At 39.0% G+C, this 59,191-nt stretch overlaps 4 protein-coding genes across 14 annotated transcripts; 3 read left to right on the top strand and 1 right to left on the bottom strand.

Annotated features, from left to right (window-relative positions):
• The first annotated feature begins 11,405 nt into the window (after positions 1-11,405).
• LOC149838149 (uncharacterized) lies at positions 11,406-22,943 on the top strand. 11 transcript variants are annotated; one of them, XM_090006411.1, is made up of 13 exons: positions 11,406-11,565; positions 16,599-16,693; positions 16,785-16,951; positions 18,167-18,922; positions 19,025-19,072; positions 19,160-19,474; positions 19,915-19,976; positions 20,101-20,196; positions 20,394-20,478; positions 21,630-21,680; positions 21,967-22,074; positions 22,440-22,489; positions 22,580-22,943. In XM_090006411.1, the coding sequence occupies exons 3-13, from the start codon at positions 16,880-16,882 to the stop codon at positions 22,602-22,604; spliced, it is 1,668 nt and encodes a 555-aa protein (XP_089862537.1). In that variant the 5' UTR covers positions 11,406-11,565; positions 16,599-16,693; positions 16,785-16,879; the 3' UTR covers positions 22,605-22,943. The 11 variants fall into 11 exon arrangements, with proteins under 11 accessions (XP_089862537.1, XP_089862530.1, XP_089862531.1 ...); XM_090006404.1 differs by having other exon boundaries at positions 19,157-19,474; XM_090006405.1 differs by having other exon boundaries at positions 16,777-16,951; positions 19,157-19,474.
• A 6,891-nt stretch (positions 22,944-29,834) lies between these two features.
• On the top strand, positions 29,835-33,112 carry LOC149838148 (uncharacterized). Its single transcript, XM_090006420.1, has 2 exons — positions 29,835-30,044; positions 31,656-33,112. The coding sequence occupies exons 1-2, from the start codon at positions 30,015-30,017 to the stop codon at positions 32,787-32,789; spliced, it is 1,164 nt and encodes a 387-aa protein (XP_089862546.1). The 5' UTR covers positions 29,835-30,014; the 3' UTR covers positions 32,790-33,112.
• A 4,558-nt stretch (positions 33,113-37,670) lies between these two features.
• Positions 37,671-42,673, top strand: CYTC-2 (cytochrome c-2). Its single transcript, XM_090006419.1, has 3 exons — positions 37,671-37,867; positions 39,444-39,577; positions 42,112-42,673. The coding sequence occupies exons 1-3, from the start codon at positions 37,756-37,758 to the stop codon at positions 42,205-42,207; spliced, it is 342 nt and encodes a 113-aa protein (XP_089862545.1). The 5' UTR covers positions 37,671-37,755; the 3' UTR covers positions 42,208-42,673.
• Positions 42,674-46,551: 3,878 nt separating this feature from the next.
• Positions 46,552-57,901, bottom strand: LOC149838146 (pyrophosphate--fructose 6-phosphate 1-phosphotransferase subunit beta-like). The gene is made up of 15 exons (XM_090006418.1): positions 57,485-57,901; positions 57,274-57,395; positions 55,236-55,289; positions 55,011-55,117; positions 54,705-54,810; positions 53,890-53,953; positions 53,558-53,646; positions 52,463-52,594; positions 52,197-52,367; positions 51,964-52,079; positions 51,636-51,747; positions 49,781-49,865; positions 47,340-47,384; positions 47,144-47,212; positions 46,552-47,053 (listed from the first exon to the last, which is right to left on the bottom strand). The coding sequence occupies exons 1-15, from the start codon at positions 57,834-57,836 to the stop codon at positions 46,977-46,979; spliced, it is 1,701 nt and encodes a 566-aa protein (XP_089862544.1). The 5' UTR covers positions 57,837-57,901; the 3' UTR covers positions 46,552-46,976.
• Positions 57,902-59,191: the final 1,290 nt, after the last annotated feature.

Below are 59,191 nucleotides of genomic sequence, written 5' to 3'. Positions count from 1 at the left end.
GGGGCGACGTCTTCTGACGGGGGGGATGTCGCCGCACCGGCGTCACCGTGGGGTGACGCAGGTCGCCGACCACCGGGCTCAGTCACCGTGACGACGACGTGGGTCGCCGTGGAACCGAAAAGGGTGGAAACCCCTTTTCGGTTTCCCTAAAAATTAAACAGAAACCCATCGGGTTTCTGTTTCATTTTTTATAAGGGGACCAGATCGGGTCCCGAGTGAAGATCTGATAATAGACCCGATCCAAACCCATTTTTGGGTGGATCAGGTCTATTATTAATTTTTGGATCTGACCCGGACCCATAATGGTACCGGGTCTGGGTCTGATCCAAAAAGGATCGGGTCTCCATTTGGCATCGGGTCCGATCTGGATCCATTTTGAAACAGGTCCGATCCGGACCCATTAAGAGCCGGGTCTAACCCAGTTCTGTTATGGACCAGGTTGTACCCGGGATCCGGTTTGGACCGGGTCGTACCCGGTGTCCGGGTTGGAACGGGTTGAACCCGGGTCCTTTTAGGACCGGGTCTAACCCGGTTCTGTTATGGACCGGGTCAAACCCGGGATCCAGTTTGGACTGGGTCGTACCCGTGGTCCGTTTTGGACCGGGTCCGACCCGGGTCCGTTTTCGGACCGGGTCTAACCCGGGTTAAGTTTGGGCCGGGTCCAACCCGTATTAATTATGGATCGGGTCAGACCCGGATCCCATTTAAACCGGTTCGGATCCATGAAAGCAGGATCTGAACACTATTAAGACTGAATCGGATTAGGAACCTGATCTGATCCTTTCCGGAACCGGTTTAGAGCCGTTTTTGATCGGTTCTTTCCAGTTTTTCACCAGTTTTGAGATGCTGAAACTCTGTTTTCATAAATATAAAGAAATACAGGGATTTTGGCATACGATTATAGGGTTTTATGAACTTTTGTTCATATTAAGTATCAGTTTATAAGGTTTAGAATCAGTTCGGACCCTTAGATGACCAGTTCGGGGCGGTTTCAGACTGGTTCAAAGTGTTTTTAGACCGGTTCCTACTTGTGGACCCTGAGTTTTACCCATATGAGCATGTATTTGTTTTTTTTCATGCATTATAAAGTATTTATTTTAAATAATGCATGACTTATGCATGTTAATTCATGTATTTTACGTTGGTTAAGTTATGCATGATGATTTTAAGCATGAATTGTAACTAAATTTATGACAATTAGTTTATTCATTTTTGCTGAAGTATGAACTGATATTATGTCATGAATATACATGCATTAAAATGTGTGCATGGGCGTGCTCCATAATACGAATAGGATTTTCGGTAAAAGATCTTGGTTGACCGATTCATGTAATCACCAAAGTGATTTGAGTCGTGTTAATTAAGGATTCTTTGGACCGTATTAAGATTTGTAATTATGATTGTGTGTGAATTTATAAAACATCGATTCTATCCAAAGGTAGGTCGTTGTGTTCCAAATTTACACAGGGTGTCATAGTAGATATGTATTCCAGCCCATGAAGCATGTTCGTACCCAAAGGTACAGTGCTGAATTGCCTCTGGATTCATGATCTACTAGTTTCACCAACTGAAGTCAATTCCTTGAGAATTGAAGAGACGGAGCAATTATGAGTATTGTCGTTTTCACCAAAGTGAAACGATAATGGCTCAACTATGCTTGTCTCAGAAAAGGTGAAAATAAAGGGTCTCACTTTTACCTTTTCAACACGAGTCTCATCTGAGCAATAATAGTAATGTCTTTCCATTTTTCATTCCTTGATTTATCAGGTTCTTTCCATATCGACGGTTCAAGTAGTATCACTATCTTAGACAGATCAAATTTTTCTGATTGAAAAGAAATCGTGTTATTCACTTTGGGATATATGGATTTAGATCTGGCCCTTAGAATTGACGAACCTTCTGCTCTTACAGAGCAAAGCACAACCGATCAGAAGGTTGCCTCTGAGAAGTGGGAGCGCTCGAACAGACTTAGCCTGTTGCTTTTGCAATCTCGGGTGGCTAAGAACATTCGAGGCGTCATTCCTCATTGTAGGACTGTGAAAGAATTTCTAGGAGCCATTGAGGCTCAGTTCGTCACTTTTAATAAGGCAAGGGCCAGTACACTCATGTCCAAATTAGTGTCTATGAAATATGTTGGTGACAGTCACATCCGACAGCACATTTTGGAAATGAGGAATATTGCGGCTCAATTGAATGACATGATGTTCGCCATCTCTGACTCCTTTTTAGTTCATCTGATCTTAACCTCGTTACCTACTGAGTATGAACCCTTTAAAATCTTCTACAACACACATAATGATGAGTGGTCTTTTAATGACCTATTGGCTAAGTGTGTTGAGGAAGAGGAGAGATTAAAGGGTGAGAGGGTGCCAAGTGCACATATGGCCTCTCATAAGGATAAACAGAGGTCGAGGCCAAAGAAAAGCTCTTTCAAAAGAAAGAATCAGAAGAGAGCCACTGGGGAGAGTTCAAACTCTCAGGCAAAAGCCAGATCCCAGTTAGGTGGTCCTTCTATAAAGTGTTTCTTTTGCAAAAAGAAGGGGCATAAGAAGGTGGACTGTTTGAAGTTCAAGAAGTGACTCGAAAATAACGGTAATAGGTCATTCGTTTCTCATGAGTGCAATCTAATTCATGTTCCATTGCATAGTTGGTGGATTGATTCTGGTGCCACGGTGCACATTGTCAACTCTTTGCGGGCATTTCTGAACAAAAGGGAACCAACGGAGCATGAAAGAAGCATCTTCTCAGGAAATAAGATGTGTTCGCATGTCAAAAGCGTTGGGACCTGCAGAATTGTGTTGAAGTCGGGATTTATATTGGATTTGGTCGATACTTTTTATGTTCCATCTTATAGTCGGAACCTAATTTTAATTTCAAAACTTGATAAGTTTGACTTTGTATTTAAATTTGAAAAATCTGAACTTATTATTATGAAAAATTCAATGAATATAGGTTCTGCATATATGTGATGGTTTGTATCGATTAAGAACCAAACTCCAAATTCAGGAATCTTACTCCATTGAGAACACAATGATTGGCAATAAACGTGGCCTAAAGGATGATCAATCCTATTTGTTTTGGCATCGAAGATTAGGACATATCTCGAAAGAGAAAGTCCAAAGAATCGTGAAAGAGGAAATCCTTGGATCCCTTGATTTTACGAATATAGAGCCATGTGTTGAGTGCATAAAGGCTAAGCAGTCTAACACATATAAGAAAGATGTCAAACGCAGCAATGGAAAGTTAGAAATAGTGCATACAGATGTCTGTGACCCTTTTTCACCGTGTTATACGGGTGAAAAATATTTTGTCACCTTTATAGACGATTACTCACGGTATATGTATCTCTACTTATTATCTCAAAAATCAGAAGTCTTTCAGGTTTTTAAGGACTTCAAGAAAGAAGTAGAGAAACAAACTGATGAAGTTATTAAGGTTGTCAGGTCAGATAAAGGTGGCGAATATTATGGTCGTTTCACTGAGATGGGACAAAAGGAAGGTCCATTAACGCAGTTTCTAAAAGAGGAAGACATTGTACCTCAGTATACCATGCCTGATAGTGCTTACCAGAATGGTGTAGCTGAAAGGAGAAATCGTACGCTTAAATAAATGGTTCGAGCAATGTTGAATCACTCAAACCTTCCTTGGACTTTTTGGGGTGAAGCTCTTAGGACAACAGTGCATATTTTGAATAAGGTTCCTACGAAGGCTGTTCAAAAGACTCCTTACGAGTTATGGACAGGTAGAAAACCTTCTTTGTCATATATGCACCTATGGGAATGTCCAACAGAAGCTAAATTGTATAACCCACATATAAAAGCTTTTGATCCTAGGACAACTAGTGGTTTCTTCATTGGTTATCCAGAAAGATTGAAAGGCTTTAGGTTTTATTGTCCATCTCCTACACCACAGATAGTGGAAACAGATAAAACAAGATTTCTTGAATATGGTTCTGTTGGGATAGATGTGTCTCAAAATATTGATTTTGAGGAAATGCAGGATTCAGGTTCCACACCTGCCAAGGATAATGACCCGATTTTCTCTATTATTGTTCCTTCGAATAATGTAAGAGAAAGTCCAGTCAATGAATATCAATCCCAACTAGATCCGGTTGTTGATGAGGATATACAACAACAACAGGATACAGAGACTCATTTTGAACCACCTGTAGCACCTGTATGGAGGTCCACCAGAATTAGGAAATCTGCTATCCATCCAGACTATGTGGTGTATTTATAAGAGTCAAATGATTTCATAGACATTGAAGAAGATCCCTTCACATTTGCAGAACCCATTGAAAGTGAAAAATCAACACATTGGATTAATGCCATGAAAGAAGAGCTTGACTCTATGGCAAAGAACCAAGTGTGGGATCTTGTACCTAGACTTGATGGAGTTAGACCTGTTGGTTGTAAATGGGTTTATAAAACCAAAATAGACTCTAAAGGTCATGTGGAGAGGTACAAGGCTAGGCTTGTTGCAAAAGGTTTCACACAGATAAAGGGCATTGATTATAATGAGACTTTTTCTCCTGTCTCAACTAAGAAATCATTGAGAATAATCATGGCCCTCGTAGCTCATTTTGATTTAGAGCTGCATCAGATGGATGTGAAAACTGTCTTTCTGAATGGGGATCTGGATGAGGATGTATACATGCAACAACCTCATGGTTTCAGTATAGATGACTTAAATTACTTAGTTTGCAAATTAAATAAGTCAATTTATGGACTTAAACAGGCCTTCTGCCAGTGGTATAAGAAGTTCAATCAGGTAATAATGAACTTTGGATTCACTGAAAACATTGTTGATCAGTGTATTTACATTAATACTAGTGGGAGTAAGTTCATAATTTTGGTTTTATATGTTGACGATATTCTTCTTGCAATTAATGATTTGAGTCTTTTACATGAAACAAAAGACTTTCTTTCCTCTCATTTCGATATGAAAGACATGGGTGAGGCCACTTATGTCCTTGGAATCGAGATTCGTCGTAACAGAACTAAGGGTGTCATTGGCCTATCTCAGAAATCCTATATCCTTAAGGTTCTTAAAAGATATGGGATGGAGAATTGTTCTCCTAGTTCGGCACCTATAGTGAAAGGGGATAAATTGAGCTTAAAGGACTGTCCTCAGGATGATATTGCGAAGACTCAGATGGATGTTGTCCCATATGCTTCAGCAGTTGGGAGTTTACAGTACGCGCAGACTTGCACTCGACCTGATATAGCATTTATTGTGGGAATGCTTGGTAGATATCAGTCAAATCCAAGCATTGCGCACTGGAAGGCAGCGAAAAAGGTCATGCGCTATTTACAAGGAACAAAAGACTATATGTTGACCTACAGGAAAGCTGACCACCTAGAGGTCGTTGGATACTATGATACAGACTTAGGAGGGTGTATTGACAATAGAAAATCCACTACTGGATACATTTTCCTTCTAGCGGGTGGTACTGTCTCATGGAGAAGTGGAAAGCAGTCTACCACTGCTGCTCATACCATGGAGGCAGAATTTATTGCTCTATACGAGACTACGTCACATGCCATTTGAATAAGAAACTTCATTATGGGTCTTGGTATAGTGAACTCTATTGAGAGACCACTAAAGATCTTTTGTGATAATGAAACAGCCGTGTCCTTTTCAAATAACAATAAGAGCTCAACATCGTGTCAACACATGAAGTTAAAATATTTTGTTGTTAAAGAAATGACTGAGAATCATCTGGTATGTATTGATACAATTGGGACAAAGAAAATGACTGCGGATCCCCTTACTAAAGGACTAGCACCGGGATTGTATTCCCAACATGTAAAGGGGATGGGTCTTTTTTATTCCTTCTGATGTATGACAATACATTATGTGATCACATTTGTGTTTAGTTTTTTATTCTCTAAGGTTTTGTGTTATTGTTGATTTTGCATAAAGCATCTCTCATATGGGTTAGAGAGAATAGCAGAATAACAATATTAAAGGACCAATAGAATAGGTGAGAGACCAACCTATTCATAAAGGTAACTTCTTTACATGCCTAAGCACTGAAGGTAAATTGTAGCGTAGTACAAGGAAATATGACATTTCATAAAGGGGTATTCATATACTTGACTCATACGATTCATCCTTGTGATAAAGGGTGGCATGTGAACCCACATAAAGAATTAAATCGAGATAACTGTATACACATCGATTTAGTACACTTTTGGTGTCAATGGGTCAAGTGGGAGAATGTTGGACATTATCTGTTTTTGGGTCCAACCCACGTATGTGACCCTGTTTGACACCCTACAAGTGGGTCACGTAAGTGGCCAAGTAATGAAGATAGTGGGTGGGAGTTACGTGAATGTGGAGAGACCATATTCACGTAACTGCCTAATCTCCCATTATAAATAAGGGGTTAGGGGCTACTGGGATGATGAGAGACTAGTAGCGGTTTCCCTGCCCAAATTCAGTTCCGCATTCAGACTTAACAAAATAGGGTTCTGCTCACCGTCGACCTAAGGTCTGGGCTCATTGTGGGCGTCGACCGGCTGAGGAGAACGCCAAACTTCCTACACAAATTATGGCGAAATCAGGTAAGCTCCTTGTCCATGTTAATTTTACAGGGTTTCATCAACAGTCCCTCCTCCCATCGTCGGAGGGGCTAGCGGGATCACCGACGACCCCTACACTGCTCTGACGTCGATCACCCTTCCTATCGTCCTCATCGTCCCTCCTCCCATCATTCTGATCGCTCAAGACAAAGTTTGGGTAGGGTTGGGGAAAGGGGAAAAGGGAAGAAATGAAAATGCGGGAGGGAGAAAAATGTTTCCCCCAAAACATTTATAGGCTTTATTGGCGCAATCTAATGTTGCGCCCGAGAAACTCAATTTTTACTGGCGCAGGTTCCAATGTTCTGTTGCGCTAGAAAAAAAAAGTCTTCACCGGCTCTGTATGAACTGCGCCAGCGAAAAGATTTTCGGTGGCGCAATCTATTTCAGCGCTAGAAAATGCTACTTTCCTATGACGTTACCACTGACTGCGCCAGCAAAAGCTAATTTTCTTGTAGTTGCTGCAGGTGAACTACTTGAGTGACAAATCTCATGAGATTTTATGAAATTCTAGCGAAAATATGGCACGAAATTACATGAAAGTTAAAAACGATAATTACTCTTGAGTTTTTCATCAAAAACATAAATATTGCAATTTAAATGTGATATTTTATGTTTTCATTAGCTATTTATCGTGAGAAAACCATGTGGTTTTTATTGTTAAATATTAGCGAGATTTTGCTGAAAAAATGCAAGATTTTCAAAAAATTCTAATTCTCGCAAATTTTTGTGTGCCAATATTTTTGCCAATTTTAACATTTGACCCCTACAAACATTTATTTTGGTACGTTGCTTCAACACCTCCTAGATAGTCACCATTGTGATAAACATGGGCATTTTTTTTTAAAGAAAAGAGAAAAATCCACTGTAGATAAAAGGATAAATTTGGTGGAAATTAAAAATGTTCTGTTTTTTTTTTCTGTGTGAAAAATCAAATTTTCATTTTTAATGCAAGAAAAAAAGCTAAGTTTTCAAATGAAAGAAGTTGTCAATATATTACCGTTTTAAACATTTTTTTATGACAAAGTTCCCTGCCAAAGCTGATAATCTCTAAGTGGGGTCATGGACACCCAAGCCCTTAATGTGGTTCGACCAAAGGGCCTACGTTCATGAAAAAAACTCACACATTTTCTTTCTTTCTCATTTATTCAATCCCTCAATTAGTCACAAGTCAAGAAACTTTATCTACAACTGGGTTACTAATTAAGATAAGATAATGATAGATTGAATTTCCTATAATCTGCAAAACTTCTCTATTTTTTGGATAAAACCTTTTCCAACACTCTACCACAAGGAACTCTTTTCACTGGTCACCACCATGCTGATAAAAATGATTGGATTTCATTCATTTTCGCTTTCACCAACTTTGCTTTAAACCCAAATTCAATGGTCAAATGAGCGTGAATAAGAGATTGCCTGCCTCAAATTCAATGGTCAAATGGGTCAGGTTTATGTTGAATAAGGGTTTTATCCAAATCCACCTAAATAACAACTAGTAGGGTTCCTTACCCAACTTTGATTATGTCAGAAAATGAACCCTAAACCCGACTTGTATAGTTAAAAGGGTATTTAAAAGTGACATCTAAATTAAAATATACATATAAGATGCTCTCGGTTCATCCAGGTCGAGGTGGATATCCATACAACATTGTATCCCAAACCCGACATAATACTTGGTCGGGTTTGGGTCGAACCATGTAATGTTCAGGTCAGAAAATTTTATGCCCTTGCCTAGGTATTGAGGTTTGGGCCAGGTTGGGCATTCAACACAAACCCAACCAGTTGACAGCCTTATCTGTGTTTTTACATGTATGTGTGTACACATGCACGTGTCTGTGCCTGCATGTGTGTGCATAGGGCTACAAATGGATCAGGCTCAGTCAGATCAAACCCGATGCATTATGTTCAGATATATGAATCTCAAAATAGAATATGAACGTGTTTTTTTGGATTGGAATTAGACATATATGGTCAGACTCTTGGAGGATTTTGGCCTCAGATTGACCATGATTCAGTTCATATTTGATCATTTTGAATGGCATGACAATTTTAATTAAGTGTTTTAATCTAACTGATGTTTCATTCTTTTGATCAAAACATTTAGTTAGATCATAATTCCCACGTCCTAATGGAAATATCATGCCCTGCATACCGTGGAACCCGCGGACTTGCGGAACAACCATGTCAGGAAGCAATTTTAATCCACCAAAATGATTTTTGGTGCGAATGAAATTCCATGATCACAGCACTTGAAAATTTGTTGTGATTATGATTTACAATCACGTAATCTTGAGAAAATCCAAGAATCACAAGTCATTGCAAGCATACTTATGTTTTAATATAAATGATGTTTCTATCTTTTTTTCAAAAACATTTAGTTAGATCCTAACTCTAACGTCCTAATGAAAATATCATGTCATGCATACCTTAAAGGAGGCGGATTTTTTTTATGCGTATGAAATTCCACTTAATTCTTTCATTTTAACGAAATTTTATCATTTCACCTTCTTTATTTTTATAGGCAAGTTGGGGTTAGGAGACCCCCACCAGTTATACAACTACAAGCTATCATTGGTTTTGAACTTGCAACCTCCCAACACAAGGTGACATGCACTAACTGCTCCTACCAAACAACGGGAGCCCCGTTGACAGTATTTGGACGGGGCAAGGCAAGGCAAGGCGGGGATCAGGACTGGGGAAAGCGTAAGTCCGTCCCCGCACGGGTTTTGATTTTAACCTTCATCCCCGCTTACATCCCCATTTCATGTCCTTCATCCCCGGTCCAAACGGGGTGAGGCGGGGTGGGGGCCCGTTTCCCCGTGTCAACTGCCATCCCTAGACATAAACAAACGTCCATTTCAAGCTCATTTAAGTTCACAAAATTAATGGTGTGTGTAGAGAGAGAATATTGTTATATGAGAAATTTCTGTATCTCAAAAGATAGAATTTTTTTTCATATTTAGGAAACTTTTCAAAAAAAATTCCCTTGTTTGGAACAAATGAAAAAACTATATTCTTTTTCTTTGCATTCACATTTTTTATATTCAAATGGGCCACTGTAATTTCAAATACAATTTCTAGCTCATCAACAAACGGCCTTATATTTTGTTAGCTCAGACCAAAATCTTCCAATTAGATAAATATCTAGATTTTTGTTGACTCATGGATTTCATAGTTTCTTGAGACAATTAAGCCTTGATTAGTGAGTCTTGATGAAGTTGGTCAGTCACTCTGAGCATCACAAGCCAATTCCTTATCAATGATTTTTGAGTGGAACAAGTGTAGATGGAAGGCTATTAGCTTCTGTTTTTTTGAAGGGCTCAACCAAGTCAAACAAGCTAACTTGTTATAAAAAATATAATTTTCTAATATGAAAAACATAAGAAGTGAAAGCGAGAGAAATATTAAGGAAACCAAAGGAAATCAGTTTGGAAAAGAAAAAGAAAAAGAAAAAGAAAGAAAGATCTCCATACTTCGAAAGCGGGTTAATTTCTGAAAGTTTTATCTCTTTTCGGGGAAGCGAGGAGTTTCCCGCTTATGAAGAAGCGAGTTTCCCTATATAACGAAAAGCTTATGGTGACTATGGGTCAGAGAGGCACCTTTGGCGATATTATCCTCAGGGCCGCCTTGGATGCCATTTATGCATGAGATGAACCGCAACCCCAACAGCACCCTTTTTCCTTGTTTTTCAGCAGTTCATTTTTTTTTTTTTGCTTTAGATGCCTTTTTCCTTGAGTTATTTATTAATTTTTAATAATATAAAAATGAAAAAAAATAATCAGGTAACTTGGTAACTATTTTTAGTAAATTAATTAGTTACATTAATTTTATGAAAAGTAGAAAGATAATTAGTTTGGTACATGAAAACTTGTTAATTATTTATTATTTACCTAATTAGTTGCACTAATTAGTAGGGTTTAGGCCAGGCCGGGCTGAGCCTGCCCCACTTCACATTGTCCCATTGGGTCAATGCTCTGGGTCATGGGTACGTTGCTCTTCAAACATCAGCCCGTTAAGAACCAGACCAAATCCCATCCCATTAGTAAATGGGCTGGGCCATCTCCAGGCCAGGCCGCATTTAAAGTCCGGCGGTCCGAGCTCTAAACGGACCCGGTGCCTACTGGCTCTAAATGGACCCGGTGCCGAGCAATACAATGTAATATAGTTGGGTTCCAACCAGGGGCCCCATATTTGCCTACTGGATCCAGTAAGGCAATTCTTCAAACCACAAATTGTATAAAATAGATGCAAGTTTGGGTCATGATCGGATTAAGATTTGTTGAAATGCATTAAAGTCTAATCCAAAATGTCTAGGTATTATTAATTTTGAGGAGGGAGAAACTTAGTTTCATTTAAAGATAAGTTCAGAAAAATTTGTTCCAAGTCAAGAACGTATATTTGAATTCCCACATAAAATATCATTTTGAACCCGGTGCAAATCCAAACGTAATCCAGTTAAGTCTATTGGAACCTAAATGAAAAGTATAAACCCCAGACTCATTTAAACGTCCATATCCGGAAATGTATCGGATTCGGGTCAGATGTCCAATCATGCGGGTTTTTTTTTAATCATTTTCAACCCTACAAGAAATTCCCGCGTGCTAAGGATCAATTATATGAGGACAAATTTCGTGGATGGGCCTCTCCAATAAACGGCCTCGCAGTACGCCACGCTATCTGAGTCGGGTAGCTCCTTGTGGCAGACATGTGGGGTCCACTCGGGTCCGGATGTGTGCTCCAAAACCCGCCATAGTCGAGCCACGTATAAATAGACGTCACCGGTATCGCTATCTCTCTTTCTCTTATTTTCTTCTCGTCTCTTCTGTTCATCGTGTGAGGCGAGGTAACCGGCAATAAATACTACCTACTCTCTCTCTCTCTCTCTGAAGGAGGAGGAGGAGGAGGAGATCTCGGTTAGGATCAAAGAGCCTTCGTTTCAGGTCAGATTTGTCTTGTCCGGAGTGCCGCGAGAGTGATCGAGGTGAAGAATTCCCGCAATTTCTTTTCTTAATTTCATCTATTCTTTGCTTGTTCTATATTTTTTTTGTTGATTGATCAGATTCCGTAGCTATTTCATTTGTTTTTCTTTCTCTGTTTTCTTTTCCTGATTCGAGTTGTTAGCGTTTGGATCTGATCGTGCCGTCCTCAGAAGCCAAACGAACCTTTAGTTCTACCGCTACGAACCGATTCGTGCTTCTGTTTTTTTACCTCTTGGAATCTGATTTCTGGTTTTCGGGTTCCGTCTGAGAGGGTCTGTTTGTTTGTGAGTATGTGTTTCCGGGACGTTTCTCGCCCTCGTCCTTTCCGTAATGACCATGCGCAAAGGGCAGCCTGGTCAGCATATGCATGTCTTTTGGGAAATCGTAGAGGGTAAAGTCCGGACGCAATTCGTCTGGAGAAGGGTTGCCACTGTTGCAGTGTTACTCTCCCAGGGACATATTGGTCATTGAGAAACAATTATAGAGTTTCAGGTAATATCTGAAAATGGAAATTAGTTTGACCTGCCGTTCTCTTTTTCTGTGATGATAATTCGATAGGAAATCTCAGCCTCGTTTTTTACCTTTATAAAAGGAATTCTCATATTTGTCCTTTGTAACTTTATAACAACTTCTTCTGATCCTTAATTATTTGAGGGCATATATATATATATATATATATATTTATTTATTTATTTATATCAGAAATGCCTAATTCACAAGAAGTTTACACCCACCCTTAATATTTGGTTGCTACCAACCTAGCTAGAAATCGCGAGTGGTATCCCATCGAGTCAATGGGCCTCACAGATTTATTGAGCATGACATATTTAATAGAGAACACACTTTGGATCATGTTTTTTTCTTCATTCTGACATAATTTTTTTGAACCATGCAATTTTCAAGTATCGTGGACCATTGATTTTTTAGGTCCTCAAAAAGTTGATCCACCACTCATTTTCTGCTAACAAACGTGGTAGGTCAATTTTTTAAGGTCCAAACCTTTAAAAAATCTAAACAAAAAGAAAATTGAGATTTTCTAGTCAATGTACTCTCTCTCTCTCTCTCTCTATATATATATATATAGGGTAATTGAAATATGTTTACCAGCAAAAACATGTTTTTTTTTTTGTATAAACTAAGATTTTCATAAAAAAAAATCTTAAATTTTACTGTATGAATGTCATTTAGATGCTTGATTTTATATAATCATACTCTTGAATCATCCGATTGTTATGTATAAGAAAAATCTTTTAAGGCTTGAAAATCATGGCTCAAAATTTTTGTAAATATTCAAGTACCAAAAAATCATATTTCTTGATCGAAAACATATGATCCAACAGTGAATTCCTAGCAAATGGACCACGCCAAGTGCATATGCAACGTTAGATTTGCAAAAAAAAAAAAATTGAAATTGCCTAGTTCATGTTTTTTGCTGGTAAACATATTCCAGTTTTTCTATATATATAATTTATTTATTTATTTATCGGTTTGTTTATTTATTTATTTGCCGCACTTCGTTGCTCAACTTCGGCTGCAGAAGACAAAATATATTCTCAAATTACCAAATCTGATATTCTTTTCTTGAGAGGTTTACGTGCGAGGACAGCCACGTGACGTGGTCATTCCGATAGCGGGTAGATGCCTTCCCGGGTGAAGAGGGAAGAAAAGTTAAAGTAGAGAAATAGGGTTCCAAACGGGTCCGATTGGGTCTGATCCATGTTGATTCTGATCCAGTTTCAATAAAACGATGGCTACATGAAGTCCACACTTGTATGTTACCGGGGTTCTCTTAACAGTTCTGAATTTAATCGTAGATATCGCCGATATTTTGAACATTCCCCTGGATTTATTTATAGAAACTCAAATTGCTATTAAAATCTCCATCTATTTTCACTTTCTCGTGATTTTATCCTTATTTTTTTTGTAGTTTTTACTTTTTATAGTTTACATGTTTTTATTTGTTTATATTTATAAGCGAAAAATGAATTTGAGGTTTTTTCTGATATTTTGTAAAAACAAAAAATTCTAATTTATGGCAAGATATGTGACAATGCTTTTGGACACCGCTGGGTTTTTAAGTAGCAACCAGGGATTTGGTTATCCACTATGCAGGTCCAATTGGGGATAAAATCCAGGTTCTTCTTTACATCACAGAGTAGCACAGATTGACTTAGAAGTCAAGCCCCATTATATTATGCTGCCAGTTGTACGAAAGCAGGGGTGGCTTTTGGAAATAACAAAAAGAGTGATCCACATGTGAAAGCCCACAGCTTGGTGACTTTTGTTTTGAGATAGCTTGGAGATAACACATCATTTTCATTTCATAATTGCACAAAAGCATGCTATTTTTTTTTTTTAAGTCTTCTTTTAAAATAATATTGGGTTGGACTTGGACCACGTTGATAAAAGTTTTTTTAAACGGGATTTTGCCTGCTATTATTTCTTTGGGAGGCTTTAAAATTTCTGTGTTTTTTTTCATGTGTTAGTGATAAAAGCTTTTCTAAACGGGATTTTGCCCGCTATTAATTTTTTTAGAGGTTTTAAAATTTTCGCTTTTCTCATGTTTTATTTGTAATACCTCTGCAAAATAAAATAAAAAGAAATGGATAAAAACAATATAAAGTTTTCACGCAATGCGGGGTGGTCGTGGGCCCCACCCAGACTTTGCCTCTCTAGGGGACAGGTTCATTAAGGGGGCATTTGCGTGTCACGGAAAATCTGGGTTTTCCTCAGAAACTTATTGATGGGAATGCGTTTCTGTTGACCCCATAATGCCAAAACAAACATGGCATCGTGAAAACGCCTCGACGGGTGTGTCATTTTACATGCTAGGACCCCTTTTTTCCGATTCAGTTTCCACGGCAGTGGAATCCACTGAAGGGGTGCCGAGCAAACACCCCCTAAGTGGCCTGGTTCACGGCAAGGGTTCCTCAAAGACAATAAAAAGTTCAAGGGGTTCTCCCAATATGCTGATTTGAAAACAAATATATAAGGATAAATTTGTGATATGTGTGATCTTGTGGATAAACATTTTTAATTGAGTACAATTTTATTGAGGCTTTTTATCATTTTATAGTTTTTGTTTTCCGCAATTTTTTCAAAGTGGCACCATGTTTGTTGCTATAGGTTGGATATGGATCAAAATAAAAGTGAACCAAGTAGGTTGAGGGCCCGCAGGAACTTGCTGCCTAGCAACTTTGAGTTGCTAGGTGGGTCCAGTCCTAATCGTCTCCTGGATCAGGACCTGACCCATTGCAAGCTCTACCTACAGACAAGGGTACTTTTTTCTGGTTTGGGGAGCTCTTTTTGGACCTTATCGTGGTTGGATTGTCCGATCCGAGTCCACCGGTTTTAGCCAACTTGGTGATTCGGAAATGTCGGGTCGAGTGGCCTGTTTGGTTTGTTCTGGTGGGTCCCGACCCACCACTGGACTCTTGTCTGACTTGGGTGGGTTGGATCTGTTTTTGACTTGGAGCTTCCATGCGCGCCTTGTTTGTCGCCACAGTCAACACCGATATTTTGGATTTTTTGTCACAAGAAGTTCACTTGAGGTAAAAATCTTGATAAAATTTTTTTATGAGAAATTGAAATACCCTTTGTTTTGAATAACATCGTGATATTATTGTTTTTTGTTTTGTTTTCTTATATTTTTACAAGTGTTTTTTGTTATTCTTTACATAAAGTACTGTGATTTTGTCAGGGTAGCACAAGCCTGACTGGGCTATGGTCAGTGTTCTTTCGCTTGTTTTGTATCCTAATTGGGTTTCTCAATCGGAACCAAGTGCCTGGAGCAAAGTAGATAGTACAAGATGCAGATTCTATCTAAATGGGTTGATTCTGGGAGATTCTGAATCTTAGAAAATCATGATTGTGATGAGAAAATCATGAACTGTGGAGCCTTTTCCTAGTGAGCTAAGAGCATACCTTTCAGCAGTATATACAAGCTAAGGGCAACTAGATCCTGACTAGTAAAGTCAGAACCTCTTGCGAAAATTTCATTTAGGGGCCACCTTTTTGCCCTTAATCTCAAAAAAGCGGCCTGATGTTTCTGAATTGCCGGAGATGGGCTTGTGTTTTTTCCAGAAACTTTCAAACAGAGGCCTCGGCTTAATGTAACTTCATCGTCTTGTTAAGTGTTAACAGTGATTCTTTTGAGTTTTATTACACTTTGGAATCGAAAAATATTCATTTACCCTCATGGAAAAGATAAGGTAGGTATTTTGGTCATTTGAGGGCATTAGCGACTTTTTGACTAAATTTAACTGAAATTAAACGGGTAATGGTCAATGATGAGAGTAGTAAGACTCTGTTGGGTTGTTTTTAGAAAAACAGAGACCCATATTACGAAATTCAGCAACATGAACCGCTTTTTATAATTAAGAGCAAAACGTTGGTCCCAAACGAAAATTTTCCAACCCTTTTCTAGGCTTATTGACGGCGCACCGGAGCTTAACTACCGGTAGGGCTGGTAAAAGAACCGAGCGGCTTGTGACTTGGCTCTGTTTGGTTTGTCGCAAACTTGTTCATGATCCCTTCGTCTAGTTGACGAGCGAGGCAACGAGCAGTTCCTTTAGCTTAAACTAGTCGAGCTCGAACATATGGTGTTCGTCTGGGCTGGACAGAACTCGTATAGATAAAAAAATAAAAAATAAAAAATAAATATATATATATATATATATTATAAGTATAATATATAAAAAATGTATAAAAACACGAGCACGAGCTGATGAGAATAACCAGATCGTACAGTAAGGGTTTAAATTTAATGAACGAGGATGCCTATTGACGCCCATATTAAATATTGTTAAATATGCGCATATATAAATCACATCATCTTAGTTGTACTATCATTTGGTACAACATTGAAACTTAACCAGCTGGTCTTACCGAGTGTGGAGTAGGTGAGGAGGCGTTGTATTGTACAATCTTTACAATTGCCTTTCCCCCCAAAACGGGGGGCCGTACATGGGCTACTTTTTTTTTTCTTGAATTGAATGCCACGAGTTAATCAATTGTTAAATGCCCCACTCAACAGTTACTTTCGATAGCGGGGAGCTGCGGGACATCTGACATCTTTTAATTTCACACTCTACCCCACACTGTCATCCCCTCATGGTTGGCTACCTTTTTGTATGTGTGAGAAAGACAAACCATTCTCTTTTTTTTTTCAAGAAATAAAAGAAAAAGTTGAAAAACTCAATTTGCATCTTCAGTTGTACAGGAGAAAATTGCTCATGGTGGGTGGTGTTAATGCCCGCTGCAGCTACTTGTGTGTGATGAGAAGGGGTTGGTGGTGACCAAGTTCTGGATTCTAAGATGGCGACCGATATGGACGGAGCTTACTGTGAGTGGCCTCATGACGGGCTAGCGGATGGGGACGACTCTCAGGTGACTAGGGACTCCCTTGATTTTTGTTTATTTTGGTGTTCTTGTGAAATTTGTTTTGCATGGATTCGTGTTGTGTTGTAGTAGAGGTCTGTGTCTATATGGACCTCAAACATGCATGCACCTCTTGTTGGTTACATGTCATTCTCATGGCTTTGAGGTGTTCAGTCACTTTTCAGCTGTTTTGCTGTAACTAATTTTTTTGGGGGTGACGTTTTCCGGGGGGGGGGGGGGGGAAGGAAAAAGACTAACAGAAATCTTGTTCATCAACTTTCTACAGGGTAATCTTTCTGTTGTCAAGCTGAGATATCTCTCTCTTTTTTTTTTCTTGTTTAAGTTCTAAAGGGTATTCTTTTGTTCTCGAACTACAGCCTGTCTTTTTTCTTTTAACTCTTGTTTTGTTTGAATGTTGTATGTAATGCTATATGATTTTTGGCTCTTCAATATTGGCTGTCTTCCTCTGGAACATAATCTTTGATTCTTTCCATATTTTCGGATTCAACGCTTGAGTCGCTGAATTGCAGAATTTTGTTTTGCTTTGTTTTTGCTTTTTTCTTCTTCTTTTTTCTCTTTTTTAGCTTTTCGTTCGACATGCTAATGTTCAGAATTTGGAGAAAGCCAAGGTGCTTGGGGTGCAAGTTTTGAAGAGTGCACCTGATGAATTGGAAACTAGCAAAGGCATATAAGGAAGAAATGTAGAGGATATTATGCCCTTGGAACAAATTGAAAGCCTTTTGGAGTAAATCCATGCATAGAAAAAGTGAAAGATAATAAACCATTCAACTTTCCTAATTCGTGATGGTAATCATTGTTATCCATGATGGTACTGTTTCTTTTTGTGATTTTGAACTTCCATTGATGAAGGGCTGAGGGAGTTAGGTGGTGAACTACTGAAGTGTATGTACTCCGCTATGGCAGTTACTTTGCCCCTTTATACTTGTTATTGTCATCAAGTTAGTCGATAACTCGACAATGAATAAATTGGGTGAGTATGAACCTATCATGATGCTAGGTTAGCTAAGTGTCCTCACTTTTAGGGCGATGCCCCGTGGACATGTCTGATTTGAGTCACAGTCTCTCATATTGATTATCTGTGATAATTTGCATTTTTATGACAAAAATGATTTATTCTTGGACGAAAATTTGCCTCATCAACATGATCCTGTTTCTGTTTTTCATGTGTATACTATAACTAGTTTATATGTGTATCTATCCCAGGGAGAATCTACCTCTGGGGTGCTGGATCAAGGTTCGGTATCCTTTGGAAGATTTGCAGCTGAGTCACTTTCATGGGAAAAATGGTCTGTCTTCTCGCATAATAGATGCCAGGAAGAATTGGAAAAGTTCAAGGCTCCTGGGTTGGTTGCACAAAAGAAGGCATATTTTGAAGAGTACTACAAAAAAATTAGAGCTCTTAAGAAACTGCAGGAAGTTCAACAGGATGCACATGGACTGGATTCTGGAGGTGTTGGCAGTCACCCCACTGGTGTTGACCGTTACTCAAATGGTGAAGTGGACTACCACCAACACATTGAAGAGCAGACCTGTGAATCCACTGATAACTGTTCGACATTTCTTCCCAAAGAATCAGAAAGTTTTAGTAATGAAAGAACGCATCAGAATGATCAATGTATGCAGAATGGTGAAGCAGTTGATGCAATCATAACTGATGTTCTAGAGGCCTATTCCTTGGACCCAGATCTCTCTGCATCTAATTTGAATGAATCACAAAGCTGTGTAAAGGATGAAACATTGATGGAGAACAAGCCCAATGGCAGTCTTGAAGATACAATCAAGGGGCAACATGAAAGTTCTTTGTCCATTGTTGGACCAGCAATAATTACTCAAGAGGAAATTGCACAGCCGCAATCACCCTTAAACCCATGCAAAAACATAAAGACAACTCAAGGAAGCAATCAACTTAACAAGGTCGAGTTGAATATCAAGAGATACAAGGAGCAGACGTCCCTTAAGGTATGACAAAGTTCTGTACATTCTGTTTTTTTTGTCTTCTTTCTGATTCACTTTATACATCATCTTACCAATTTTGATTTGAAACTGACCTGCTTTGCAAAGGCTGCTGTTTCGGGTAGAAATACTAGAAACTTGGGATCATTTCATAAGGTAATATAGGTTATATTAATTACACTTTCTAATAATGTGAAAGCAAGCTCAGAAGTCTGTTCTTATTTTGTAATTGAACCTAAGAAGGCTGCTGCACAAAGTACAAACCATCAGAAGTTAGAACATAAACCTAAGCTCCCATCTAAAGTGCTTAAAGGACCCACTGGAAAGGCCAACGGGACTGATTCAGTGAAAAGAAAGATCAATGTGATCTCCAGAGCTTCCAAGTCTGCCTCCTCACAAAGAGTACCCATCATCACTCCAAGTCCATCTCTTGCAGCACTACAGAAGAAAATTGTTCCTCCTAAAGTTGAAAGCACTTTATCCATGAATTCTAGTCTTAAAACCTCAAAAATGGTGACAAGAATGTCTGTTCGTAAAGAAGAGCCATCACGCATACTGGTAATCTTTCAACCTCTTTGTCGAAAACTTTTATTTGGTCATAAATGTTAATTCTTCACACGATATAAAGAAGCTGAGTTAATCTCCAACATTATGGATTAGTCATATAATAGTTTCATGCTGATAATATAGAATTGTGTAAGTCTCTGGTCTGTTGCTACTGCTAATCCACTTAATATTGGAAAGAGTGGGAATAATGATTACCCAAGCCATGTTTTTTTCTTTTTTTATTAATTGGAAAGCTGGGTATTGGGTAATAATCCCCATGGGATTCAAAACCAAGACCCCTCAGTTATGACAGTGTGGCCTAACCATCCAGCTCAATTGACGTCATTTTGCAAGCCATTCTTCTGAATTTAAGAGTGGATGTCCTCACTAGAAAATGACTGCTGAAGCTATGCTTATGTAATTTGTTGTTCAATAACTTCTCTTGCTTGCAGAACACGTCAAAAGTGATGCCAGCAAGCAGCAATGTCCGAAAGGCAGCTGCAGATAATAAAAGGTCAAGTTTGTTGTACTGTATTTGGTGTTCTAACTGTTCTAGATAGTAAATGTTAAAGCGTATAAGATAGAATTGCTAGGTTGGTTTTGAAATGATGGAACTTAAAAGGTTATTTTGATTTCAGAGTTCTTGAAGAGGGAGCTAGAAAGCCAGGGATGTTGAATAGGCATCATACCAGAGTTAAGAGAACAGCTGCAGCGGACTGCAGACCAAGCACCATGTAATACTAGCAAATATCTTAAGAGCTGGATTATAATTTCTGCAGAACAATGTTTTTTGTCAAAACACTATCTTGCTTTTCACATTTTTTTTCTCTGTGCTATCTAAAGTTTGAATCTATGTTTTGACTGCAGTATAAGGATTAGGCAATGAGTAAAGGTCTTAAATAATGTATCTGCACATTTTCCTTGTGGACAGTTCTACTGGTTATGGCAATATATCAAGTCAAAGTAAAGGGCGGGACTTTAGCCTTAGACGTGATTCCAGAGCAGCAAATGAGGAGGTGGGCCTCTTCTTCCATTGACATAAAGATTGTGATTGTGCTACATTTAATTTGGGTTTGTTTTGAATTTTGAGTTGCAAATGTGTGATACTCTTTATCATATTAGGTGACATAAAATCTACTTGAATAGGAACCACGATGGACATATTCTATTGCTAGAAAATTATCTGTTACAAGTGCATCACTGTGCACATTCTTTAGAAAATGATCCATTCAGTTTTATTACTGGTAGACAAGGTAGATGTTATTAGAGGCTCATGATTGATTAAATGTTGTTGGAGGTTTATAAAAATGGATCATATTTTCTTGTAGTGTCCTGCAATTAATAATGAGAAACCCAGTTTTCTTTCCCCTTGCTCTTCATATCCAGAAGAGACTCAATATTTTGACTCCACTTTGATGAGAGTGGAAATTTCAAGAATTTAAGTGTCAGTTTCCTCATCCTAGTTCTGTTATGAATCCCATTCTCTCTCTCTCTCTCTCTCTCTCTCTGACGTTGCAGACATGAACACCATAACGAACTAGGTTGACTTAATGCCTATTAGCTTGCTTAAGTTCTTTCCTTCGAGCAGCAGGTCAGTTTGGCATTATTTTAGTTTAAAGATGCTGCTAGGTGGTGCCCTGCTCAGTTTCATTATAAGATCGCCAACACAGCTGAAATAGCTTCTATATGAACTGTATTCAAGTTGAATCGGGCAGTTGTGAATGAGTGGCCTGAACGCAAAATGGTGATGATTAGGTTTGCTTGTATTCTATGAGATGAAAATGGTGCTTAAATTCATTCAAGTGTGACTTTTAAAACGATGATGGAATTTTTTTTGTCTGCTTATATGCAGTTTTCTCAGATCTTTTACTGTGTAGAACCATAAAGATTTCTAGCTTGACTTTGAAGAGGCTCTCTTAGGCAAAACTCATCTTCAGTTATTTTCACCATTTGACATGACAACACGTCTTGAGCCACAGCATAATGGACATGTTGCTTGTCAACCATCTTTGAATCAAGTTTAATTCTGAGAGTTTCTTTGATGCAACTCAAGGGTTCAAAGCCCATTAATACTTTAACTTCAGTTGTATTATGAATGTAATGCTATCGTTTACCTTTTTCCAGCAACTTACTTTCCTTTGTTTCATTGTCCCTGTTTGATATGAAGTTGAAGGATAGTTCTGGAGTGAAGGAAGCTGAGAAGAAGAATCAGGCAAAGGTAAAGGCTTTTTCTTTTAAACTCTATCTATATCAGACTAAAATCGGTCTTTGGATATCTCTAATAAGATACTTCCATGTCAAAGTTCTAAACCAGTGACAGGTTCCTCGAACAGTGATTTAAAGTTCTTGAGACAACTTGTAGAAGGTTATGGATCTCCAGAGATATTGACCTTAAAATTAAAAGCCCATGTTTACTGCCTAGAGAAATTTGAGGCCTTTCAATCTTTTTCTAAAAATGGTTCACATTTATGGTCTCATGGTACAATGCTGAATTATATATGCAGGAGACAGAGAAATCCAAGCTGTCAGTATTCAGTTCCAATAAGAAGTTTACTGCAACACCACTGCCTCGATTTTACAAGAATATGCCTTCTAATCCAGAGCAGAAACAGGTGAAACTTCAACTTATTCATGACTTTTAGAACCAAATGGGAATTAGTTTGCCCAAGGTTTTCAAGTGGCCTTTATTTTATTAACAAAACAACAAAAAAGGAATCTTTTAGAGGAACCAACTGTTCACATGGAGCAAGTGATAACTTCGAGCAGTTTTACACAAAAATGGATATAACATCTGTCATCTATGTATGAAGGGCATGGGGACTGCAGGCATTGAACATGAGTGTGGATTGTCCCCATGTGTGGCCTGGCCGAATTGTGTTCGGTCAAACCAACTCCCTAGGCAATCGATCTGAAGCCTAGATTTTGCAGATTACTCATATTTCTTTGCGTACTTAAATTCCTAACATCTTGGTTGCAGATTCCTCCAAGTAGACCGGCTAACTTGTTATCAGGCAGTGGAAAGCCCAGGTATTCCATGTCTCTAAGCTTCACACTTGGATTCTGTCTTTCTAGCTTTAAGTTTATGTTAGTGATTTAATGGCAATACAACCAATGTAGGCAACCAATAAGGTACTGGCGATGACTTCCACATGAAAGATGAGCAGCCTTATGTAAATGCCATAGGGTCTCTCTCTCTCTCTCTCTCTCTCTGCAGGAGAGTGATTTTCAATACAGAAAGTTCCACTACATGAAAGATTGTTTGTTTTAGTAGCACATAAATTTGTAGACGCAGAGAAATACAAATAATGATAGAAGGATCATGTATGAAGAGGGTATGTCTGTCATTTTATGACAGTCTGTAAAGTGGTTCAATAGATAGTTCCTAGCTCATGGTTGTTTGAATGAAGATCATGTGTAACTTTTCTGTCCTGATATGTGATCTGTACATCCTTGTTAAGATGGAGAATTTTCATTACAAGCCCATGCCAAGCTGCTGCTGTCCATCACGAAGTTGGAGAGCTCTCAACTTGGATTTGAATGGCTCTATGGATAGATCAAGATAATGGTCTTTTTGGTCTCTGAAATTGCCTCAGAAGCATCATTTGTCATTTCCTTGACAGGTGATCATTCAAAAAAATTTTGTTTCTTGGTGTCTCATCATATAGCTGGGACGGGTTAGGTTTATTATTTGTTTGGGATTTGCTCTAATTGGTAGTCTCTCTTTTTTTCTTTTTCCATTTTTGATAGACAAGTTGGGTTAGGCAAAACCCTACCCCTAACTGAGTTAACCCGTCAATGAATGATGTTAACATTCTTTAGAGATCTAAAAACCATTGAAATCTATCAAGCCTGAATCGCGCTAACATCATCCTTTGCCCTCCTGATAATATGCTAATCCCGAATGTACACAGAATATGGAATAGAGGTTATTGTTCTTTCTTGCATATGTAAACCATACATACGACATCATCATAAAAAAATCAATATACAACATGCAAGGAAAGAATATCCTTTAATTTTAAGATCAATATGGTAAATGTATGACAAACGGAGACTCTATTTTTACAACAAATCTCAGCACATCCCTAACTTTAAAATACATTCGGTTTCCTAATACCTCCCCTCAAGGTGGAGCATAATGCCCAACTTGCTTTCAAGGTAAAAAAAAACAAAAACAATGTTGGTACCTTTAAAATAAAAATAAATAAAGTTTTAAGCTTTAGTGAACATGTTTGTCTAATGTTGATTTGATGGAATATACTGAAGGTGGAGAAAGCCACTTTGGACTTTCTCACTTACAACAGGGCAATCAATTTCTCTTTGGATTGACATGCTGGGGTTAGGCAGATCCCTACCAGTTACATTTGATCAAAACCATTCAAACATCATTATCTAAAGGAAATCAGTCTGGTGGTTTGTCTTTCCAAATTCTATGGTAACCAAGGACTGCATATATGGTGAGGTTCTTAGTAACTGTATTATACTCCTTTGGAATCCAAATGCATCGACATCTTTGTATTTCGGCAAAAAATTGAACGACCCACATGTCCATTCTAGCATTTGCTGATCTCCCTTCAATATCCTGATCGAAAACAGTCACTACATCCTGCCTTAAGGACTCAATGATCAGCTGTTGCGAGTCTGCCTTGCCAAGCAAAATTCCCCCCTCCCCCCCCCCCCACTTCCATTCTCTTTCTCCTGCTGAATGGCGTCTCACAATCCAGCCCATCTGATGAAACCTGCCCATGTTATCCCGGACAGCCAGACCGATGCACCACTGTAAACGGGCACTGTAGTCCATCCTTCCTGAGGTGGCCTCCATGGATTGGCAAAGATCCAATTTGATTTAATGCAGGGATGGACCCAGAAACTTTTATTGGGGGAAGGGGCCAAACATAAACCAATTTTTTTTTTCATTTTAAGTTTTGGCCATATTTAATTTTTTTTTACCTATGTTGGGAGCAGCCAAATAAAGGCTCCCATATAAGTTTCAGGTTCTTGGGCGGGTCAGGGCCCCCAGTCCTAATGTAAGTCCTTCTTGCTTAAGTCTTGCTTAAAATGGGTAGTAAGTGCTCCCAAATGCCATTCAAAATGTCTGCATAAAGGCAATCAATTTCGATAATCAAGAAAGAGTGAAATCTTTTTTCCCATATCCTTTTCTTACACTCTAAATTACATTTGGTTTCTATTAGTCAAAATCTCCTTCAGCCAAGGGTTTCATCAATCGAAGCCCTACCAAGATGCAGTCAGTGAAGGGGGTTTTCCCTTGGCCTAGGCCACACAAAAAAAATCTACTTCCACCACTCCCATTTTCTTTTGTAGTTGTCATTTGGCTGAAACTAACTAAACTTTAAGAAAATTGCATGTGTTATCATTGACCGAGTATCCAGTACACCATTGATATGCACACTTGTTGGATCATTTTTTAGATCACACAGTTTCACAATCGTCATCATGATATAAAACACGAAATAAATCATGAAATATAACAGTGTAAATAACATGATAAACAGACGACATAAACAATAACAGGGTGCAGGCATGTCGGTTTCCGCAAACAACCAAAATCCAGACGACAGCATAAGAGCAAACAGATGCATAGAACACAATGAAAACAACGAACGCATGTTAATACTGTGCAAAAGGCTAAGGCGTACGAAAGTACTTCCCTTAGAGAAGATTCGCCCCCATATACTGTGCAGATCAGGGTCCGGCGTCCTTCCCCCAGGATACAATAGCCACGACGAACCGAACGGTGCACTCCGACGGATCGTCCTTCGAAAACAGCCTCTTCGAACTAAAGTTGCAGAACAACCCCTTTCGGGATAACTCACAGGAAAGAGAGAGAGAGAGAGTAATAGGGGAGATGGAAAATCGCAGAGCTCTAGGAATTCGTCTGTCTCAGCCTCTTTTTGTAACCCCAGCCCTCACCACGCTTTTATAACCCACGAACGGTTATGAAACGTGGAAGGACCCGTTACGGATTCTGAGGAAACGTGATCCGTTAACGGTCTTCGAAAGATCGAGACTCGTTACGGAATCCAAGGGGCCATAACGGGCACAGAATACGAGGAGTTGTGACCCGTTATCCATTCCCATAACCCGTTACCGAATCTAAAAAAACCAAAGAAACCTTGGGTAAAAAGATACTTTGTCTTGATTGGATATGGCCCTAAAGGGCCAATTACCCGAACCCGAGCCCGAACCCGGCTCGGCTCGGCACGGCGGGCGGACGCGCGTGTGTGTGGTGGTCATCCCACTCCCTTGTTCTCAGGAACAAGTGTATGAGTTCACTAGTTGCTTATAAAGCCCTCAGAAAACTCAAGCAAAAGCAATATGAGACTATTCCACCTCATCAAGACCACTTCCTCTAAACAACCCATGTTTCTTCTTTGAATTCTTTCTCCCTACCTTCTTACACCTAACAACACTTACTCTGGATCGTGATTGTTACCCAATCAAGAGGGTGCAGCATCCATTTGGTTGCTTACAATCACTTTAGATTAATCATAGGGCAGACATTCGTTAAAGGATGAATACATGGTTAAAAATCTTTTGCATTCAAACGGACCGGTAAAAGATGAGTAAAAAAAGCAACAAATAATATAACAGGTTTGATCCAATTTTAATTTTGTAAATGAAATAAAAAGAATATATATATATATGGTGTGTGCACACAACTACCTGTTCGATAGAGGCAGTGCTTCCTTCCCCTTAGTGAGGGTTGCAGGTGGGGTCGAGAGAATGAGGAAAAGGAAGAGAGAGACCTCCTACCTAATTTCTTATTCCTTCTTACCCCAATGTCCTTTATAAGCAAGCATATATGCCTTCAAACCCTCTAGGGTCCCAATGGCTAGTATAGGAATGACAAGATTTAAATGCAAAGTCACAGGCAAAAAGTAACCTTTCTTTTATTGGACAAAGAGGATGCTTAGGCACTCTTTGCACCATGACCCACATGCAACTCGTCTTAAAAGGAGTGTGAAAGCTTTGTGGCAATGATCTAAGTTAAGCTTTAGAGAGTGCAGAAGTGAATTGGAGGCTGCGTATATCTCATGCACGCTTAGCGCATTGAAAGTCTTTGAAAAATCCAAGTCGAGCAAGTCGAAAGCATAGCAATGCCTTTGGCGTAAAAGCAATCAAACCAACTAAGGATGTGTGTATCGCCTTCTCGTGACGAGCACATAAGCAATCGAGGGTCGAAAAGCCAACAACGTGTTCAAACAAGTATCACAAACATTAGAGAATATTGAGTTCCAATGAAGCACCGAACGGGGCAAAAAATGAGTCCTGGGGCCTGTGGTCCATCCGAGACGTAATGTGGATCTTACGAGAGACCTTTTGTTGCGATAGAAAAGGTTCATGAGACCCCCTTCCCATTGAAGTCAATTGCTAGAATGACATAGTGAAACTCTCTAGGTAAGAGAAATCATTGTTGGGACGGCAATATGGGGAGCAAGAGCGAGCCTCAATGCATGCTTTATATGCCCAAGAAGAGAATTTTCTTTGTACATCAATTTGCTACCCATGAGATAAAGTTGCCTCTTCAAGACCGTATGGGTATAATACCAATACAAGCCACAGAAAGGGTCCATATATAAGTGTTTTAAGATTTCACCCCTACTACTAGTAGGGACCCAAAAAATACTTGGAGAAGTATAATTTTTTACTTAGTCAGATTCTTGAAAAGTGCTCTCGAACAAAGGATCGAATTTTGATAAACCGATGACACCTTGTTCGTCCCTAGGTGAAGTTGTTCATTTTCTCGTTCCAATTTCATGAACATGTTTTTCATATATGATTGAATAGGAGAATACCAAACGATGTGCCATGAAATACCTTCAGTTGCAAACATGAAGTTGAGTCGGGTTGCGAGTGACACGACACCCTCAAACATAGAATAAGGCCAAGGGTGGCTCAAGGTGCTCTAAGGCATGGAGCATGAAGTTGAGCAGATGCACTTGAGATAGAAGATGCACACCAATGCTTACTTGCCGAGATGCTACCAAATATGTTGTGTACCACAACATGTCATAACCATTGTCATGAGCTTTCCACATAGTAACATGCACATCACCATAGGCACCACCACAAAGCACACCATATCTTGCTGGTGACAAACCAAGTTGGGAACAAAATGCTCAATGTGATTAAGATTGAGATCACATAAATTTGTGTCATTTTAGAAGTATCTTTTCTACATATCATTTTTCGTGTTCTAACTATTTTCTTTAAAAAAACTTGCATTCTTAAAGAAGAAGAAAATTTCATTAGTCTTGCTGAGAAAGATGTGTTTTAAACAGAGTTCCACTAATTATTTTTCTAAAGACGTGTTTAGGGATGGCAGTGGACCGGGGGAAAGCGGGGCCCCGCCTCGCCCCATTTGGACCGGGGATGAAGGGTATGAAACAGGGATTGAGGCGGGGACGAAGGTTAAAATCCATCCCCATTCGGGGATGGAGACGGGGATGGACGTGCACTTTTCCCCGCCCCGCTCCGTCCCCACCACGATCCCCGCCCCAACCCCGCCCCGACCACTTTTCCCCGCAATACCCCCCTCATCCCTGTTTGAACCGGGGATGGAGGGCATGAAACATGGATGAAGGCGGGGGTGGAGGATAAAATCCATCCCCACCGAGGATGGAGGCGGGGGTGAAGGATAAAATCTTGAGGCGGGGCGGGGGTGGAGACCTTGTCCCCCGCCCCGCCCCACTGCCATCCCTAGACGTGTTTCTATGAGATCAGTTGGCAACTTAGGTAATATTGCTCGTAGTATTGGGTGTGAACCAAACTCATAAATTGATGACCCAATCCAATCCTTGGACCATAGTATTTGATTTTTTTTTAAAGAATGGCCCACATCAAAGGTGGCTTTATATTTACAAAAATGACACTAATTTCAGGATGTTTCTATTATTCCAATTAATTGAATACACCTAAAGTTAATATAGAGTTTAAAGTTAGTTAAATGCAAGTAAGCCAGCTAAGGCTAGGGTCTTAATAAGTTGAATTGAGCTTGGCTTATTTGGCTCGAGATGGAGAAAAACAAGCTGTCCTTGAGCAAGGGAATGTAAGCTCAGCTCCCTCCACTCATTTATAAGGGTGTCATCGTGTCTGGGTTTGGTTCGGACCCTGATGGAACCAGACTTGAATCAGAATTTCGGGTATGGTATTGTGTTCAGACCCAGGTCTAATCGGGTCTACCATAAGAAAAATCATACCCGATAAGAACTACATGAACCAAACCTGAACCACACTCGATAAAATAATGATTTTTTATCATTTTTACATTGAAAATTTGCGGGTCTTAATCCGAACTCGGGTTGGGCCCTGGTCTGGTATAAAATTTCACAAACTATACTCGGGTCCATGTATTAATCAGACCTTCGGGTCCAAACTCAAGTCTTAATCGGGTCTTTTTATTTATCACCATACCCGGATCCTATAGGGTTTGGTCTGGGTAAACCCAACCCGTTGACACCCTTACTCATTTATCCTATCCCTAATCGGATTCAGATGAGATATGACTAATCCCAAATTTCACTAATGGGATGTAGATTCAAATTCGGCTCCATTTCATACAGTGAAAAACTCATACTGTACCTGCTTATGTACATGTAAACAGATTTGGATATCCATCCTGTTCCGATAATCAAAACTATATCCACAACTACTAGTTAGGATCATAGTGACAAAAGGTAAAAACGGCAAAATATTGTCAGCCAAAAACTCGTGAGAAGTTGTTTTTTTTTTAAATCTTGACAATAAAAAATAAATTTAAAATATAAAAATTATTTTTAAAAGAAAACATAAATAAAAACCTAAAACCATACGGTTTTTTCATGATAAATAGCTGATAAAAACATAAATATCGCGTTTGTTGAAAAACTTGCAAGAAATTACCGTTTTTATCTTTCGGGTAATTTCTCACTATATTTTCTCAATATTTGTCACTATGGTTAGAATTCTGATCGCTGCCCAATATTCATATTTGGATTCGGAACTACCATGATCCGGACGTGTCGAATGTGCAACTCGTAAGTATAGACACGACACTTCTACGTGAGGAGGAAGAGTCTGACACGACGCGTACGGGGAGACCATTCCCCGCAACCAGCGGGTCTCCGTAAAACCCTTTTGCCCGCGAATCTAGCACCACATCCGTCATTTGACCCGACCCATTGACAAGCCAACTGCTCTCACCTGGCGCTCTGTCGTCGCGGGCCCCTGCAAAAGGCACCGGGACCGCAGATCAAGAAAGCCAGCTAGGCTCGGAGTGCACGAACCTGAGGTTATTATCCGAACCTACTAGACCACGACACAGCTGGCTCCAGGCTGTTTAACTAGTGCCCTCTCTCTCTCTCTCTCCGTTCGCTTGAGGGTTCGTCCCCTCTCTGTGCTCTCCGATCGTCCATCTTCGTTCCGGCCAGTCGCCTCGCCGGTCGTACTGGTTTCCAGTAGCCTGTCGCCGGATTCAACCTGGTTCTTCCCGGAAAATGCGCGCTCATCCGGCCATCTCTCCGACGCGGCGGGATCGTGCGCGCTCGTGATAATGCGGACCATCGGGAAACTCACCGGAGAGGTACGGATGGACCTCTCTCTCTCTATCTATCGCGGTGACTTCCGTTTAGGTTTGGATTCTCGTGTTTTAGGGTTTGGATAGTGGTACGCGGGTTTTTTTTTTTGGTGGTGAATGGTCTGTAGATGTTATATTATTTGTGTTTGGTAGAAATTGTTTCGGTTGTGAGGGTATCTGTCCGGTTGAGTCGGGAATCGGACGGTTTCTTTAGCGAGCTCGTGAGTTGATGATGCTTTTGGGCGGAAAATGATTTGTGTTTTTGGAGTTTGGGGGGGGGGGGGGTATTGCAGAGAATGTTTAGGATTTCGTGGGGAAATTTTCGCATTTGTTTCTATAAATCTTCGATGCTTCCCGGAAAATTAGTTTGCAAAAGAATGTTTAGGTTTTTAACTTTCCTTACGAATTTTTCTTTACAAACTGTAAGTAATGTTAAAAAAAACCTGAACGTGTAATGCATGCGTGCGTGTAATTAAAAGTTACGTCTTTCTCCCTATATTTGGTGTTCTTTAATGGGTGCGTGGAGTTAAAACTTGCATATTTCTCCCTATATTTGGTGTTTGTTACTAGTCGAAAGGTTTAAGTTTATCTCGAAATTGTTGTTTTTAACTTCTGATATCCCCTCTTTCTTTCGCCTCTATGTTTTAGGAATACTTGGTTTGGTTGAACGTAAGCGGGTTCATTTGGTTAGGTTTTGGAAAAATGTAACAGAATGCAAGTGCTACTCTCGGTCAAATTTGTGTGTTTCTGTGTCGATAGAGTGCTAGTTGTGAAGAATTCTATGGGGTTTTAGTCCATTTGTGTTTATCTCTTGGTATAATCATTTAGCGACGATGAATTCATTTTGTGGTCTGATGTTGATGCATGGCGGTTGCGGTTGCGGTTTGGTGTCATGTTAGGATTTAAGCGGTTCAGTTCACAAGCTCTCTGTGGTCTCTGATTTGTACTTCTCTTTTAATTTCCTTTCCTTTTGAAAAATTATGCACGGCTGATGGAAAAGGAAGAAAGGTGAAGAAGATTCTTATGACTTGAGAATCAATGTTTTCGGACTGTGAATCTTATTTGCTTGTTTTGGCCGTTTCCCCTGTTTCTTACAGTCATGTGTTAAACTTGGTTTTGGATTTCATTGAACTCAAGTGACAGATGTGGATGTATATATCAAGGATGTTCAACACAACATCGACCAACCATCATAGTGCTTGTGATCGTAATGCCACCAGTTTGGTTGAAGCAATGTAGGGACTCTTTGGAATGGTTCAATGATCTTCTGATGCAGCTATAGGATTAGAGACACGCTTTTTTGCTTCTGAGTCTATAGATCTTGCATCCTTTTCGGTTACAGAATCATTTTGAATTGGAAGGATGCTATTTCTTCTATATACTTGAAGGATCCTAATCCTTGGCAACCTGCGGAAGCTTCCTAGTTAGAGAAGGGTATCTTTGTATCCATGCTGGAAGAGAGCATGCGCTTCATTCGAGCTTTGGGTGATGCCCCTGACCAGACTCTCGACCGATGCACTCGGTGTGGTGACAATTTGTCTAGTGGTTCTGTTGGTATTGCTGGGTGTGTTTTGCATTTTATACCTACTTTTCTTCCATTCTCTTGTCAAACGACAGGGATTTCTGCCGTTGAGTTATTTTAATGGCCCTTGGGTAGTCCGTATCATGCTTATTGCATTAGCCATTTGGTGGGGCTTTGGAGAAATTGTGCGTCTGGATCTTCTTAGAAGTGAGAATAGGATTCTGCATTCCTTGAGTCAGCTATGGCAGAAGAATCTGTGCAGGCTCTACATTCTTTCAAGTTTTGGTTTTGCGGAGCCGAGTCTCTTTGTTACTATGGTGCTTTTGCTTCGTGGTTCTATTCAGAAAAGAGATTCAGGGACACTAAGCGGGCAGTGGAATGCAAAGACTATTGCTCATGTTCTCCTCTTTTGCCTTCCCATTTTCATCTTGCAGCTGGTTATTCTATTTGTTGGTCCCATTTTCACCAAAGAAGAAGGTTTCAAGGACAGATTGAAGAAAATCCCCATCTACTTCATTCAGGCTTATTCTGTTGGGCATAATACTAACGAGCCTATCCTCTGCATGTACCCTTTGCTGAGTACTGTTCTTCATGGACTCTTTGCATCCCTGTTGATTGGTTATCTCTTCTATCTTGGGGCAAGAATGGTTTCCTTGGTGATCAACGGAGGCCTCCAAAAAAGGATTTACTATTTGCTACTCTCGGTTGTCGGTTTGCTTCCTATCCGGATTCTATTTCTGGGCTTTACTGTTTTGACGAAGCCAGGAGAGCTAGCATATGAAGTTCTTGAGTTCTTGGCATTCCTAGCACTGTTCTCTTGTACAACAGTTGCGATTGGGATTCTCGTCTATTTTCCTGTTGCTGATTCATTAGAACTCAGGGGCTGGAGCATGGAAACCGGTACAAGGGGAGGTGGAACTTCGACCAGGCCTGCATCATTGGTTGTCAGCGATCACGACGATGATAATGCTTCGCTTATTGCTAACCAGAGCATCATTGAGTTGGTTTCAACAAACAGCAGTGCAAGGATCTCCGATGACGAATCAACAAAGCGTGGGTCTATCTCTTTCCGGACCATGCTGAAAGATGTCCAACCCGCGGAATTTGAGGAAGTCAATCTTTTCTCTGGTAGCGCCCTCCACCTCTCCTCTCCTCCTGAATCTCCGGCACTTCCAGGATGGCCCAGAGCACAAATTATAGGAGCCCCCCATTCCTCTGCACAAAGTTGATATTGAAGTTCCTTTCTTATCTTCTATTCCATCTTTTTGGCTCAACAGTTGTAATATTTTTTACCTGTTTTTTTCTTCTTCTTTTCTTTTCCTTTATAATCATGAAAACATACCAAATGTTGGGTTGAACTTTGGAATCACATTGTTACTAAAAGACCATCCTGTGCGATACTAACTTATCAGGTGGGTACAGAAGGGGCATACATTTTAACTGTGGCCTCTTTGTTTTTTGTTATCAATTTTGTGAAAATTATGTAAAGGGGTTGAAGCTAAAATTAATAAGGATTGTGCTGGTTGTTAGGGGTGGGAACTTTTTCCTGCAATGTTTCTCGTTAGCTCTTTTTGGGGTTTCTGTGCAGATGCATCAATAATAGAAGGCTTGATGGAAGACTACTGTTTGAGTCAGGTTAGTTATGTAGAAACCTTGTTGTCAATGTTCCCCTTTCCTTTCTTTAGCCAAATGTTTAAAGGCAGCAAACAAGCTTGTGTTCATGTTGCTTTTTCTTGTAGGGATTGATGGTCCAGGTCAAAATATAAACTGTGTTGTAGGTTCCATCAAAGACGTGATTGCAACTGCTTGTCCAGTCTCTCATCTCTGTCTATCTAGGCCGGTGTGTTTTTTGAATACTGATAATGGAGACAGCGTGTAGTGGAAGAAGTCCTGTGATCATCGTGGTCACGTCTTGGAGGTATTGGTGGGGAGGTGTGCCAGAGTCTTGCTTTACCCTTCACATTGCACGGTGATCCCCACCATCCGTGCCATGCTGTTGCTGTCTGTTGATATTGGTTTCAGGGCCTGCACCTCCAGAGTCTAAAAACAATCCTGTTAAGAAAATTATAGTCTGATCACAGTAGTAGGGCATCATGATTTTTGTTAAGTGTGGCCTTGGCTTTAACCACATTGTCAAATACATGCAATATTGATCGGAGGCCCTGATGCATCGCCCTTATCCCTCTTTCAGATCCAGATCTTTGTTCTCACAGATTGTCCTTGTGTTCCTTTCTATCTTTTTTGTAGAAGTGGTGGTCAATTGTGGGTGGTCTGTAGCCTGGAATCTCTGGAGAAGTGTTCCTGGGGAACCTGTTCTTACATTAGAATCTAGAGGAGGAGGGCCCATAGAACAAAACCCATTTTACTAATGACCATTGACCTAATCAGATAAAGTGATGATTGTTAAGATAACCGTTTGACTAGTTTAAGATCTGCTTGAATGCTTTTGGTGAAGTGGTCGGTTCTGGTATTTGTGGTTCTTTGCACCATTGGTCCTCTTAATTCTACCTAATCAAGTTACCGGTTTGTGCTGGCCCTGGTGCACTTATTTAGTTTAAAGTTGTATTCCATTTAATCAAATGGTTCGAGCTTAGGTTGACTGTTAGGAAATGGTTACTGAACTGCATTAGGTCAGGGTTTCATCGTGTTTTCGTTGCTCTGGTGGTCCTCTTGTTGGTTGTACCACATAATATGAAAGGGTTGAGCTGCTTTTTTTTGGTGTTTTTCTTTCTTTCTTTGGTTGGTTACCATGTGTGGTAAAAGGTTGGAGTTGAGGATTGAGTTGCTAGCAAACAAGTAAAAATTTTCTTTTCATTACGCAAGGTTTCAGGTTTAGCATTAATCTCTCCTTGTGATGCTGCGAGTTGTACCTCATTAAGCGAAACAGCGTGTTTGCCTTTATCTCCTTGTGTCGATTATTGATTCCATGGTCGCCCTGTGTTTTGTGTTAAGAGATTAGCTAGGCCAATGTTAATGTAAGAAGATTGCTTTGCCCCCATCGTATCAGGTCAATATGGTTTCACATTTTAGTATTAATGCATCCAATTAGGTCGGTGGCAAAAAATCAAGGCAAGGAGTCTTGGTCGTCGATCTAGGCTTTGCACAGCTGTAAAGGCATGGCCGCCCTGAAGTGAACATTGAAAGCATTAAACCCTAATGTAGACGGGTTCCCACGCAAGAGAGGCTTCGGCCATGGTGCGTAACCGGTGGCACAAACTGACAAAAGGATTCAGTCTATATTTTATAGAGTTGCAGGTGGCTTTACAACTCACACTACCATATCCCATGCGGAAGGCCCAGCTATGTTCCCAAGTAAATAATCTTTCGTCGTTGGGGAGAGAGGATATCTTCCACTCGGTGTAATCTCAACAGTCCAGTCATGACGGCACCTGTGAATGCATTACAATCTCTCTCTCTCTCTCTCTCTCTCTCTCTATATATATATATATATATATATATATATATATATATATATATATATATATACACACGCTTTTGCCCGGTCCACTGCCATTCCTACACACTCATTTCAAAACTGAGTTTGAACATATCTTTTTCTGAATGAGCTGAGCATTTTTAGCCTAAGCTTGGCTCGAGCCCGGTTTGTGTTCATTTTCTTAATTTCTTCTCTGACTTCCAAGTTCAGAAGGGGGTTCAGGTGATCATCTCTATGTATATGGCTTCCTTTTTGTTTGATAATTCAAGGGAAACCCACCCCCATCACCTACCGCCCATGGACTGTCTTTCGGTCGATAAAAACCCTTCTGCTCACCAGGGAGTATGTATATGGCTTCATTAAAAACAAGTGACCGCACTGTCTATGACTGGTTCAAAGGTTAGTTGGAAACCACTGAGACGGCTTTTCTTTCTAGATTTGTTCACTGTTAATGATTGATAAATTAAACTAAACCCGTGATCAGTCTAATCACAATCCTTATCGATCATGATTGCCTTTTATGATGAAATCAAAGATGAAAAGAATGACGATCAACTGTAGATCCATCATAAGGCCTGCCTGTCCCCACCCTTCCAAGAACCGGTTGATGATGCTGGGGCTAGTACCAACCAAAGGACATGGGATCTGGAATTCCAATCAGACGGCTTCTTCTTTCCAGATTTGGTCACAGTTGATGATTGCTAAATTAGCCAAAGTACATGCAGGGCAATTACAATCCTTATCAATCAGATTGCATTTTATGCCATCAAATCTGAAAAGAATGTCAATCAATAATGTGTCTGCCTGTCCACTTCCTTCCAAGAACCGGTTCGATGATACCCAGTCTTTCTCGACTTGATGCTTCAATGGGAAACTGGAATATGTAAACCAGCAGAATCTGTAAACTAGTATGAATAGAGTTTTCCATAGGTTTTTTATTTTGCAAATCTAACCCTGCCGTGGTACATTTGTTTGAAAACGACTATTAGATCATCATAATCTGATAAAAAAAATGTGATTTTGTATGCTTGAATATTTATAAAAATTTTGAGACGTTGATTTTCAAGCCTTAAAAGATCCTTTGTATACATCTTTATCATCAGATGATCTAAAAGTCTGTTTCTATAAAAGTAATCATCTAGATCGCATCAGAGAAAAAAAAAACAATGAAAATCTTGGTGCATACCAGTTTGAATATTTCGCTGGTTTAAGTATTTTCAGTTATAATTTTGTTGGTAGCTGGAACAAAGTGCTGGCTAGGATGCTTTTCTGGCCCTGGGAATCAACCTCTTGATGCCACCTGAACCATATATAGATTCAATAAAACATGCATGACATTAACCAGCCACACCCATGGGTTTTTCCTTTTGGCAGCAACAAGCTAGCCGGACTCGGAAAGTAATTAAGGAAAAGTTAAAGCATGCTGTTATTTTGGGGCTCAATCCACCACCTTGCATTGGCTTGCATATCTTGTCCCAAACTAATTAAAAGATGTGTATGATGAACATTTTCTGTGTCATTCCATAAAATTAAATCTGCAATTCAAACACTTCATCTCAATTAGCGGCTCTCAAAAGTCGGAAATACATCATCCAATATATAGGGTATGAAGACAAAACTCCATTAATAAATGAGAATGAGAATCATCAATCTTAAATTAAAATATTTTACCACTCCAGCTCTCTAAAACAGCTTGCATCCTGAAAAGAAGATGTGTTCACCCCCTTTTGAATTTTCCATCCTTCAGAAGAATCTGTGTTCAAGTATATGTTGGATGAAATCATAGATGACTTGTCCTTTTACTAAATAATAATGAGTCCAAACTTATTTTCAGACTCACTTAATATACTTAGAAAGTATTCAACTTTTTTGGGTTTTTCTCGCCACTGCAGCCGAAGGTGCACGATTGAGGCCGATGAAGGTTGGCCGATTGTCAGTCTCAGAGGTCGGCAACCAGAGGGGCTGCCAGGCAGCAGTATTAAAACCATCAGAAAGGGGATAAAACCCTTTTCCGTTTTCTAGTTTTTACTATTGTTGACGGATGGCCGGATTCGACGACGACTGGTCGCCGGAGTCCGACCGTCGCCGATGGCCATCATGGCCGCCGGTCATCGATGGTCCGAGAGTCCTATTGCCGAGCCGAGACATACTCACTAGGCACGGTCAACTGTCCAACTTGGCAGGCGCCACTTCATCCCCGACGAAGGCCGCTACCGTGGCATGCCGCGTCTCCACGTCAACTCCCTCTTTTCCTTCCACAAACTTCGGGGACCTAACCCCAGCACTTTACCATGGTTAGCTTGCCCATAATGGTTCGAGTCAACAATGGCTTGAACTTGAAGCGCAAGTCATGTCGAAAAACAGTATACTGAAACATTAGAATTGTTTTAAAAACAATGATTAAATAATAATTTGACACGTCGAAAATTTGCGATTTTTTCTCCCCATATCAGGTCTAACCTTTTCTCAAAACTCCATCCATGCCCTAACATTTACCGAGAAAATAAAAAGGGACTTGATGTTTGGGTTCAAACATCAATTTTTATTACTACTAACTACATAATAAACGAACTCGAGTTTCTTTTTCTTCTTTTTTTTTTTTTAATTTTTAATTTCATTATTTTATTTTATTTTCAGGACTACACAAACCTAGAAAAGGCTGCCGTTCTTCCGTTTTCTCTCTCTCTCTCTCTCTCTCTCTCTCTTTTGCTCGATCTGTCGGTACTGTCGGGTTGGAGATTTAGGGTTTTTGGCAGGGGATGGCGTCGTTTGGTGAAGCACCCCCGGGGGATCCGAAGTCGGGAGAGAAGATCTTCAGGACGAAGTGCGCTCAATGCCACACCGTCGATAAGGGAGGCGGCCACAAGCAAGGTATATCGCTTTCCCTCCATTTACCCTCCTCCTCTTCTTCTTCTTCTTCTTCTTGATCGTCGTCTTCTTCGTCTTCTTCTTTGTTGTCGCGGATTCACGGATTCGCCTCGTTAAGGGATTTGATGTAATTGTTCTCTATTTCGTCCGAGGGAGTAAAAAACCGATTTGATTTCAAGGTGTATCTTTCTCCTCCAATTTCTTCTCGTTCGCTGTCGTTGTCGCGTGCCGAGTCTTTTTTCGATTGTTTTTTTGCAATGGTTTGATGTATCTGGATTCCGTTTCCTTTTTCTCTTTTGTCTTTTTTTTTCCTAAGGTGGTGTTTGGATGCGACCACTTATCCAGATGAAAAGGGAGAAGATGAGATCTTCTATTATATATGATAATGCGATTTCCTAGCTTGTCCCGTTTATCTGGATTAGTGGGTTGCACCCAAACACCACCTAAGGGATCGCGGTTGATGACTTCCGTTTTGGTTACTGTCGCAGTGAAGTGTAAGGGAAATGAGTCCCTGATAGGGTCCGGTTATTGATTTGAGGATCCGTGTGGATTGATGTGGTTCTTGAGTGTCTTCCAGGCGACCTCTTGTATTGATGTTTTTATGGATTTGATTTCTCTGATGCATTGGTTTTTCTACGTTCGATTCTGTGATGCATTGAAATTTTATGACATTGGTTGGCTACGAAGTTGTGAATAAGTCTAGAGAATATGTTGCTTCTTTGTTCTGGGGTTTATTTATGCTTGATTTGAAGTTGAGGCTGAACTTTGAGCGAATCAGAGGGATGGAATTTGTGCGGTATTTTTCATTTGTAGTTTTTCCGATGGGTGATTATCAGTGATTGTGGGGATTTTTCTTCTTTCTCTCCCTTTTTATGGGAAATTCAAAGGCTTGGAACTGTTATTTGTTTGGAAGAAGGTGGAACAGTTTGTGTAGTCCTTGGTTAGTTGAACTTCAACCAACTGGTTCTCATTGCCAAGCTGTACGAATCTATAAGTTGTCTTAAAGACTGTCAGGAAAATAATAGATACAATCAATAGGTATCTTTATGGGTTTGTAAATATGTTTGATAAATATCCCTTCCCTTTTAGATATGATACTAATTTCAGTTGCAATTTCAGTTACTGGTTTGGAAACAGTCTGCATTTTGTAATGACTTGGCATTAGAAGATTTTCAACAGATCGATGCATTTGATGTATCTCTTTATTGAGGCTCAAAAGCTTGAACATGTGGACCAAGCAAAAAGCTTTTGGATAATTAACATTGTGATATATAGCGCATAGATTCAAGTTTTCATTGCATTCCATAGCATTTTGCATTGATGTTGCTCTGGGTGATGGAAAAGAAGAATTGTATTCTTGTAGAAGAAAAGGAGAAAAAAATTTAAATGTTAATTTATGGGTGGTAGTGAATGCATGTACCTGCACAGTGTACACTCATGATTTGTTCTTCTATAGCGGTCTTATTTTTCCTTGAAGCAAGGTCGTTGGTTGTGCTTTATATCATTTCTTTTGGGTTGGTCGTGGAGTTCCTTTTGATGTTATTTCCCAAACGTGTGCTAAAGTTGTAAAAACTTGCAGGTCCCAACTTGAATGGCCTATTTGGAAGGCAGTCTGGTACAGCCCCTGGATATTCTTATTCTGCCGCTAACAAGAATATGGCTGTTAATTGGGGAGAATCATCCTTGTATGATTACTTGCTCAACCCAAAGAAGGTATTGGTCAACCATTGCTACCAACAAATTTTGGACATTTCATCAGTATTAATGAATATCACTATTGTATGCAAGTGAATGTGCATCTTACCTGCAGAGACATAAATCTGATGTACCCTCTTGTGATTCTATATGAAATAGTTTATCTAAATATGTAATATTGTCACTCAATTTTGCAGCATGTTAGGAGATCACTTTTCTGTTGATATAAATTGTATAGCATAGTTAGGATATTGTGTATCTATTGATATAGATTTTATGGCATAATGAGGTTGTTTTATTTTATAAATATGATCATTGTTAAATTATTATGGATCCCATAGATCACATGTACTGCAATAATGCCAAATCTATTGGGGCATCTTCTTGAAATATGAGTCAGAATATTGCTTGTAGCATTTTTTAAATGGTGAAACTTGGGATTGAATTAATTGTTTAAGACAGTTATTTTTCTAGTGTTAAGAATTGGTAATTATCTCTGAATAGTTTTTCTGTGTTTCTTGGCTGGGCAGTTTTCAAGACACCAACCATATTCTGCCATGTATTTTGCTAGAGATTATTGGATAAGTGCAATAGCTGTAGAATTGCGTTTGGGGTGGGGTGGGGGGGGGGGTTGGAATTCTTCATTTTCTGTCATTTTGATATCCAATCATGTCTCTTTCCTTGTTTTAGCAAGACCCATCTTAGATTCCCGTTTTTTCTCACATGTGGGTACTGTTGAATGATAAATAGTTCATGCATAAATTATAAATTATGATAATGAAGCGCTAATACTGATCTCTTAAGCAAGTGTTACTCTAATTCTGTGTATAATTTGGCTCACCTTTGTGGTTGATATGATTACTTAAAATGGGCCAACAACAGAATAGATCGTTGAAATACACAAAATTGTGTTTCCCATCTTTGATTTTTTGTATTGCCTTCATCTTGGCATTTGCATTCTGATTCCATAAAGCCTTTTGGTTTGCATTTAAGCCTGGTTGAGGGTATCAATCTCAATGTAACAGATGCGGATCCAACTGAGAATATGATTAACTGTTGTAGAAAGCTACCTTTGCCGGGCATTTTGATTCAGTTTGCCCTGAATAAGATAATTATCTGAGTTCTGGTCTTACCTGCATAGTTTGCAAACTCGTGACTCGGGCTTGGATCGCCCAATCCTTAACTCGCGAGTCAGCAGGTTGACTCGGTGGCTCAGACAAGTCGGGACTATTTTTTATAGTGTAAGCACATGAATAAAACATGGAAATAACTAAACTTCAAGCTAATATGTCAACAGTTAAGTTACAAAAACATATCATTATACATGATTATTAACTTTTTTCATTGAAGAATATTAGATTCTTCATAAAAAGTGACTTTATATAAGAATTGTGCATTAAAATCATAAAATACACGATAAAAAATTTATAATCAGCATTAGGATCGCCCAATAGGGTTCTGATTCGACTCGGGCGATTCCCGAGTGGACTCGCCGGGTTTGCCAACTATGCTTACCTGTGTGGCACATGTTGCGTAACGCTGCTGCCAAAGTTCAAAGGTGTATTGTTGTGTGTGGACACCATGAAGACTGTGATCTACATGTGATGACAGGCTCAATTGCACATGCCTACAGTGGTTCCTTGTTCTTCTGCTCAAGGGCCATACCATTGACAGAGTGTAGGACGTTGTTATGCCTAGATTCTGACATCTAGTGGTCTTGTGTAACTAGGGCTAGAATATTTCTTTTCTCTGAAAGTTGCCTATACATTGATTCTTCGACACTTCATAACCCACATTATGTGATTCGACCAACCTCTTGGGCCTTAATCCACAAGCAAAACTTGTGATTTGGATTTAGCAATGACTAGTAACCTGATTATTACTAATACAGCAGTCCAACGGTTCTTTGAATGGTCTTGTCAGCTTTTTAGAATATTTTTTATTTGTTGGTCTTGGCTTTTGCTTATTTTAGAATTGTAAGCTTGACTTGGATAAGTCTTCAGTGCTGATGTGTGCACAACATGGATTTATCATGATTCATTTAATTTAGAACATTTAAATCAATAAATTAAAATACTCTAGTATATTTTAGAAAAGAATCAAATAAATTATTTATATTGCACCAGAGATGTAACTATAACAAAATAGCTTTTCATGTTCAAATTGTTGGATGGAAAAGATTTTATACTAAATGACCCATGCTAAACAACCCATTCACATGGTCTGATCTACTTAAAAATGAATTAGTTGGTGAAATTGTTTATCATTAGTGTGCACATCCACACCAGACTTATCCTGTATATACATATATGTGTCATGGTAACAATCCCTTGTTTCTTGTGACATTTCAGCACAACTAGTCTCAACGTTCCACACCTTAGGCTATATACCTTTGATGTGCAAAACCCTGGTAGTGCTAATTTAATCCCATTTTTGTTGTTGGATCCATTTTAAACATTTTCATACACTTAAAGATGAAGTTGATTTTTAGTATTCTAATGTCAAGTTTTTGCCATTTTCCTCATGCTCTAATTTCTGTGTTTTGTTTCCAGTACATCCCTGGGACAAAGATGGTTTTCCCTGGTCTGAAGAAGCCTCAAGAACGGGCGGATCTGATCGCCTACCTCAAGGAATCAACTGCATCCTGATAAAGCTTTTGTTCATTCTCCTATCCTTGTATGTGACGAGCAGAGATCTTTGGATGCTGAGAGACTATTTTTTGCAATAAGACCCCTCGGGTCATGCGTGCTCTCCCAGGTGGTTGGGCTGATCCATCTCTAATTAAAAGACTTCTAAATTGATTCACACATTTCTTCTATGCATTTTCTACTCTTCTGTTGGTACTTTACATTTCAAATAACAACATTCTTCTAAATCGTAAGCTTAAGTTACATTAAATCCTTTTTGCAAGAGACAAAAGGTAACATATTATATGAGATTGCATGGATCATGTTCAGTGGTATTCAATGTTCTTTTAGAGAAGCCTTGACCTTAAAACAGTATTTTTTAATGCTCTCATAAGGATGTAATCCTTGGGAATTACTCTGAATCTGTTGCAAAATGTCATGTTTTCAGCACCTTTTGACTTCGTAAAACACTGGTTCTTCGTTTACACTGTTGCTTTTTCCGTGAATGCCTATGGATGTTTCTTTGAAAGGACATCATGTTGTTTGTTCGTTCCTACAATCTTATCCTGCATGGGAAATAACCAGGGAGCAATCAAATTGGCTTGAAGGACTTAGCTTCTCTCTCTGAGATCCTCCTAGCTGTCTGAGTTGATATTTTGAACTGAGCTTTGTCAATCAACTCAAGTAGGCTTCTGCATGATGGGAGCTACTGGATGCTTTTAAAATTTCAGGAAGCTTGCTCCCAGGAAATTTACATAAGATAAACCAGAATCCTTCAGCTTTATGAGGGGTACTGATTTCCTTTCCTAGTTTGTATTTTTTGAAAAAAAAAACTTTCTTTTATGCTTCTTAATTCTTGTGACTTAATTTTTTTCAAGAAATAGAACTTCTTTGATAGTGAAAATGCGCTTTTTTATGTGAAAGAATTATACTTTTATGTTTGAAGACTAGCACCATCACTTCTTCATGGCAGTAGGTGCCAAGAGCTCATTTTCTTCATCACTAACTTATCTGCTGTCATAGAAAACAAGACATCTTCATGATTAATCTCAGTAGATAAGTTTTAAAAGAATTCCAAACACCTCTCCTAGATGTATCACGAGCCTACTGGCCAGCTGCCTTCTCCCTGTTAACACAGCCATAAAAAAATTAGTATTCCTACCAACGGGGACTCCATGGTTTGTAGGAGCTGTCAGTGCACGTCTCCTTGTGGTGTGAGGTTACAGGTTCAAACCCCAGTGATACGTTGAATAATAATTGGTCCTGGTTTGAGCCAAGCTTGGGCTGGCTCAGCTTGTGAAGGGAAACAGGTTGTTTGAGCTCGTGCTGAGTTTGAACAACCAGATTCGAGATTCGGGATTGGCTTGAGTAGAGCTCGATTAGCTCGATTAAACAGTGGGATTTGAACTCAAGTCTATTCCAAAGATGACCAATGAGTTGTCCACTAAGGTAAGATACATCTTTGTGTTAAGAATGTTAACAAAATATATAGATATATAAATCTATTTTTTTATATAACTATATGAACCAAGCCTAATTGAGCTTACCGAGCTTATTTGAGCTGGACTGCCAGTTCAAGCTCAGCTCGTCTATGTATTCCGAGCCTGAAACCTTGTTCAAGCTTGGGTCGTTTATGTATTCTGAGCCTGAAACCTTGTTCAAGCTCGGCTCATTTATTTTTCAAATGAGTTTGAGTCTAGCCCGAGCTAGCTTGGCTTGTTGTGCATCCCTACTGGTGGGGTCTGCCTAACCCCAGCTTGCCTTTCAAAAAAAAAATTTAATCCTATCACCCTCACTAAGTTCCGGAATTTTATACTGTCCCAAAACGTCTCTCCCTAAAGTAGTACTTTCCAAGGTCTTGTTCGAGTTTGATCTCCTTAACAATGCCTTCAAAGCTTGGATTTGGGGGGTCTTGACCTGAATATTTTCCAACTCTTCTCGTGAAGTCTTCACTTCTTGATAAATTTACTAAAAACACATAACTCCAATTAGTGAGCCTGTAATGAATCTCACAAGCTTCTTCATGACTTTAATCATGGGGCAGCCATGCAAAGTTTCAACATTCCACTATAATAACTTCAGCTAAGGTTTTATTTTAGTAGATGTATTGAAAAATTCAAAATTTAGCAAATGTGATGAGACACAACTCTTGGTATCACTAATAAGTAAATTCCCAAGCCAATATCACCAAAACTAGTCATTGTCTAGTTTATATTGAACATTCCTAGCCCCCATATGGTTATTAGACCATGTGTCATTCACTTCAAAGAAGTCTCTTGCACTTAAAAAAACTCTTCAATTTGATGAGCGTAATCAGATGTAGGTGGTTTGCTCGTCTGTTTAGTGTAATCAAAGGCATAATTAAAGTCTCACGTGACCAACCATGGAGCAACAATAGACCACCACCATATCTTCCAAAAATTTAAGCCCTTGATACAGAAGGGAAGGATGAGTCCAGAGGTACACAGTTGTGTCGAATGATATGTACTTTTGTATATATATATATATATATATATTGATTTTTACTCAGAGAAACTGTTTCAAGCGCAGAGACCTAGCTGTGCAGGCTCAGCCTACGGTCTCTGCTCATGTCAGCATAAAACTCCAAAGGCTTAACCATCGACCCCTGAGAGTAACCAAGCTTCGGCTTACTTAGGGGTTGTCGCCCATGGGATTTGAACCTAGACTGCCCATCAAATGGTCTTAAGCCCTATCCCACTACGCCAAACGCCTTGGGTCAAACGGCCCATGGTACAAGTGGCCCATGGGATATATATATATATATACTATTTAGTATGTACCATACTATTTAACTAGTATTTATTATATATAATAATTTTATGTTTTTTCTTTTCTTTTTTTGTTTTTTGTTATTTGTACTTAGATGGCTGTTGAACTAGCCGTTTATATATATATATATATATATATATATATATATAAAGGGGATGAATCCTCATTGTACTCAATCGCTCTTTGTTAGCCTTATGGTGAATAAAAGATTAATTTTTATATATTCTTGTTGTTCTCTCAAGGAGCCTAGAAAGCACAAAGTAGCTTTTGTATTGCCTATATTGGCTTTTTGTGTTGCCCACAAACGGCTTCTGTTCTTGGCATATTGCCTATTGTACTTGTGTTTTTATATTTTAGTCATTTCGTTACAAGTTGCAGCCATAAACAACACACTCACATCAAATCCTCTAACCTGAATTAATCATACTGTTAACAATGCACATAAAAAATTATGAGAGTTTTATACCCGAATGACACCATAGTTATGGCAGGCTGAGTCAGCGCAACCGAGTCTTTGTGCCAGGATTGGTTTCTTCGAGTGATTAATAAAAAAAACCGTTGAACTTGGTATGGTTGCAAAAACAAGTATACTAGCTCTACCATTAGCATCATTCACAGCATTATTTGAACTTAATTTCTAGCTGGTCCAAGCTCATAGGGCAAAAGAGGCCCCGTCGGGTTGGATCCTAATTTTGACCTGGAAGTGGAATGTGAATGTTTTAACACGGTTCGCTATGAGCGGCGGTATTTGGACTCGACTGCCAGCTGGACCCGGATCAAGCTCCGGTCATGATTGACTTGTTAACACTGGCCCAATACATGACCAAGTTGTTGAATGATCAAGACCAAACAATGACCAAGGGAATTGTCAAACCAACCCAAATTTCATATTGGTTTTTACCCTTAAATCAAAAACTTCGCATAAAACTTTTCTGTTTTTAATCTCAAGAAACCAATTGTTTGGAAGCCACAACCGATTCCTCAGAATGCCCAAGCCACCTGAAAACTGAAGGCAAGCTCGAACGCAACTCACGAATTTGGAAACTACATAAAATGTAAAATCCATGTTTCTATTCCACTGAAAAGCTGCCAAACAGAGTCTAACATTTAAGCTAATTGCTTCCAGATTTGGTGTCAACATTTCTCATACAAATCCAACATAACCTTTCAAACACATGATGCCAACATAAGACCTATACAACTACGAGATCCAATCCAAGAGGCCGAGACCGATCACAAACCGTAGCCTCGAAATAGCACCGCAGAATTCTAAAATAGCTGTAGGATTTGCAAAAACTTTTAAAATATCCACTTTTCCTTTTTCTGGATTTGCCATTATTCAATGAGATTAAAATATATATTTTCAACTTCAAATTATTTATTTTCATCTCAACATTCACCTTTTGGAAGTTGTCCATTAAACAAATTCAAACATGCAGATTATTAGAAAACATATTTCAGCCTATTGTTTATCAAATAATTTGATTCAGAGAAAATTTTCCTAGGACGTTACAAAGAGGCCAGGGCGCTTAATTTCTACAAATAGACTATGACCAAGTTTCAAGAAAATTCAAGTTGACCAAACAACCATCAAGGGCAGCATTTCTTATCATAAAGTGAAGATTGAAAACACATGAAAAATGTAAATCTAGACAAAAAAGAAACTCATTCCTCGCATTAGAACGCATAACCTTCTCATGATTTGGCCTACAGCAAAACCTCTTACATGACTAACAGTCACCTATCAGATAAAAGACACGAAAAAAAAAACACCGATTGACAGTCATTATTGTTGACTAATAAGCCTCCTGTGCCAAGCTGAAGGCCCAGGTTCGAATCCCTCTGCCACATGGGGCTTAAGAGATATCTGGTAGGGGTCGGACTAACCCCAGCTTGCCTTTCAAAAAAAAATTTATTGGGGAAGGATAGGTAACCTCGATTCAAACATCTAGTTCAAGCAATTGCAGGCATTTTAAACGGCCAACTGAACCCCAAAAATCTCAAGCTTCCGTTCCAAGTTCCAACAGCAAAGTATGATTCACAACGTTGGCTGCAGGGCCGTGGAATTGGATGGGTCCTGAGATCAGCAATACCAAACCCAAGTTACACCAAACAATCAAGGTGGCTGACAAGTAGAACATCACAATCTGCTATTACCAAGCCTCACCTGGACAGAGGTATCGATTTTTAACAGCCCACTCATCTCGCATGGATGCAAATTTTCGGAATGGAGCACCTGAAAATTATATTTCACATAGATAGATCAATGAAGCTTGCTAAATTAACCACCAATATAACTTAAAAATAAAAACTGAAGAGGAAAAGAGCATGAAGTCACTTAAATAATGTAAAAGAAGCCATACCATCAAGCTCCACCATTGCCTTCTTGATAACTGGCTTGAATTTACCTGCAGATAGACAGATGATTCATCATATCGACCATATTTAGCACAGACCTAAGTATCCAACAACATGATGATTCAAATTCATTGCCCTCAATGTATCTGGCCAAGGCAACGAAGGAAATCTGGTCACCAGAAATAGACAAAATCCATTTCGCAAGCAAGATAAAACTCATGCATGCATTTCAAGGGATCAAAGATGAGCATGCAAAGGCATTCAATCATTTTCAAACACCCCATCCAGTTCTTTCTGTCAGAGCCAAGGGATAAAGCAAATAAACCCTTTTGATCTGATCAATCCATAAACACAACTACCAATCAGAGAACATCTCATCCATGCAAAACATGGAAAGCTTGAAAGACGACCAGCAGAAGAAAATCTTTCAATGAACATTTCACCGATGGGCCAAGTCAGCTTATCAATAGAATACGGTTACATGATTCTAGCATCATTTGTGTCACTACATATATTACAGGAATATTTGCACTAAGAATTGATTGTTCAAAAAGAATTATACAGCCAAATTATCTTAAAACAGTGTCGGCTTACAAGTTTAGCATACAATACGTTGAATTCAACCACCAATCACCTTTTAATGAGACCATGCAATCATCAAACAGGTCAGTTTCAGTGACTCAACACCTCCTCAAAGACTATGGAGAAGAAGACAGCCTACAACTTAAGCTACACTCACAAATCCACATTAGTTTTTTTTCCAAGAAACACAAACCCAAATTAGTTAAAATCGATCCAGAAACATACAAAGGCCTATATGCAGTTTCATTTAAAAAAAAGAGACCTATATGCAGCATCAACACTTGAGGCATGAGTCAGAATTTCAAAAAAAGACATCAAGCGCACATCAGTGCTACCAGACCCATGCGACCAACAATGTTGGGCAACCTACATGGTGGCATCACAGACAGGATTATAGGATCCCAAACAGGGTTCAATAATTTTGGGCACATATGGCTCATACAACCATAGCGTGTTCAGTGGGTACAAGGAACCGCCCCACCACTAAGCCATGCTACCAGACCCATGCTCTCGTATTTGGACCAACAATGTGAGGCAACCGACATGGTGGCCTCAGAGACAGATCCCGAATAGGGTTGAATAATGCTGGGCACATATAGCTCATACAACCATAGCTTGCTCAGAGAGTACAAGGGACCACCCCACCATTGAGCCATGCTCCAGGATGACAGGTCACTACATACAGGGCATGACCCAAAAGAATTCCTTAATCATGCTAGGGCTCAATAAAGTTACGTGCAACTAAGGCCAATAAACTTATGGAAGACTAGTAGCATATAACAAGTTGTAGCTGGTCGGTCAGTGGGTCCACAGAAAAGCCGAAACCACTGCTTAAATTAAAAAAGGGTTCTCTCCATAATCAGTCCTCTCTTATGGGCTATAGATACATGTATTCTTTTTGCATTTTCCAATAAAATCCTTAACTTTTCATTAACCATTCCAAAAAAGCACCCTTCAGGAAGGATATATAACCATCCTACCATTAAAAAAGGTAGGGATCTTTTTGAGCTATGTAAAAAGGCAACGGGAGTTGTCTATAAACACATCAAACAGGGATGATTACGGAATAAGTCCATTAAAATTGTACAGCACTGCTACACCAAAACACTTCAGAGTGTATGCCTAGACTAAACCGACAGGCCGCATATACAAGAATCAAAGCATGTCCCACACCCTGCATAGCTTAAAACTCTTGCCAGGGAATAATGAAGTCCACCACTGATAACCAGATAAATTGACTGTCTAGAAACTTGATTAAAGATCTATCCACTCCATAGCACTATCCCCAAACATTCGTCACATACATCCTTGAGCCTTTGATATAAACAAATGGATCTGAACAAGAAATTCCAGATGCAAGTTTCCTTTTGTGGACAAACGCAATAAAAATAAATAACCATTATGGCTACGGAGATGAGCATCAACATAAAGGAAGTCTTCAGAAAAACAATCAAAAAGACATTCCAAACTTGCGTTTGGACATGGATATTAAGAGAGAATACATGAAAACAATGATAAAATCTCAAGTAACAAGTAACTTTAAGCAACATCATACCTAGTAGTATTCCAACAATGAGTTGGGATAAATGAATCACAAATTAGTTGTACTACATGAAAAGCACATGGCAGTGTCCTGTTTACAAAAACGTTCATAATTGGACTTAATGAAACTATCAAATATTATCAGGCTTGGCAGGTAACTTATCCATATAGAATGTCAAGCATACATGCATCATGAAGCAACAGTTTTGTGACAGATGAATCGATTTGGAACAAATTATCTCAAAGCAGCCAGACTAGGAGCCAAATGATCTTTTAGCACTGATATTCCAATAAAAAGGAACAGGAAAAAGTAAAAGTATACCATGACGCCTCTCCACATCCATCAATGCCGTAAGGGGAGTCCCACCGACAGTCCATTCAGCAACTGGAGCGGCAAGATTACCAACCTGAAAGAACACATCAAAGACCTTCAACTGCACAAATCTCTGCTCTAATTCAACATAGTATCCAATACAAAAATATGAAATACAAGTGACACCCCAAACAAAGAAGGGAAAAAACTGACTTTATTCTTCCCAAGAAACATTACAGTTAACATTCAAAACAAAAGAAGCAGGTTTTATCTTAGGAGTTCAGTTTCCCAGCATTCTCTCTTATCTCTTCACCATCAATATTATTCTTCCCATGGTCAATGATACATAGAAATACAGAGCACTATCGGGCAATACTAAAACATAGAAAAATCATAAGAATCTTGAATATGCAAAACCATAATCAGACAATAGGCAAACAAATTTTGTAAATGCCTTGAATATATAGCAGTTCAATCCACAAACTAAACCATTTACAAAATACAAGCTTTATGGTGTCAACTGCCAATTTGTTGTCCAATGTTTGCTGTCAAAATCACATTTCTTCAAACATTTTTACCTAAAGTAATCTCGAAAGCAACAGCCAGCATAGATTTAAGTGGATGTGTTCTAGCACCGACTGTTTTTTCTGATTTATTCAAAAACCATTTGTTGAGCCATAATTGGAACTTTTGCATAATACAACTACTCAAAAGGCCTGCTTTGCAAAAGCACATTTCTTCAAACATTTTTACCTAATCGAAAGCAACAGCAAGCATAGATTAAAGTGGATGTGTTCTAGCACCGACTGCTTTTTCTGATTTATTCAAAAACCATTTGTTGAGCCATAATTGGAACTTTTGCATAATACAACTACTCAAAAGGCCTGCTTTGCGAAACAATACAACTTAGGACCAATTTTAGATAAATCACAAAAAGATTAAAACTTATAATTGTAGAACCCAATTCCTCCAGAACATAGGGTAGTCTGTGTTCATGAGTGACATTTATAATATCAAGGTATGAAGAGTTGTTTTGTTTTTTCTATGAAGAATTTTCAGATTGAATAGTAAGACAATATTTAAAAAACGTTCAAGAAAAGAAGCATTTTATGAGGCAAAAAAGTCTAAGATAAAAACACACCCAAAAATCATTGTTCCATGATCAATTTTATCTTTTCCCTTAATTAGACAAAGTCTAAAACAAAACACGCCCATCAGTTATGGTCTAACAACGGAAACCTATGTCACATAGGTGCGGATGAAGGTGCGGATGCGGATGCGGCACTTTAAAAAAGGTTAGGTGAGGGGCGCAGGGTATGTATATATATATGTGTGTGTGCACGCGCACTTATGTATTTATATATATAATATTAGATAAAACTGGACTATGTTAGGGTTAACCAAATCTACTTTTGGGACAAAAATGGATCTCAGTGTGGTTGACTTCACCTAACACAAAGGAAGCCGGGTCCAAGTGTTGCACCCGCATGGGTGCGACGCGGGTGTGTTGCCCTGTTAGAAGAGTTCGTGTTACATAGACAGAAACCAATGTTCTGGCAACCTATATAAACTGGAATACTAATAAACAGGTACCCCATAGTCAAAAGATATATATCAAAAAGCAGAAAAGTTGAAAATAAATCATTTTCCCGATGCAACCACTGAGTTTAACATGGCCCAACAGCTTGAAAGCATGAAGCATAATCATTTTTCATCTATAAGCCATGCAAAATTGATAGGCCAAGTTTTTTATAGAAAGAAACCAATTACTATAAGCAGAAATCCTTTTTGTTTTTAAGAAACTAAAAACAGAAATCTTAAAAATAAATACTACAATAAATAGGAGATGGAAGAATCCACGAACCGAGGATATGAGTCCTGTCTTTCCACAATGCAGAAGCGCTGCTGCTGCATAGCCCAGTGCATAGCAGTAAGAAGAATCAAAATTGGTAGGTAATCCACATCTCCCTTCATAACTACAAACCAATGTCAAGAGTGACATAATAGAACTTAATAGATAATCCTCTTGATAATGATGATAATAACCATGAGCAATTTCAAACAGAACAGTAAACTAAATTGTCACTTGGAAATGGATAGAATTCTCAACTAGGATACCTTAACCAAGAAAATGTGCAGTCAACTGAGAGAGTGAGTTAAAAAGGATCAATAAAAGATAATGGCTCCATTACCCAAAGAAATGAGACTGCCCCTTGAACTGTCCAGAATATTTTCCCTCCTCTCTTCGTTTTGCCAGCTCAGTTTCAACCATTGAGATCAGCATCTTTTCTGTCTCTATCTTGGCAACCTACAAGTGCACCCAAATGCATGACATAACTAAAGTGGTACTATAAAAAATTATTTCCACATGGACGTAGTTAGATAAGAATAACTAAAAAAGAAAAGCATGTAATATATAGATCACCTGCACATTTCCATGTGGATCTCTTTCCAGCAGCAATTGTTCCTGAATAGCTTTCGGCAAAAAATCAAATAGCAGACGGGATTGTTCCTGAAGCTTTTGTTTCCACAACCCGCCTTCATCAACAACATCATGAGCTAAAATTTCATTAAGTTCAGCAATAAGTTTTTGCACCTGCTTGCAGAAAACAGTTCTTAAACATTGAAGTGATGATTTGACAAATCACAGTGGTGGACTTTCAATTCTGATTCACATAATCCAAATATCACCTCTGGAATAAAATCAATTAGGCCTTCTGGTACGAGTATAACACCATAGTTGTAACCCTGTTCAGAGCGTTTGCAAATAATGTCTGTTATGTAGTCAGTGACATTTTTCAGTGTTTGCTTTTTAGCAGCCACCTGGATCAAGAATAGCAGTATAAGCATAACCAAATTTCCAAGTTATTAACAATGAAGCAATCACAAATGTGCACTTTGAAATCATATTGCCTACTCAACAAAAAGGTGCCTAATCACAACCAGAACATCTTAATAAATCACCAACTTGTTCTTTCATATCAACAACACTGTAAGCAGCACTGAATATGCTCCAGTACACAAATGCAGATGTACACACTATGGAAGGCCCTTTGATGTAAGAAAAGGAAAATGGTGAAAGAAAATTCTACAAGTAACATACATGTGTGTGTTTGTGTGTGTGTAGAGTCACCCTCTAGTATGGATGTGCATACAGTATAAATGAATTCAATCCCATATCCTCACCTCATGCATTTTCAAGTAGATCGACTACACAGACAGGCTAAACTTTTTCACTTTAGTATGATTTAAGTCTTGCAACAATTTGTATATGGAAGACCATATTTACAATTTCATTTTGGTGCAATCTGGACAGTTCATCTTTATTAAGATTTATTTAAATATTTAAATGTCTTGATTAAAAGTAAATGAACCATGAAACAAATCATATGATCAGATTCTTAAGAATGCACAAGGAGATATCAGTCACTGTTACCAACTTTGGGGTTCACACATCCGCACCAAAACCTTATCCATATATGCATGATGCAACAGAGAATTTAAATTTAACAAGAAAACTAGTAAGCCTGAATTAGCAAACACCTTTTTCCTTGAAGGAAAGGAAGCAATAGTTCACGTGTGGGTGGGAATGTCTTTTATGCATTGACATGCGCAGACACAGCACATATTTGCACAATACATTGAGATCACTAACAAAAGTCATCTGATTAACCTGAACTACCAAATTCTTTTCCAGGAGGAAAGCTAGAAACTGGTGTACAATAGCATTAATAATTCAATAAGTGCAAGAAGCCCCTAATGACAACATCATGCATAAATACCTACCTCTTCCCCAATAAGTGTAATGTTGGGATGAGTCTGCAGAGCACACTCAAGCGTAATGTGTGAAGCTGCACGACCCATAAGCCTTACAACTGCAGATCCAGGAAACACCACACAATAAACAGTTAAACACAACTCGAGAACCACAAATTTCAAAATGCATGTTTGGTGATTAAATGAAGTAAAAAAGGTACATCATGTAAATACAAAATCTTTTTCAAAAATTTTAACTTCTTTTTCCAAAAGTATTTTGAATTTACATGCTTATGTTAACGTTCAAACTTCTGCGCATCATAAAGATTGTGTGATAATGACTCATAAAGTAATTATCTTACAGTGGTAGTATTTTCCAGTTGATCGGGCATCAACCATCACATTGCCAATCATTTCTGCATAAATCTGCATGAAAGAAAGGTTACCCATGGCAGGAGATAATCATGCAAACATCAAAAGCCAAATCTCAGTTCAGCAGTAGCCCTAATTGAAAATTAAATATTCATATTCAAGTCAAAATATATTACCAAATGGCTTAACCCAGCATCTCCTACATTTACTTTTCAAGAGAGTAGATGAATCTCTTATGCACACTTCCTTCATGATCCATATCTTTCACTAAATCCAAAGGAGATAAGATACTCAAGGCATAGATTAACCTCAAAAAAGAAGAGATTGGATTGTTTTCCACTCCTAACACGTAGAGGATGCACCTATAGTAAGGTGGTAGGCTCTGTTTGGAGTTCTACTCATATGAATAGGTGACTTTGCAACACAAACATGAAAGGGTTCATGCTCTAGGACAAAGGTCCCCAGAGTCCATAATTCACTGATTCATCATCTTGTCCGAGGTTAAAAGTACATCAGCAATCACTAAAAGAAAATGGCCATGGGCACTGTATTTGAAAATGACAATATCCATAATCAAGTGTAAATTGTAAATGCCCTCAAATAAGGTCATGAGCTCATTCCATTCCTGAAATTACAAGTGATAAAATTTTCATCCAGTAGCTATTCCCAATGAAAAGTTAGTTAATACAGATTAACCTCCATTTGCCACAGTGCTGAAGCCATTGAAAGTCCCACAGAAGTGGATGCCGATGCATCCAAGAAAGTCAACATGTTATCTATGTATTTAAAAGGAAATACAATTTACCTTACAGGCCGTATCAAACCCAAAACTTGCGGGAACCTCCTTGCACTTCAGATCACCATCAATAGTCTTTGGACACCCAATCACCTTAGTCTTCATATTTTTAGCCCTATGAAAAAGTCCAAAACACAATCATCTAAAAAATGCATCCAAGTGGAAACTTATGAACAATGCAATGGCCGGGCTGCCTAATTTATGCTTTGAAGATAAACTCACAACTAAATCCAATTTGTTTTTGTAGTTATGCACTCAGTTGGGGAAAAAATCAATAAAGATTACAATCAGAAAATAGCATCATCCTATTTTTACCTGAAATATTCTGCAAGTAGACAGGCATTAGTATTTGAATCATCACCTCCAATAACTACAAGCCCATCAAGATCAAGCTTCAGTACTGTATCTTCTGCTTGTTTAAACTGAAAACACAAATGCATCAGCCTTGTTGGGGAAAATAATGATACGCTGATATAAAATCCAACGACTGAAGTGCCTTTAACAATACATAAAATTGAAAAGTGTTGACAAAAGGTGCACCTGCTCTGGAGTTTCAATCTTATCCCTTCCACTTCGTATCATATCAAATCCACCCTGTTTACCAATTAAAACAGAAGATTATAAATTTTAAAGATCAGTCATTTGATTAAAAATACAATGTGACTACAGCTCCACATATAGAATAAGGAACCAAGGATATGCATTTTGAATCGTATTCATACATACACACCAGAAGGTTACACAAATGTATGCAAGCACATACAAATCATATCAAGCTACAATTACATAGGTTTGAACTAAATAGTATAAATCAGATTGTAGTCCCATGTTATTGAATTTTCATGCTATTGAATTTTCATGAATTACTGGCGTTTTTTTGAAATTCTGACCGTACAGATGTGATCTATATGCTTGTTTTTATAGGAATCATTTCTTGGAACATTTGATTCCGATGCATGGATAGGTTTTTATAAGGTTTCAAAAATCAGCAGCGTACAATTTTCATAATTTTTTTAGGCTTCAAATACCATTTTTCATCCAAAATGCATGATGCAAGTGTCGATTTCTAGTAAATCAATCGTGCTGAACACATCTATGGGGTCAGAATTTTGAAAAAAAAACACTGGAAATCCACTATCATGTTTGATTTAGTAGGTTTCCAATTCCTAGGTTTCCATTTCCCATATATATGCATATATATATATATATACTGGTTCTGCCCACCTTATCGTTTTGCCCCCTCAAAATCGCATGTTTTTGGTATTTTTTTCTCACATCTAACACCATAGATGTGATCTATAGGTTTTGTTTAGTGGGAACCTGCTTTTGGATCACCGTAATCTGACCTGTATACAGGTTTTTCCGGTGATCCAAAATCAATGGCTATGAAGGTATCAGTTTTTTCCGGCTCATAAAAATAAGTTTTTTCGTCGAAAAAACATGATCCAAGAGTCCATTCCCACTAAATCGAGCATGCTAAACACATCTAATGGTTCAGATCTATCATAAAACACTTTAAAACTATGGGGCAGAATGAGAAATGGGGCCTAATATGCTCTCTCTCTCTCTCTCTCTCTCTCTCTCTCTCTCTCTCTCTCTATATATATATATATATATATATATATATATATATATATATATATATATATATATATATATTGGGTGTGAGTGAATATGTGTTTAAGTATATACTATAGATAAATCTGGCCTCGGTTAGGGTTAACTGAGTCCAGTTTTTGACAGAAATGGACCCCGGTTGACCACACCTGACACTGCGGAAACCGTGTCCAAATGTGACCCATATCCCGATCTCATATGGGAAGTAGCATCCATTTGCTGAACAGTGGGAAACAAATTTTCGTCTCTATCACAAGGTACAGATGTACAGAAAAGTGACATCAAGTTGTAAGGATTTTTTTTTCAACAAAGGCATCGTTCCAACAAATCTCATCTCCATCGCAGCTTTCGTCAACAATGAATTCCAACCTGGGTCAGAATAGTTCTGTACAGGAAGAGCTCAGTTTATCAAAATGCCATCTCTGTTATTCTTCATCCCTTACGCAATCATTCAAATCCACGCCTTTAGGTTAACATTTCAAAAATGCACTGCGAACATATTATCCATATCATATCACCAACGAATGAAGAAACAGAAATATTACATATATCATATGTCTTACCAATTGGACAACTGGAAAAAAGCCGATCACATCCAAAAAATTACAAAGATGCGAGAATAGCCAGCGGATTGTACTAAAGTGCCATTAGCAAAAAACATGTTTAAAAAATGTTCATCCGCAGATTCAAAGGCATCGACATACAAAATGGGGGAGAAAGTATCGTTTTAAGACCCTGCCTGAGTGCACGGTCACGAAAGGGGGGAAAAGAAAAAGAAAGCAATAACAAGAAGAAGGTAATCTTCATTGCTGTAGACGCAATGATTTTCTTTTTATTTTGACCAATGAACTCCAAAGATCAAGGAAACAAGATCAATCTGAAACGAGATGTAATAGCTACACAGAAATCGGATCTACAGCAGTACGGAAGGAAACAAGCATTTATCCAAAAAAAAAGGAACCTGATTGCGGTAAGGGTAGATGAACTCCGGCGTCAGCACCACGTATTTGCATCTCATGATCCCAGCCGGACCTCCCTTGAACCCATAGACCGTGCTCCCCGTCGTCCTATCCATCAGATAATCTGCGAAAACAAGAAAGACACTAAAGCCCTAAGATCACAAATCACAGAAACCGTAACAACTTCGATCGGGAGAGATCCGTTTTCCAGACCGAAGATGCCGGAGATGACGTTGTGACCACCGGGGGCCTGGCCGCCGGAGAGAACGACGCCGACCTTCAGGCTCTGATCGGATCTTCCGGCAGGCGCATCGGTGGGGACAATGCAGGCGGAGGGCTGCCCAAAGAGGTTGGGGAAGAGCTTGGCTATCTCCTCGGGGTTGCCGGCGGCGGAGCTCTGCGGGCCGTCGACGACGTCGAAGGATCTGCCGAAGACGGAGGGGAGCGGGAGCGAGTAGTCAAGCCGGTGCTTCTGCAAGTCACTGTATACTTCGGCGAAGCGCCCTGTGGCCGGCGGCTTCCCGGGGATGACGCCGCCGTTCTCCAGAAGAGGTGAAGGAGCCATAACCTCTCGACGATGGGAGATACGAGAGAGTGAGAAAGCGAGTGTGGGTGAGCGTGAGAAAGAGGGTTCTTATCTTTGGGATCGAGCCCGAAGGATTTCTGTTGGCAGAAACTGAGTGAGGTTTGAGGGAGAGAAGGGGCGGGGCACGTGGGAAAGAGCGAGTGTCGCGGTTTGGTTGGGTGATTTTCTGACGTGGGAAAATGTGAGAAGAAACAGACGGTTTTGATGGTTCGGTGGGTTTTGGGTGAGCGTTTCAATGGACCTCGGGCTGTGTCCCTTGAGAAAAATCTCAAGGAGGCAGGGAAAGAAACAGGCGGGAAAATCGATGATGCTCTGACCCATTCGTCACGTTATTAAGTATCGCATTCGCATGGCGTAAGTATATTCTCTAGCGTGTCAACAATCGATGAGCTAACGGTAGGTGAGTAAGCTTGGTGGGTTGGGGTGATAGCTTGTGGCCATGGGGCCACAAATATGTGATATGGAGGTCTTTTGTTTTGAGAATCACAAGAGTTCGAACACACATCTTTTCTTTTCACAACCAAAAAAGAGCCCGCCGCTTCAACCAGAAGATCAGGTATATGATACCATAAAATGTCTCATGTTCGAATCTCGCTGTGTGTGCCGGTGCCTTTAATTGGTGGGATGGTGGAATTATGTAAAAGCTTGGGTGTTTGACAGAGAACTTTTTCATCAAATATATATATATATAGATAGATTAATAGGTCCGTGCTAAACCCATTTGATGCTAAATGGGTTTTTCGGGCTTGTCCGGTGCTTTTTATGCTGTTTCAGTCCCCAAAAATGTGTTGGGCATTGTTGATTTACTAAGAATATACACCTGAATCATGTGTTTTCGATAAAAAAAAATTTGATGTTTGGAGCCTAAAAAATTTACAAAGATTTTGGATGGTTGATTTTTTAAACTTTATAAAATCCCATCGATGCGTTGAAATCAAACTTAAATAAAATGAAAAAAGCTTGAAAAACCTATTTATCCAGTGGTTTAGCACCGACCCATTACTCTCTCTCTCTCTCTCTCTCTCTCTCTCTCTCTATATATATATATATATATATATAAAAGAGAAGTATTGACTACTAACGAAGGTAAACAACTAACTAATGATTGAAAATTACTTTTTTCTTAAAAAAAATCAATTTTTCTAGATTAAATATTATAGATGTGAACTAATAATTAGGTTTTTAAAGGGGTTCAAAAATCAACAACTCACAATATACGCCAAAATTTCATTACTCCAAGGCTTGATTCTTAGCAAACAGTCCATGTTGAACACATTTAATTGGTTTTATATATATATATATATATATATATATATATATATATATATATATAT

The sequence above is a fragment of the Nuphar pumila genome, chromosome 5 (assembly GCF_984573655.1).
Source record: "Nuphar pumila chromosome 5, dmNupPumi1.hap1.1, whole genome shotgun sequence".
In the NCBI taxonomy this organism is placed as follows: Eukaryota; Viridiplantae; Streptophyta; class Magnoliopsida; order Nymphaeales; family Nymphaeaceae; genus Nuphar; species Nuphar pumila.
Note: the sequence above shows the minus strand (reverse complement) of the source record. Positions and strands in the feature narration are given on the sequence as shown.

Coding starts and splice junctions, on each gene's coding strand:
- LOC149838148 (XM_090006420.1), top strand. CDS start 30,015: ATGCGGACCATCGGGAAACTCACCGGAGAG. Junction 30,045..31,655: donor TCGGGAAACTCACCGGAGAG/GTACGGATGGAC, acceptor GTCAAACGACAG/GGATTTCTGCCGTTGAGTTA.
- LOC149838146 (XM_090006418.1), bottom strand. CDS start 57,836: ATGGCTCCTTCACCTCTTCTGGAGAACGGCGGCGTCATCCCCGGGAAG. Junction 57,396..57,484: donor CGTCATCTCCGGCATCTTCG/GTCTGGAAAACG, acceptor TTGTTTTCGCAG/ATTATCTGATGGATAGGACG. Junction 53,647..53,889: donor AACTGGAAAATACTACCACT/GTAAGATAATTA, acceptor CTGGATCTGCAG/TTGTAAGGCTTATGGGTCGT.
- CYTC-2 (XM_090006419.1), top strand. CDS start 37,756: ATGGCGTCGTTTGGTGAAGCACCCCCGGGGGATCCGAAGTCGGGAGAG. Junction 37,868..39,443: donor GGGAGGCGGCCACAAGCAAG/GTATATCGCTTT, acceptor AAAAACTTGCAG/GTCCCAACTTGAATGGCCTA. Junction 39,578..42,111: donor ACTTGCTCAACCCAAAGAAG/GTATTGGTCAAC, acceptor TTTTGTTTCCAG/TACATCCCTGGGACAAAGAT.
- LOC149838149 (XM_090006408.1), top strand. CDS start 16,880: ATGGCGACCGATATGGACGGAGCTTACTGTGAGTGGCCTCATGACGGG. Junction 16,952..18,166: donor CGGATGGGGACGACTCTCAG/GTGACTAGGGAC, acceptor TATCTATCCCAG/GGAGAATCTACCTCTGGGGT. Junction 20,479..21,629: donor CCAGAGCAGCAAATGAGGAG/GTGGGCCTCTTC, acceptor TTTGATATGAAG/TTGAAGGATAGTTCTGGAGT.